Source organism: Pelodiscus sinensis, chromosome 12, assembly GCF_049634645.1.
Source record: "Pelodiscus sinensis isolate JC-2024 chromosome 12, ASM4963464v1, whole genome shotgun sequence".
NCBI lineage: Eukaryota > Metazoa > Chordata > Testudines > Trionychidae > Pelodiscus > Pelodiscus sinensis.
In genome coordinates, this window is record NC_134722.1 from 1 (window position 1) to 67,917 (window position 67,917).

The 67,917-nt window shown below is 64.2% G+C and overlaps 2 protein-coding genes across 2 annotated transcripts; one reads left to right on the plus strand and one right to left on the minus strand.

Annotated features, from left to right (window-relative positions):
* Positions 1-581: 581 nt before the first annotated feature.
* LOC142831026 (pre-mRNA-splicing factor ATP-dependent RNA helicase PRP16-like) lies at positions 582-4,336 on the plus strand. The gene is made up of 6 exons (XM_075939758.1): positions 582-762; positions 832-966; positions 3,386-3,512; positions 3,613-3,708; positions 3,815-3,936; positions 4,120-4,336. Exons 3-6 carry the CDS (start codon positions 3,459-3,461, stop codon positions 4,202-4,204), a joined length of 357 nt encoding a protein of 118 aa, XP_075795873.1. The 5' UTR covers positions 582-762; positions 832-966; positions 3,386-3,458; the 3' UTR covers positions 4,205-4,336.
* PMFBP1 (polyamine modulated factor 1 binding protein 1) lies at positions 4,233-21,088 on the minus strand. The gene is given in 23 exon segments (XM_075940713.1): positions 4,233-4,304; positions 5,710-5,740; positions 5,742-5,807; positions 5,992-6,066; positions 7,357-7,466; positions 7,575-7,637; positions 7,787-7,957; positions 8,037-8,192; positions 8,483-8,650; positions 9,022-9,189; positions 9,305-9,458; positions 9,567-9,694; positions 9,696-9,736; positions 10,171-10,225; positions 10,227-10,418; positions 10,491-10,627; positions 10,936-11,062; positions 11,503-11,625; positions 14,034-14,213; positions 14,544-14,774; positions 15,325-15,567; positions 19,865-20,018; positions 21,001-21,088. Coding segments are annotated over 22 exon segments (2,742 nt in total). The 5' UTR covers positions 19,916-20,018; positions 21,001-21,088.
* Between the last annotated feature and the right edge of the window lie 46,829 nt (positions 21,089-67,917).

Genomic DNA, 67,917 nt, shown 5'->3' on the forward strand with positions numbered 1-67,917 from the left:
GGCCCTCCCTCCGCCGGCTCCCCCTCCCCCTGGGGCCGGGCCCTCCCTCCCGCCGGCTACCCCCCGCCCTGGGGCCGGGCCCTCCCTCCCGCCGGCTCCCCCCGCCCTGGGGCCGGGCCCTCCCTCCCGCCGGCTCCCCCTCCCCCTGGGGCCGGGCCCTCCCTCCCGCCGGCTCCCCCCGCCCTGGGGCCGGGCCCTCCCTCCCGCCGGCTCCCCCCCGCCCTGGGGCCGGGCCCTCCCTCCGCCGGCTCCCCCTCCCCCTGGGGCCGGGCCCTCCCTCCCGCCGGCTCCCCCCGCCCTGGGGCCGGGCCCTCCCTCCCGCCGGCTACCCCCCGCCCTGGGCCGGGCCCTTCCTCCCGCCCGCGCCCCCCCGCCCTGGGGCCGGGCCCTTCCCCCCGCCTGCTCCCCCCCGCCGGCTCCCCCCCGCCCGCGCCCCCTGCCGGCTCCCCCCGCCCTGGGGCCGGGCCCTCCTTCCCGCCTGCTCGCCCTCTCTTCCCCCCGCCTCCCCCTCTCCCTGGGGCTGGACCCTCCCTCCCACCAGCTCCCCTCGCTCTGGGGCCGGGCCCTCCCCCCGCCCGCCCGCTGTAACCCTGCCCTCGCCCTAGGGCCGGGAGGAGGAGAGCGACCAGGTGCGGGAGAAGTTTGCTGTGCCGAGAGAGCGATCACCTGACCTACCTGAACGTTTACCTGCAGTGGAAGAACAACAGCTACTCCATGCTGTGGTGCAACCAGCACTTCATCCACGCCAAGGCCATGCGGAAGGTGGGGCCGGGCCTGGGGGGGCGGGGCCTGGCCTGGGGGGCGGGGCCTGACAGGCGTGTGCTCTTGCAGGTGCGGGAGGTGCGTGCCCAGCTGAAGGACATCATGGTGCAGCAGCGCATGAGCCTGGCCTCCTGCGGCTCCGACTGGGACGTGGTCCGGAAGTGCATCTGCGCCGCCTACTTCCACCAGGCCGCCAAGCTGAAGGTGGGGGGTGGGTGGAGGAGGGGCGCGCTGGGGGCGGGCAGGCAGAGGGTTGGTGGGATGAAGAGGGGCGGGCAGAGGGTGGGTGGAGGAGGGGCAGGCTGGGGGTAGGTGGGCAGAGGAGGGGCACGAGGATGAGGAGGGGCGAGCAGGCGGAGGAGGGGCAGGAGACGAGGAGGGTTGGGCAGGCGGAGGAGGGGCAGGCAGGAAGCAGGCGGAGGAGGGGCGGGCAGGAAGCGGGCAGACGGCCGGCGGGCGCGAGGGGAGAGCGGGCAGGAGGGGCGTGCGCAGGGCGGGTGGGCGCAGTGGGTGGGCGGGAGGGGCGGGCGCCGGGCCGGCGGGCAGGAAGTGGGCAGACGGCGGGCAGGGCGGGCGGGCGGGCAGGAGGGGCGGGCGGCAGGGCGGGCGTGAGGGGCGAGTGGGCAGGAGGGGCGGGCAGGAGGGGCGGGCGCGAGGGGTGGGCGGGCAGGTGCCAGGGTGGGCGGTCAGGAGAGGTGGGCGCGAGGGGCGGGCGCAGGGCTGGGCGGGCAGGAGGGGCGGGCGCGAGGGGCGGGCGGGCAGGTGCAGGGCTGGGCGGGCAGGAGGGGCGGGCGCGAGGGGCGGGCGGGCAGGAGAGCAGGAAGTGGGCGGACAGCTGGCGGGCAGGAGGGAGGGGTGGGCGGGCAGGAAGTGGGCGGACAGCTGGCGGGCAGGAGGGAGGGGCGGGCGGGCGTGAGGGGGGGCGGGCAGGCGGGCAGGAAGCGGGCGGACAGCTGGCGGGCAGGAGGGGGGGCGGTCGGGCGTGAGGGGCGGGCGCAGGGCGGTCGGGCGTGAGGGGCGGGCGCAGGGCGGTTGGGCGTGAGGGGCGGGCGCAGGGCGGGCGGGCGTGAGGGGCGGGCGCAGGGCGGGCGGGCAGGAGGGAGGGGCGGGCAAGTGTGAGGGGTGGGCGCAGGGCGGGCGGCAGGTGCAGGGCGTGCAGGCAGGAGGGGTGGGCGGGCAGGAGGGCAGGAAGTGGGCGGACAGCTGGCGGGTAGGAGGGGGGGCGGGCGGGCGTGAGGGGCGGGCGCAGGGCGGTCGGGCGTGAGGGGCGGGCGCAGGGCGGTTGGGCGTGAGGGGCGGGCGCAGGGCGGTCGGGCGTGAGGGCGGGCGCAGGGCGGTGGGCGTGAGGGGCGGGCGCAGGGCGGTCGGGCGTGAGGGGCGGGCGCAGGGCGGTTGGGCGTGAGGGGCGGGCGCAGGGCGGGCGGGCGTGAGGGGCGGGCGCAGGGCGGGCGGGCGTGAGGGGCGGGCGCAGGGCGGTTGGGCGTGAGGGGCGGGCGCAGGGCGGGCGGGCGTGAGGGGCGGGCGCAGGGCGGGCGGGCAGGAGGGAGGGGCGGGCAGTGTGAGGGGTGGGCGCAGGGCGGGCGGGCAGGTGCAGGGCGTGCAGGCAGGAGGGGTGGGCGGGCAGGAGGGCAGGAAGTGGGCGGACAGCTGGCGGGCAGGAGGGAGGGGCGGGCGGGCAGGAAGCGGGCGGACAGCTGGCGGGCAGGAGGGGGGGCGGTCGGGCGTGAGGGGCGGGCGCAGGGCGGTCGGGCGTGAGGGGCGGGCGCAGGGCGGTTGGGCGTGAGGGGCGGGCGCAGGGCGGGCGGGCGTGAGGGGCGGGCGCAGGCGGGCGGGCAGGAGGGAGGGGCGGGCAAGTGTGAGGGGTGGGCGCAGGGCGGGCGGGCAGGTGCAGGGCGTGCAGGCAGGAGGGGTGGGCGGGCAGGAGGGCAGGAAGTGGGCGGACAGCTGGCGGGTAGGAGGGGGGGCGGGCGGGCGTGAGGGGCGGGCGCAGGGCGGTCGGGCGTGAGGGGCGGGCGCAGGGCGGTTGGGCGTGAGGGGCGGGCGCAGGGCGGTCGGGCGTGAGGGGCGGGCGCAGGGCGGTTGGGCGTGAGGGGCGGGCGCAGGGCGGGCGGGCGTGAGGGGCGGGCGCAGGGCGGTCGGGCGTCGTGAGGGCGGGCGCAGGGCGGTTGGCGTGAGGGGCGGGCGCAGGGCGGGCGGGCGTGAGGGGCGGGCGCAGGGCGGTTGGGCGTGAGGGGCGGGCGCAGGGCGGTTGGGCGTGAGGGGCGGGCGCAGGCGGGCGGGCGTGAGGGGCGGGCGCAGGGCGGGCGGGCGTGAGGGGCGGGCGCAGGGCGGTTGGGCGTGAGGGGCGGGCGCAGGGCGGGCGGGCGTGAGGGGCGGGCGCAGGGCGGGCGGGCAGGAGGGAGGGGCGGGCAAGTGTGAGGGGTGGGCGCAGGGCGGGCGGGCAGGTGCAGGGCGTGCAGGCAGGAGGGTGTGGGGGCAGGAGGGCAGGAAGTGGGCGGACAGCTGGCGGGCAGGAGGGAGGGGCGGGCGGGCAGGAAGCGGGCGGACAGCTGGCGGGTAGGAGGGGGGGCGGGCGGGCGTGAGGGCCGGGCGCAGGGCCGTGCTAACCCAGCTCTTGCGGCAGGGCATCGGGGAGTACGTGAACATCCGCACCGGCATGCCCCTGCCACCTGCACCCCACCAGCTCGCTCTTCGGCATGGGCTACACGCCCGACTACATCGTCTACCACGAGCTGGTCATGACCACCAAGGTGAGCGGCGGCGCCTCGCGGGCGGCCCCGGGCCCTGGGTTCTGCTCGGGGCCGTGGTGCCGCGGGGCGTGGCCTGACCGTGCCCTTGCCCCGCCCCCAGGAGTACATGCAGTGCGTGACGGCCGTGGACGGAGAGTGGCTGGCGGAGCTGGGCCCCATGTTCTACAGCATCAAGCACGCAGGGAAGTCGCGCCAGGTAAGGCCCCGGCTGCCGGGGGCAGGCCAGTAGCTCCGACCAGGCTGGGCCCGCTGCGTGCCCGGGAGATGGGCCGGGCGTGAGCCGCCCCCTTGCTGCCCCGCAGGAGAGCCGGCGCCGGGCCAAGGAGGAGGTGTCGGCCATGGAGGAGGAGATGGCTCTGGCTGAGGAGCAGCTGCGAGCGCGCCGGGAAGAGCAGGAGCGCCGCAACCCCCTGGGCAGCACGAGGTGGGTGCTGGGGGCCTGGCCCAGGCCTGCCTGTGGGGGTGTCTTGCAGGAGGCTGGGATTGCCGTGTGTAGCCCAGGGCGGGGGCTCCGGGCCGGGGGCTCCGGGCGGGGGCTCCAGGCGGGGGCTCCGGGCCGGGGCCTCCGGGCGGGGCTCTAGCTGATGGCCCTGGCTCTCCCTCCCAGGTCTGCGAAGATCTACACGCCGGGGCGCAAGGAGCAGGGGGAGCCCATGACCCCGCGCCGCACCCCTGCCCGCTTCGGCCTGTGAGCAGCGGCTTCCCCGGGCAGGCCTGAGGCTACCGCAGTCCCGGCAGGGCGCCCGGCCCGGGGGCGAATGCGACTGTGGGGGGCGCCCTGGGCACTGTTTGCTACAGAGGAGAAATACTTTTATTTGTACAAATGGTGGTTTGTGCGTCCCTGCGGCCCAGGCTGCTGGCTACCCACGTGTGCGCGAGGCGCCCGCCCCTGGCAACGGGCGGCTCTGCTGGGGCTGAGGGGCCCGTGCCCTGGGGCGGAGCCAACGGGGTGGAGGCGGGGCTGAGGGGCCCGTGCCCTGGGGCGGAGCCAACGGGGTGGAGGCGGGGCAGAGGCGGGGCATGTCCTGGGGCGGAGGGGCCCGTGCCCTGGGGCGGAGCCAACGGGGTGGAGGCGGGGCTGTGGGGCCCGTGCCCTGAGGTGGAGCCAACGGGGTGGAGGCGGGGCTGAGGGGCCCGTGCCCTGGGGCGGAGGCGGGGCAGAGGCGGGGCGTGCCCTGGGGCGGAGGGGCCCGTGCCCTGGGGCGGAGCCGGCGGGGCGGAGGGGCCCGTGCCCTGGGGCGGAGCTGGCAGGGCGGAGGGGCCCGTGCCCTGGGGCGGAGCCGGCGGGGCGGAGGGGCCCGTGCCCTGGGGCGGAGCCGGCGGGGCGGAGGGGCCCTTGCCCTGGGGCGGAGCCGGCGGGGCGGAGGCGGGGCGGAGGGGCCCGCGCCCTGGGGCGGAGGCGGCGGGGCGGAGGGGCCCGCGCCCTGGGGCGGAGCCAGCGAGGCGGAGGGGCCCGCGCCCTGGGGCGGAGCCGGCGAGGCGGAGGGGCCCGCGCCCTGGGGCGGAGCCGGCGGGGCGGAGGGGCCCGCGCCCTGGGGCGGAGCCGGCGGGGCGGAGGGGCCCGCGCCCTGGGGCGGAGCCGGCGAATTGGCAGTGCGCAGGCGAGAGCCCCGCCCATGCCGTGTGGCTGCGGCCCAGCAGGGCCCGCTGCAGGTGCCCTTGGCCGGAGGGGCAGGGTGTCCCCCTGGTTGGGTGGCTGCTGCCCCCAGGCGCGTGGGGCTTGCTGTGGCCGGGCCTGGCGCCCCTGGAACGGCCTTGCCCATGGGAGTCGGTGCTCAGCCTGGGGCTGGTGGGGCCCAGCTGCGCGTCCCTGCGCCAGGCCGGTGGAGCCAGGTGCGCCCGGAGCCTCGCCCCCTCGGGGAATGGGCAGCACAGAGCGCCGGGGCCCAGGACGACGTGTGGGAAAGGCCTTTAATGGCTGACACGCAAGGGGGCTGGCCCCACAGGCCGGCAGCCCCGCCCTGCTGCGTGGCCAGCTCACACGGGCTGGAGACGGCCTGTGCCCCTGGCCCTGGCCAGGCCCACACCGGGCAGCTGTGGTGGGGCAGGGGCCAGGCCTGCCCAGGTACGTCCTGCTCCGTCGCGCGGGCCCCTCACTCCTCGCCACGGCGCCACTGCCCCAGCCCAGTCGCTGTGTCCCAGCCGCAGCCCTGCAGCACCTGGGACAAGGCAGAAGATCAGCAGCCGCCCCTGGAGCCCCACGGGCCCCCCTCAGCCGCTCGCACTCAGCTCCCCACCTCGCCTTCCAGCCGCCTGTTCTCCTGCTGCAGCCTTGCCAGCGCCTCCTGCAGGTGCCTGTGGGGAAGGGCAGGGGGACAAGGGGCTGAGCTGGGGGTGGGCCCCCATCCACGGCCACCCCCTTGGAGGGGGGGGCTCCGCGCCAGCAGGACCCTGCGCCCTTGCCTGGTGGGAGAAGCCTGCTCCTGGAGGCAGCGCAGAGCCCGTCAGCCTGAGGCCCAGCCCGGCTCAGCCCACTTACTGCTTCTCGCCGCTGAGCTGCGCCGCCTGCTTGAGCTGCTCCCGCATCTTGTGGCCCAGCTTCTCGTTGGCTTGCCTGGAACAGGCCGGAGCCGCAGGTCAGCTGGCGGCGCAGCGTGGCGGGTTCCTTGGGGCGGGGAGCTGGCGGTGCGGCGGGGCTGGTTCCCCGGGGCGGGGAGCTGGCGGCGCAGCGGGGCCGGTTCCTCGGGGCGGGGAGCCGGCGGTGCGGCGGGGCCGGGTTCCGTGGGGCGGGGAGCTGGCGGTGCAGCGGGGCCGGTTCCCCGGGGCGGGGAGCTGGCGGTGCAGCGTGGCTGGTTCCCCGGGGCGGGGAGCTGGCGGTGCAGCGGGGCCGGTTCCCCGGGGCGGGGAGCTGGCGGTGCAGCGGGGCCGGGTTCCGTGGGGCGGGGAGCTGGCGGCGCGGCGGGGCTGGTTCCCCGGGGCGGGGAGCTGGCGGTGCGGCGGGGCCGGGTTCCGTGGGGCGGGGAGCTGGCGGTGCAGCGTGGCTGGTTCCCCGGGGCGGGGAGCTGGCGGTGCGGCGTGGCCGGTTCCCTGGGGCGGGGAGCTGGCGGTGCGGCGTGGCCGGTTCCCGGGGGCGGGGAGCTGGCGGTGCAGCGGGGCCGGTTCCTCGGGGCGGGGAGCTGGCGGTGCAGCGGGGCCGGTTCCTCGGGGCGGGGAGCTGGCGGTGCAGCGGGGCCGGTTCCTCGGGGCGGGGAGCTGGCGGTGCAGCGGGGCCGGTTCCTCGGGGCGGGGAGCTGGCGGTGCAGCGGGGCCGGTTCCCGGGGGCGGGGAGCTGGCGGTGCAGCGGGGCCGGTTCCCGGGGGCGGGGAGCTGGCGGTGCAGCGGGGCCGGTTCCCGGGGGGCGGGGAGCTGGCGGTGCAGCGGGGCCGGTTCCTCGGGGCGGGGAGCTGGCGGTGCAGCGGGGCCGGTTCCCGGGGGCGGGGAGCTGGCGGTGCAGCGGGGCCGGTTCCCGGGGGCGGGGAGCTGGCGGTGCAGCGGGGCCGGTTCCTCGGGGCGGGGAGCTGGCGGTGCAGCGGGGCCGGTTCCCGGGGGCGGGGAGCTGGCGGTGCAGCGGGGCCGGTTCCCGGGGGCGGGGAGCTGGCGGTGCAGCGGGGCCGGTTCCTCGGGGCGGGGAGCTGGCGGTGCAGCGGGGCCGGTTCCCCGGGGCGGGGAGCTGGCGGTGCAGCGGGGCCGGTTCCGCGGGGCGGGGAGCTGGCGGTGCGGCGGGGCCGCTGTGCAGCTGAGCCAGCTCCTGCCATCCTCTCGCTGTGGCCAGGCCCAGCGCCCGGTGCCTGTGCTGGCTGGGGGAGGGGTGGGAGTGGGGCTGGGCGGCAGTGCAGGGCCAGGCCTGGCTCCCCCCCCCACTTACTTCTGCTCCTTCGCCCACTGGCTGACGTGAGCCAGCAGCAGCTCGCTCTCCTGGTGCAGCCGGCGGCTGTCTGTGCGGGCCGCCCCCAGCGAGGAGCGCAGCGCCTCCGCCTGCAAGGGCAGGGACACAGACCAGCCCTGGGCTGCAGTGGGGTGGCCGGGAGCCCCATGGGGCAGCGAGCGACTCCCCCGCCCAGCAGCCCCCCTGCAGGCACTCACCTCGCTGCTGCAGGCCGCGAATTTCTGCCTTAAGACGTTGAGCTCCTGTTGCAGGTCGTCTCTCTGCCAAGGGGGGCGGGTCAGTGCTCCCTGCCGGGGGGCTGGGCCCCGGAGCTCCCCGCCCAGCCCCGGGTGCCGAGGGACGCAGAGCAGCAGCCAGGGCCTTGCTCCGTGTCCGCCCCGGCCCCTCGCTCCCCCGCCCCACCACACACCTGGGCAGTGGCCCCGTGGAGCTTCTCCCGCAGCGAGGCCAGTTCCACCTTGGCCACCACCAGCTCCTCGTCGCACTGCGCCCGGGCCTGCCGGCTCTGCGCCCACCGCCGCTGCCAGTGCTGCGCTTGGCTGCTCCGCTCCCCCAGCTGCTCCTCCAGGGCCCGGGCCTGCTGGGCGAGCGGGGGCAGGCTCAGGGGCAGGAGCGGGGGCCTGGGTGCTCCGGGCAGCAGCTGCCCTGGGGTCACTCACCTGCTGCTGGAAATCCTGCAGCTTCCTCCGCTCCCCCTCGAGCTGCCTCAGCCGCTCCTCCTGGGCGGCCGCCTCCTGCTCCAGCTGGGCCACCCTGCGCTGCATCCGCGCCAGCTCCGCCCGCAGGGCCGCGCCCTCCTGCGCCCTCGCGCCGAGCTGCCACGCGGCACGGAGCAGTGAGGGCCTGGGCCAGGCACCGCCCCCCCGTGCTCAGGAGGGCAGCTGGGGGCCGAGGCAGGCAAGCTGGCTGGGCGGGGGCTCCTGGGTACAGCAGGTGCTGGGGGGCCACTGGGGCGAACGCCCCCTGGCCGGGCTCCGGCCCGATGCAGGACCCCTTCACCCAGCCTGGGCAGTGTGGCTGGCTGGGCCTGCCGGGGGCTGCAAGATCCCACGGGGCTGCAACCTGCCTGTTCCCAGCCCCTCGCGCTGCCCTGCCGGTGCCCTACCTGCTCCAGCGCCTCCCTCTGCTTCTCTTGAGCGGCTGCCGCTGTGCGCGTCAGCTCCCGGACCGTCTCCTCCGTGGCAGCCCGCTGGCGGATGCTCTGCCGCGCTCTGGCCTCGGCCGCTCCCAGCGCCGCCTGCAGCTGGGCCAGGGCCGTCTCCTGCCGCGTGGCCTGCAGGGGCAGCGCCGTCAGCCGGGCCCTGGGGCTGGGCGCCTGGGGCCTGGGGGCTGGGCGCTCACCTCACTGGCCTGCTGCTGCAGTCGCTGCTGGGCTCGGCTCAGGCTGCTGCTGGTGCTCTCCAGCTGGGCCCTGCACTGCTGCAGCTGCTCCTGTAGGCGCTGGGCCCCCTCCTCCAGCTGCGTCACGCTGCCCTGCAGCCCCCGGCTCCTCTGCTCCTGCTCCCGCGCCTGGCGCCAGGCCGGCCCGTCAGCAAGGCACGCGCCCGCCGGGCCCAGGCCCCCTGGCCCTGCCCCACTTCCACCTGCCCCTCCAGCTCTGCCCCACCTCCCCACACGCCCCAGCGCAGCCGTGTCTCCTCTCACCGCTCGCTCGCTGCTGTGCAGCGTTTGCTGCAGCTCCTCGCGTTCGCCGGCCAGCGCGCTCTCCCGCTGCTGGGCTCTCTGCAGCTGCTGCTGGAGCTCATCCTCCTGGCCCTGCAGCCGGCTCAGTTCCTCCCGCAGGGCCCGCTGGCTGGAGTCCTGCTCCTGGAGCTAAGCGAGAGGGGCCTGAGGGGCGAGGCCGGGGCTCCCCTCAGCAGCAGGGGCACGGTCGAGGTGTTGGGCAGGGCTGGGGCAGGGGTCAGATGCAGCCCAGCTGGGCCGGTACCTGCTGCTGCAGGGCTCTCGCCTGCTCCTGGCTGCTCCCCAGCTTCAGCTCCAGCGTAGCTGCCACCTGCCGATGCTGCAGCCCCTGCTGCACGGCCTCCTGGTGCCGCTGCCTCCACTGGCTCAGCTCTGCCTTCAGCTGCCCCACCAGCGTCCTGCAAGGGCCGAGACGCGGCTGCAGCCTCTTCCCCTCCTGCCGCACGAGGCTGAGGGCGCCCCAGGCAGGGCTATGGCTTCCCTGGGGCCATGGGGCTGCTCCCTACCTGCTCTGCTCCACCTCAGCCTCGCTGCTGGCCACCTGCTCCTGCAGCGCCCGCTGCTCCGCCTCCAGCTGCACCAGCTGGGCCGTGCGCTCGCTCAGTCGCTCTCGCGTGCTCTGCAGGCTGCTCTGGGGCCAGCAGCGCCTGCTCCTCCTGCTGCGCCAGCTCCCGCGCTGCCGGGACAGGGAGACCTGCGCGTGGCCCGGCGCTGCCCCCAGCGAGGCTCCCTGGGCCCCCCGCACCGAGTGCAGCTCCGGAGTCCCACCAGGCTGTGCCCGGGGGAGGTGGCTGGGGCCGAGCCCTGCGCGGGCAGCGCTGCCTGGAAGGGGCCGCAGGTGGGCGCGGGGGTGGCTCGACGTTCCTTGGCTGGCAGCGCAGAGCCCAAGGGCCCAGGCCCTGCTGGCCAGCACAGAGGGGCTTGGCCCGGAGGTGCCCGTGTCCAGCCTGGAGCCAAGGCTGCCCAGCCCCGGGGCTTCTGGGGAGCTCTGCGGAGGGCGGGGGCGCAGGCGTGTGCCACAGCAGGGGAGCTGGGCCGCGCTGGGCCCGGTGGATTCCCAGCAGGGCAGCGTCCCGCCCCCCTTCCCGGGCCAGCAGCCGCCCCGCTCACCAGCCGCCTGCTGCTGCTGCTGGCTGTCCTGCAGGCTCTGGCGCAGCCGCTTGGATTTCCTCCTGCAGGGCGCTGCTGGCCGCCTGGCTCTGCTCCCGCTCCTGCTGGGCCTGCCGCAGGCGGGCGTCCAGGCTCCGGGCCTCGGCGCGCTGCTGCTCCACCTCCAGCCCCTTCTCCTGCAGGGCGCAGCGAGCCTGCTGCATGGAGGCTTGTGCCTGGTGGAGCTGCTCCTCCATCCTCCGCGTGAGCTGTGCCAAGAGCCTGTTAGACACGGGGCCCGGACGCTCCCCCCGTCCCCCTGCCCCATGGCCCCTGCTCACCTGCTCCTTCCGCGCGCACAGCCTGCTGCTCTCCCGCAGCTTGGCCTCCAGCCTGGCCGCCTCCAGCTGCTGCCGCTCCCGCTCGGCTGCCATGTCCTGCCTCAGACTCTGCGCCTCCAGCTCCAGCGCCCCGAGGGCTGCGAAGTGGGGCCAGGCTAGTGCCACTGGGCTGCACCCCAGCGCCCCAGGGGCGTGCCCACTCGCTGTGCACCTGGGCTCCGAGGGGGCGGTGCCGGGCTGCAGCACCTCGCAGGGCAGTGGCGCCCTAGCGGTGCTGTCCTTGCCCTGCCTGTGTCATGGCCAGGCACTGTGGCCCAGCCTCCCGCCGGGCTTAGCCCGCAGGCTGAGCAGCCCCTGGGGAGGAGCGTTGGGGCTGAAGGGGCATGAAGCCAGCGGGGGCGTCTGCAGGGCCCCAGCAGGCAGGAGCAGCCGCCCCTTGCTCTACCTTCCATGGAGCTGCTGTTCTGCTCAGCCACCCGGGCCAGCTCCAGCTTCAAGTCCTGCGCCAGGCACTGGTACTCCTCAGCCCGCTGGCTGCGCGCAGTGCTCTCCTCCTCGGCCTGCAGCAGCTGCTAGACAGGCAACGTCGCAGCCCAGCTCAGCCCAGGTCCTGGGGCGGGCGGGTCCCGAGCCCTGGGCAAGGCGGGCGGGTCCCGGGGCGGGCGGGTCCTGAGCCCTGGGCAAGGCGGGCAAGGCGGGCGGGTCCCGGGGCGGGTGGGTCCCGAGCCCTGGGCAAGGCGGGCGGGTCCCGGGGCGGGCGGGTCCTGAGCCCTGGGCAAGGCGGGCGGGTCCCGGGGCGGGTGGGTCCCGAGCCCTGGGCAAGGCGGGCAAGGCGGGCGGGTCCCGGGGCGGGTGGGTCCCGAGCCCTGGGCAAGGTGGGCTGGTTGCGAGCCCCGGGCAGGGCGGGCGGGTCCCGGGGTGGGCTGGTCCCAAGCCCTGGGCAGGCAGGCCCTGGGGGCTCTGGATCAGCCTGGCCTGCCTGCTGCCGGCGGTATGGGCGGGGGCTTCCTACCTGCTGGAGGGTCTCCACTCTGGCTGCTTGGCTCTCGTAGCTGGCGTTGGAGTGACTGTGGGTGGCTATGTAGGAGGCCAACTCCGTCTGCACTTTCACCAGCATCTCCTCTGCTTCCAGGCCCTGCAAGCGCCGCAGCAGGACAGCGGTGGGCGCCTGTGTCCCTGGCTGCCCAGGTGGGGCAGAGACCAGTGGGAGACCAGGCAGCGGTGCCGGCCGTCCTTGAGCTGTGCGGGGGAGGAGGTGCGGCTGGACTCAGCCCCTTGTGTGCAGCCTGGCTCCGCCCCGAGCGCCAAGCGGGCTCTGTCCAGGCAGGGGGAGGGGACGCTTGGCACAGCCTGGCTGACCAGGGGCTGGTGGCTCCTTGCATGGGGGCCATGCTGAGCCCACAGTCAGCAGAGCTCAGGCAGCCCCAGCAGGAACGAGCTGGCCTCTGGGGCGATGAGGTGCCACCCCGCAGCCGTCACTGTGATGCAAACGGGGTTTGGCTAGGAATATGCAAAACGGGGCCATCACCTGGTGCAGGTCCGTCTCTCACGGGCGGGAAGTCAGGGAGTGGAAACCTGGTTGAATAATTCGACGTCATCTGGAGCAAGCCCTTGGTGGGCCTTAAGGAGCTTAATGGCCTGGTGCTCAAGGCAATGATCAGTGACTGGGTTTGTCTTTCCTGTGGACTCAAACTCTTGGTCCTTCACAGACATGTGACCAGGCCACCTGGGGCTGGAATCCATCTTGAATTGGGAAGCTCTCCACAGGACCAAGACGTCCCGCCCTGAGGCCATTCTAGCTAAGGCGGGGGTGGGCCATAAGGCGGCGGCAGTTTGCCGGGGTAGCCCCTGGTGGGCTCCTGCAGCTTATTCCCGCGGCACCTCGCAGCACCCGTTGGCTGCGGATCGCCTTTCCCGGCCAATGGGGGCTGCAGGGAGCTGCGCGGATCAGGGCTCTGCTTCCCGCTGCCCCCATGGTGACCCGCAGCCGGCGGGAGCTGCCGTTGCCCGGCCCAGCAGAGGGGCAGGTAGAGAGGTGGAAGCCGCCGGGGCAATCCCCGTGAACCAGGGCTGGCCTGCGGGCCGGGGTCTGGGCCTCGCCGCCCGAGGAGAACACGCGGCCACTTGGGCGGGGGGCAGGCCAGGGGAAAGGGCAGCGCTGGCGGGCGGCGCGCTCGGCCGGGTCGCGGGTGGGAACATGGCGAGTAACACGCCGCCTGCGGGTATGAGGCTCGCGTGAGTGTAGGGCCTGGCCGAGCGCTGGTGGCCGCCGCGCCACATCCCGCCAGCCACTTGCTGTACTTCAGAACAGCTGTGTGTGTCCGTCACTGGCGGGGGGGGGCAGCTGTGTGTGTCCGTCACTGGCGGGGGGGGGCAGCTGTGCGTGTCCGTCACTGGCGGGGGGGGGGCAGCTGTGCGTGTCCGTCACTGGCGGGGGGGGGCAGCTGTGCGTGTCCGTCACTGGCGGGGGGGGCAGCTGTGCGTGTCCGTCACTGGCGGGGGGGGGCAGCTGTGCGTGTCCGTCACTGGCGGGGGGGGGGACAGCTGTGCGTGTCCGTCACTGGCGGGGGGGGACAGCTGTGCGTGTCCGTCACTGGCGGGGGGGGGGACAGCTGTGCGTGTCCGTCACTGGCGGGGGGGGGACAGCTGTGTGCGTGTCCGTCACTGGCGGGGGGGGGGGCAGCTGTGCGTGTCCGTCACTGGCGGGGGGGGGCAGCTGTGCGTGTCCGTCACTGGCGGGGGGGGGCAGCTGTGCGTGTCCGTCACTGGCGGGGGGGGGGACAGCTGTGCGTGTCCGTCACTGGCGGGGGGGGCAGCTGTGCGTGTCCGTCACTGGCGGGGGGGGGACAGCTGTGCGTGTCCGTCACTGGCGGGGGGGACACAGCTGTGTGTGTCCGTCACTGGCGGGGGGGGGCAGCTGTGCGTGTCCGTCACTGGGGGGGGGGGGCAGCTGTGCGTGTCCGTCACTGGCGGGGGGGGGCAGCTGTGCATGTCCGTCACTGGCGGGGGGGGGGGCAGCTGTGCGTGTCCGTCACTGGCGGGGGGGGGGACAGCTGTGTGTGTCCGTCACTGGCGGGGGGGGACACAGCTGTGTGTGTCCGTCACTGGCGGGGGGGGGCAGCTGTGCGTGTCCGTCACTGGGGGGGGGGGCAGCTGTGTGTGTCCGTCACTGGCGGGGGGGGGCAGCTGTGCGTGTCCGTCACTGGGGGGGCTTTCGCTGGGTAACCAGTTGGTGCAGGAGGAGACAGGCTGATGCGGGCTGGTCCGTGTGGGGCTGAGCTCAGTGTCTGTTACACTCCGGGGGCTGCTACCTTGGCTGGGGGCACGCAGGCCAGAGCTTCCGGCCCAGCGGGACAGGGTGGGGGCGCCCCCGAGGGCAGGCAGGCAGGCTCAGTGGTCGGAGCAGTCTGTGGGCTGGCCCGGGGCGGGCAGCTCAGTGTGGGTGCTGCGTGCAGGGAGGCGGGTACGTGGCTCTCTCAAGCGCTGGCCACGTGCCAGCCCTGCCGGGAGAGGGAGAGCCAGGCCAGCGCCCCCCGGGCTCACCTTGGTGTGACTGGCAGCCAGCTGCGCGCGTAGCTCCCGGGCGCTCTGCTTGCTCTGCTGCGTGTGCTGCAGGCTCCTGGCCAGCTCCTCGCGCGTCGCCTCCAGTTCCTGGCTCAGCTGCTCAACGGCCAGCTGGTTACACCTGTCCTGCACCTCCCGCCGCGAGCCCAGCTCCCTCACCTGCAGCCCGGAGGAGGAGCAGCTCGCGGCAGGGCCGGCCCAGGGCTCCAGCGCAGACCCCGCCCGGCCGTGCTGCGGCCTGGCTCCTGCTGAGCGACGGGAGGGCCGGGGGGCAGCCTGCGGCCACTGACCTGGGGCAGCACCAGCCAGCCGTGGCAGCTGGAGGTCCTACGCGTCGCCCCACCCGCCCTGCCACAAGCCACAGATCCCTGGGGGGAGCCCTGGCCCCGCTGCGCGGGGGGAAGGGCTGGCACAGCCGGGCTGGGGGAGGCTCTCGGAGTGCCACGGGGCGAAGGCAGGAAGGGAGCGCACCGCTGGCGCAGGGCCCACCTGGCTGCTCATGGCCCGGAGCTGCTCCTCCAGGCGCTGCACCGTGCCCTGCAGCTCGCCAGCCCTGGCCAGGGCGGCCCGGTGCTGCTGCTTGCACAGACCCAGGCTGCTCTCGGCGGAGCTGCTCTTGCCCTCGGCTGCGGCCAGATGCTCCCGCGCCTCCCGGAGCTGCTGCTGCTGCTGGCTCAGCTCCCGCTCCTGCTTCTGCACCACCTCCTCGTAGTACAGCACCTGGCGCAGCAGCACAGACCGGCAGGGCCCAGCCTCAGGGCTCAGGTCTCCCCCAGAGCGCCCCGGCTGGGCACAGCTCCTGGCAGGGGACTTCTGGCTCCCTCCCGCCCCGCTCTGCTCAGCAGGCTGCCAGTGGGCCAGGGCAGTCGCCCCGGGGCTCCTGGGCGCGAGGGCCCTTTGACACCGCAGGAGCTTGTGCACCTCGCTCCGAGCGGCACGGAGGCTGCCGGGGGGGCGCTGGTCCCAGCCCTTCCCCTTCCCCTTCTGGGGGGCACAGAGCCACCCCCACCTTGCCAGGGGCTGGCGCGCCTGTCGGCCCCCAGCTCTCAGCACTGGCCCAGGCTCCGCGGCAGCAGGACACGGCTGGGGCAGCAGGGTGCTCCTGGCACAAGGTAGTTACTAGCCGGGGCAGGTGCTAACCAGAGCCAGCCGAGCCGGCGCCAGGCCCTCCTGCTGTGCAGCCCCTGGCCTGCCGGACTCGGCACTCGCCCGCTGCCGCGAGATCCCTGCGCCCAGCTCTGGCTGCCCACTGGCTCCCCCGGCGCCGCACCTCCTCCTCCCGCGCCTGGCACTGCCGCAGCAGGAACTCCAGGTCCCCGCGCTGCTGCTCCATGGCGCTCGCCCGCTGCTGCAGGTGGCTCCGCGTCTCCTGGTTCTGCCCTTTGCAGGCGTCCAGCTCCTGCTGAAGGTGCTGCAGCTTGGCCCTCAGCTGCTCCAGCTCTGGCTGGCGGCCTGGCTCGCAGGCCCTGAGCTCTCCTGGCTGCGGCTCCACCGGCAGCGCCTGCGCCTGGCCCTAGGACACAGAGCCGCCCCGGCGGTCTGCACGAGCCGGGCCAGGCGAGCCCCGCCGGGCGCCTGTCCCCAGCCCCGGGGAGCCGGTCTGAGCCCTGCCGGGGGCTGGGGGGGCCCAGGGAGCACTGGGGTGTCTGAGGGGAGGTGGGGGATGGGTTATAACCTCTCCCCTGTGTAAGGGGGGCTGGGGGGCACAGGGAGCACTGGGGTGTCTGAGGGGAGGTGGGGGATGGGTTATAACCTCTCCCCTGTGTAAGGGGGGCTGGGGGGCACAGGGAGCACTGGGGTGTGTGAGGGGAGGTGGGGGATGGGTTATAACCTCTCCCCTGTGTAAGGGGGGCTGGGGGCACAGGGAGCACTGGGGTGTGTGAGGGGAGGTGGGGGATGGGTTATAACCTCTCCCCTGTGTAAGGTGGGTTGGGGGGCACAGGGAGCACGGGGGTCTGTGAGGGGAGGTGGGGGATGGGTTATAACCTCTCCCCTGTGTAAGGGGGGCTGGGGGCACAGGGAGCACTGGGGTGTCTGAGGGGAGGTGGGGGATGGGTTATAACCTCTCCCCTGTGTAAGGAGGGCTGGGGGGCACAGGGAGCACTGGGGTGTGTGAGGGGGGGGGATGGGTTATAACCTCTCCCCTGTGTAAGGTGGGTTGGGGGGCACAGGGAGCACTGGGGTGTCTGAGGGGAGGTGGGGGGATGGGTTATAACCTCCCCCGTGTGAGGGGGGCTGGGGGGCACAGGGAGCACTGGGGTGTCTGAGGGGAGGTGGGGGATGGGTTAGAACCTCTCCCCTGTGTGAGGGGGGCTGGGGGCACAGGGAGCACTGGGGTGTCTGAGGGGAGGTGGGGGATGGGTTAGAACCTCTCCCCTGTGTGAGGGGGGCTGGGGGCACAGGGAGCACTGGGGTGTCTGAGGGGAGGTGGGGGATGGGTTATAACCTCTCCCCTGTGTGAGGGGGGCTGGGGGGCCCAGGGAGCACTGGGGTGTCTGAGGGGAGGTGGGGGATGGGTTATAACCTCTCCCCTGTGTAAGGGGGGCTGGGGGGCCCAGGGAGCATTGGGGTGTGTGAGGGAGGTGGGGGATGGGTTAGAACCTCTCCCCTGTGTAAGGGGGGCTGGGGGGCACAGGGAGCACTGGGGTGTCTGAGGGGGGTGGGGGATGGGTTATAACCTCTCCCCTGTGTGAGGGGGGCTGGGGGCACAGGGAGCACTGGGGTGTGTGAGGGGGGTGGGGGATGGGTTATAACCTCTCCCCTGTGTAAGGGGGGTTGGGGGGCCCGGGGAGCACTGGGGTGTCTGAGGGGAGGTGGGGGATGGGTTATAACCTCTCCCCTGTGTAAGGGGGACTGGGGGGCACAGGGAGCACTGGGGTGTGTGAAGGGAGGTGGGGGATGGGTTATAACCTCTCCCCTGTGTGAGGGGGGGCTGGGGGGCACAGGGAGCACTGGGGTGTGTGAGGGGAGGTGGGGGATGGGTTATAACCTCTCCCCTGTGTAAGGCGGGCTGGGGGGGCACAGGGAGCACTGGGGTGTGTGAGGGGAGGGGGGGGATGGGTTATAACCTCTCCCCTGTGTAAGGGGGGCTGGGGGGCACAGGGAGCACTGGGGTGTGTGAAGGGAGGTGGGGGATGGGTTATAACCTCTCCCCTGTGTGAGGGGGGGCTGGGGGGCACAGGGAGCACTGGGGTGTGTGAGGGGAGGTGGGGGGATGGGTTATAACCTCCCCCGTGTGAGGGGGGCTGGGGGGCCCAGGGAGCACTGGGGTGTCTGAGGGGAGGTGGGGGATGGGTTATAACCTCTCCCCTGTGTAAGGGGGGCTGGGGGGCCCAGGGAGCATTGGGGTGTGTGAGGGAGGTGGGGGATGGGTTAGAACCTCTCCCCTGTGTGAGGGGGGCTGGGGGCACAGGGAGCACTGGGGTGTCTGAGGGGAGGTGGGGGATGGGTTATAACCTCTCCCCTGTGTAAGGGGGGCTGGGGGGCACAGGGAGCACTGGGGTGTCTGAGGGGGGTGGGGGATGGGTTATAACCTCTCCCCTGTGTGAGGGGGGCTGGGGGCACAGGGAGCACTGGGGTGTGTGAGGGGGGTGGGGGATGGGTTATAACCTCTCCCCTGTGTAAGGGGGGTTGGGGGGCCCGGGGAGCACTGGGGTGTCTGAGGGGAGGTGGGGGATGGGTTATAACCTCTCCCCTGTGTAAGGGGGACTGGGGGGCACAGGGAGCACTGGGGTGTGTGAAGGGAGGTGGGGGATGGGTTATAACCTCTCCCCTGTGTGAGGGGGGGCTGGGGGGCACAGGGAGCACTGGGGTGTGTGAGGGGAGGTGGGGGATGGGTTATAACCTCTCCCCTGTGTAAGGCGGGCTGGGGGGGCACAGGGAGCACTGGGGTGTGTGAGGGGAGGGGGGGGATGGGTTATAACCTCTCCCCTGTGTAAGGGGGGCTGGGGGGCACAGGGAGCACTGGGGTGTGTGAAGGGAGGTGGGGGATGGGTTATAACCTCTCCCCTGTGTGAGGGGGGGCTGGGGGGCACAGGGAGCACTGGGGTGTGTGAGGGGAGGTGGGGGATGGGTTATAACCTCTCCCCTGTGTAAGGCGGGCTGGGGGGGCACAGGGAGCACTGGGGTGTGTGAGGGGAGGGGGGGGATGGGTTATAACCTCTCCCCTGTGTGAGGGGGGCTGGGGGCACAGGGAGCACTGGGGTGTCTGAGGGGAGGTGGGGGATGGGTTATAACCTCTCCCCTGTGTGAGGGGGGCTGGGGGCACAGGGAGCACTGGGGTGTCTGAGGGGAGGTGGGGGATGGGTTATAACCTCTCCCCTGTGTAAGGGGGGCTGGGTGGGGCACAGGGAGCACTGGGGTGTCTGAGGGGAGGTGGGGGATGGGTTATAACCTCTCCCCTGTGTAAGGGGGGCTGGGGGGCACAGGGAGCACTGGGGTGTCTGAGGGGAGGTGGGGGATGGGTTATAACCTCTCCCCTGTGTGAGGGGGGCTGGGGGGCACAGGGAGCACTGGGGTGTGTGAGGGGAGGTGGGGGATGGGTTATAACCTCTCCCCTGTGTAAGGGGGGCTGGGGGGCACAGGGAGCACTGGGGTGTGTGAGGGGAGGTGGGGGATGGGTTATAACCTCTCCCCTGTGTGAGGGGGGGCTGGGGGGCACAGGGAGCACTGGGGTGTCTGAGGGGAGGTGGGGGATGGGTTATAACCTCTCCCCTGTGTAAGGGGGGCTGGGGGGCACAGGGAGCACTGGGGTGTCTGAGGGGAGGTGGGGGATGGGTTATAACCTCTCCCCTGTGTAAGGGGGGGCTGGGGGGCACAGGGAGCACTGGGGTGTCTGAGGGGAGGCGGGGGATGGGTTATAACCTCTCCCCTGTGTAAGGGGGGCTGGGGGGCACAGGGAGCACTGGGGTGTCTGAGGGGAGGTGGGGGATGGGTTATAACCTCTCCCCTGTGTGGGGAGGCTGGGGGGCACAGGGAGCACTGGGGTGTGTGAGGGGAGGTGGGGGATGGGTTAGAACCTCTCCCCTGTGTAAGGGGGGCTGGGGGGCACAGGGAGCGCTGGGGTGTCCGAGGGGAGGGGGGGGATGGGTTAGAACCTCTCCCCTGTGTGAGGGGGGCTGGGGGGCACAGGGAGCACTGGGGTGTCTGAGGGGAGGGGGGGGATGGGTTATAACCTCTCCCCTGTGTGGGGGAGGCTGGGGGGCACAGGGAGCACTGGGGTGTCTGAGGGGAGGGGGATGGGTTATAACCTCTCCCCTGTGTGGGGGAGGCTGGGGGACACAGGGAGCACTGGGGTGTGTGAGGGGAGGTGGGGGATGGGTTATAACCTCTCCCCTGTGTGGGGGAGGCTGGGGGGCACAGGGAGCACTGGGGTGTCCGAGGGGATGGCTTGTGTGGGGACCAGAGGGCTTGGGGGGCTGGTTCGGTGCTTTACAGAGGAAGGCCCCAGGCCGGGCTGGAAGTCGCCCTGGTTCTCAGTAATTCTCCCTGATTGAACTCTCAGCGGTGTCCCCAGAATCCCTCTTGTCTTAGCCGGGGGAGGGCGCCGATGAGCCGGGGGCAGGAAGAGGCAGGGTGGGAGGGACAAGGGGTGGAAGGGGCCAGGTAGGTGGGAGGGAGAAGGGGGCGGGTGGGGGCAGGAGTTTGGCAGACGGGCTGGGCGGGGCTTGAACCCCCCTTGGCTCAGCAGTGGCGCAGGCCGGCCAGCAGCGGGGAGCACGGGAGCCCTGCCCGCTGGGCACGGCCCCAGCCCACGGCCACCCCACAGGCAGTAGCTTGGTGGACGCTGCCGGGGCCAGCTAAGCTCTCACCTGGGCGGTGCAGGTCTCCTGCTCCTGCGTGGGGCTGGCCGGCTCCGCCATGGCTTCCCTGCTGCTCCCTGGTGTCCTGCGGGCTCCTCACGTCGTCCTGCGGCCGGTGGTGCCTTCCCTCCAGGCCGCTGCTCTCCACAGCACCCTCCTCCCCCTGGCAGCACCACGCACGTGTCACAGGCCCGGGCGAGGCAATGGGCCGGTGCCAGGGGGGTGCAGGGCATGAGCGCTGGCACGAGGGCCCCGTGTGCACACCCCTGCTTCAGCCACTCTGCTGGGCTCCCACTAGTGCCAGCCTAGGCCGCCTCGCACCAACGGGTGTCGCTTCGCACCAGCGCTCCGTGGCCGCACAGCTCCACCAGGGGCTCCCACTAGTGCCAGCCTAGGCCGCCTCGCACCAGCGGGTGCCGCTTCGCACCAGTGGGTGTCGCTTCGCACCAGCGCTCCGTGGCCACACAGCTCCACCAGGGGCTCCCACTAGTGCCAGCCTCAGCCGCCTCGCACCAGTGGGTGTCGCTTCGCACCAGTGCTCCGTGGCCGCACAGCTCCACCAGGGGCTCCCGCTAGTGCCAGCCTAGGCCGCCTCGCACCAGCGGGTCTCGCTTCGCACCAGTGCTCCGTGGCCGCACAGCTCCACCAGGGGCTCCCACTAGTGCCAGCCTAGGCCGCCTCGCACCAGCGGGTGTTGCTTTGCACCAGCGGGTCTCGCTTCGCACCAGTGCTCCATGGCCGCACAGCTCCACTAGGGGCAGAGCAGTGTCCAGCGTAGCGGACCGTGGCGAGTGCGGTGCCCAGGCCCGAGGGGCCGCTGGCTGTCACGTGCCCAGCCGAGCGCCGTTGCTTCGAGCCGCCCTGCGCGCTGGGTCGCGGGAAAGGCCCGGTGGGCGCCAGCGCTTTGTTCAGCGAGGGGCTGCGGCTGGGTGCCTGGTGCGGTCACTGCTGCTCCAGGGCAGCTCCATGCCCTCTGCCCCCCCCGGCAGCGTCCCGGGAAATCCCCCCTCGTCAGCTACCCGGGAACCGCTACATTTAACCGATTCAGTGATTAGTCGTGGCCGGGGCCCCCGCCCCCGTGCAGCTGCTGCCGACTGCGCCGGCCCCGCCACGCCCCATCAGCCAGCCAGAGCCCCCCCGCTCACCTCATGCTCCTGCTCGCCCACCCCACGCGCCCGCAGCGTCCCGAGGGCCCGGTCGCGGCTCCCAGCTGCAAGGCCCGTGGCTGCTGACCGGCCGCGCTGGGGCCGTTCTGGGGATAATGCTTAGAACTCGGAACGCCCGGCTCCGTTCCGCCCACGCCTGGCACCAGCCGCCCCACGTGGCAGCCACGGCAAGGGGGGCTCAGGCCCAGGCAGCCCGCAGAGGTGGGGAGCCACCGGGCCCTGCCCCCCCAGCCAGAGGGGCTCCCAGCTGGCGGGGGCAAAGGGGGGTTCTTGGATCACAGGGACCCAGCGCGGCACAGACGGGTCGGCACAGGGCAGCCTGGCTTGGAGGGAGGGGCCCAGAGCCAAGGCCTGGCCCCCTTCCCTACACCCAAGCGCACCCAGACCCCCCCCCCACACACACAACCAGCCCTGCTCCCTCCTGTGTCCCCTTCCTTGGGCAAAAGGGGTGAGATGTGGGGGTTTGGGGTACATGCTGGGGGGCATCCCTGGGCGCTGTGTGGGCTGTGGGCGACCTACTGGCCTGCGTCTGTAGCACTGCCCAGACAGCTCTCGCCCAGCCAGGGCAGGGTCTGAACACAGGGAGGGGGTGGCTTGGAGACGGGCTGTCTAGGCTTGGAAAACATGAAGAGGGAGACGGAGCCGAGTGCTGGGGGTTCAGGGGTCTGCGCCCCCCCCTGCCCCAAGGGCCCTGACTCCTGTATCCAGAGCACGTCTAGGCTGGGCTGTGCCCTGGAGCAGCAGTAACTCCCATTCCAATGGCCGGTGGGGTCTCATCTTGCTGCACAAGGGGTGCAGGGGTGGGGGTCCCCGACGCGCCGTCACCAGGGGTCACCTGGCCAGGGGTGAGTCGGAAGCTGCCCCGCGGAGTAGCAGAGGTCACAGCCTGCACAGCTGGCAGCGGGTGTTTCAAGTGGCAGTACACAACCTGCAGCGAGTGTTTCGAGTGGTGGTGCACAGCCGGCAGCAGGTGTTTCTAGTGGTACATAGCCAGCAGCGGGTGTGTCTAGTGGTGGTGCACAGCCGGCAGCGAGTGTTTCGAGTGGCGGTGCACAACCAGCAGCGGGTGTGTCTAGTGGTGGTGCACAGCCGGCAGCGGGTGTTTTGAGTGGCGGTACACAACCGGCAGCGGGTGTGTCTAGTGGTGGTGCACAACCAGCAGCGGGTGTTTCTAGTGGTACACTGCCAGCAGCGGATGTGTCTAGTGGTCATGCACAGCCGGCAGCGGGTGTTTCGCGTGGCCGTGCACAGCTGGCAGTGGGTGTTTCGCGTGGTGGTGCACAGCTGGCAGCGGGTGTTTCTAGTGGTACACAGCCAACAGCGGGTGTGTCTAGTGGTCGTGCATAGCCGGCAGTGGGTGTTTTGCATGGCCATGCACAGCTGGCAGTGGGTGTTTCGCGTGGTGGTGCACAGCCAGCAGTGGGTGTTTCGCGTGGTGGTGCACAGCCAGCAGTGGGTGTTTCGAGTGGCGGTGCACAGCCGGCAGGTGGTGTTTCGCGTGGTGGTGCACAGCCGGCAGCGGGTGTTTCAAGTGGCGGTGCACAGCCAGCAGAGGGTGCTTCTAGTGGTACACAGCCAGCAGCGGGTGTGTCTAGTGGTCGTGCAGCAGGTGTTTCGCATGGCCGTGCACAGCTGGCAGTGGGTGTTTCGAGTGGTGGTGCACAGCCGGCAGCGCGTGTGTCTAGTGGTGGTGCACAGCCCGCAGTGGGTGTTTCTAGTGGTGGTGCACAGCCGCACATGCCTCAGTGCACCCAGCAAACATTTCTCTGCTGGTGGACGCAGACAGTGAGCGGGGACCTGGAGGTGGTTGCCTTGGGGCACTTGCAGGCCGCCAAGCTGGAGCCTGCTGTTTTCTGGGTGTGCGGCCAGCGCCCCGCGAGGCTGGGCTGCCTCTGTCCACCCAGGGTGGCGGAGGGCGGCGCAGGCCGGAGACCAGTAAATCCACCCGGCTCCAAGCGACACTGAGAACGATTCCCGTGCGCTGCCGCCACCTGCTGGGTACTGACGGGAGCTGCACAGAATGCTGAGTTCAGCTGGCAGCATCCTGCAGAAAGCGGGGGGGGAGGGGGGCTGGGGCTCGGGGACTGTAACTCTGGTCCCCACAGGTGCAGCCCCCAGGGCTAAGGCTGCAGAATCCCCCGTGCAACAAGGAAGCAGAGCGAGTCCGTGTCACTGATCAGCTCTCCTGCTGCGTCACCCTCAGCGAGACCCCAGGAAACCAGACCACGCAGCAGGGCTAAAGCTGCCCGGCCTCGGTCGCACCGCCCAGGCCCCGGCCTCCATCCTGCCTCCCGGCCCCGGCCTCCGCCCCCGGCCTCTGTCCCACTGCCCAGCCCCACCGCCCAGCCCCACCGCCCACCACCCAGCCCCGGCCTCTGTCGCACCGCCCCGGCCCCGGCCTCCATCTTGCCTCCCAGCCCCGGCCTCCGCCCCCGGCCTCCGTCCCGCCGCCCGGCCCTGGTCTGAGAGCGCTGACTGGTAACTACAAGCAATTGCTTTTGCTATTGTGAACTTGTCCTGTTGCGAGCAATCCGCTCAAAGGCCTGGGCCCGGCTCGCGGCAGCCCCCAGGGACCCGTACGGCCCGTACAGCTCGGACAGGCGCCGCGGCCAGAGGCCTGTGCTGGGTACAAAGGGCCGATCTCTAAGTCAGTGGCAGAGCCAGCAGCTTTCTGGGGCGTCCTCCAAGGGCCCCCCCGGCAGAGAGATTTACACCCAGCCCGGCTGCGTGGCCTCCAGCAGTGCAGGAATTAAATGGCCGGAGACGTTTGGTGCAGAGCTGGCGAGCAGCCCCAGGTGTGGGTGGGGGGGCGGGAGTCGAGGCGCAGGCGGGGTGTGCGGTTGTGGGGCTGCTGCCTAGTTGATCCACTGGGGATGGTGGCGGAGGGGCTGTCAGCCCAGCGACCGGGCTGGCGCTCACCCACTGCCCTCCTGTCTGTGGCTGTGCCGTGCCGGCAGCCTCTCAGCTCTCATGCCCGGCGCGGGGGCGGGGGCGGGTGCAGGGAGCACGCACGGGGCTGACCCTGCTCCCCCAATGTCCATGCCATGGCAGTCAGTCCGGTGTGTGGCTGGTGATTCCTGACGGGCTTGGCGGGTCCCTGGCCCCGCAGCAGAGGCAGGCGAGCGGGGTGGGGGCAGCTGGGAGCCTCTGCGGGCAGAAGGGGCTGCAGGCCCGGTGCAGCAGGTACAGGGCCTTGGTGTTCAGCCCGGGGTCGCAAGGCAGGGCCCAGCCGTGCTGGGACACGCCCAGGAAGTGGCAGGAGCCAGAGCAGTGCGTGGGGTTCGGGGCGTGCCGGTGCCACTGACCCAGCTGCCTTCAGGAGAGGCTGACGGGATCTTGCGCCCTGGCCCCGTGCCCGTGGGCATTACACAGCGCGGCCCGGCTGAGGCCACCCCCGGGGCTCCCTGGGCCCAGAGCGACAAGCAGCCCAGCAGGCCAGGTCCCGGGGAGGAGCCCTGCGCAGAGGGCCAACAGCAGGACAGGGAGCAGCAGGGGCCAGGTGCTGCCGCCAGATTTCCCTTGCTCCCTTGGCGCATCTCCATGGAGCCGGAGGAGCCTTCTCCAGCCAGTCCTCCCTGGGAACAGTGGCCTGGCCTCCGCCAGCCCGACGCCGCTGGGCCTGCCCCTCGGCGCGCTGCCTTGTCTCCAGGGGCTCTGCGGCACCCAGACGGTCCCATCCTGCTCCGCTGTGCTTGGCTCCCGCCTCGCTGCAGCCCGCACGGCCACAGGAGCACGGGTGGCAGGGCAGAAAGTCCGGGGCGGGGACCTGCCAGCCTGCTCCAGGGTCCCTGCAGAGCTGGGAGCCTGGCTCTTTCCCCCAGCCCCCGCCAGGGAGGGGCCTAGCAGGAGCGGGCGAGCGCCTGGCAGAGCTAGCGGCCTCACCCTCGCGCCCTGTGGCTCCTTGGCAAAGGGTGGAAATGCCCGACCCGCTGTCGGCACCGCACAGTCCATCCCGTCACGCGCTGCCTGGCGGCGGCTCCCCACACGGATCAAGCGTGTTTAGACAGCCGTGGCGCTGGGCCTTCCCCTCGGCGCCAGACCAGTAGAGACGCAGGCGGCCCGGCCCCGTGCGAACATCGACGGCCTCCGGCGAAACGGATTGACCGGCGGCGGCAGCAGGCGGCACGGGGGAAGCAAGAGCCAGGCTGAGCACGGAAGGGAGCTGCCCAACAGGCCCCTGCCCAGCTGGCAGGGAGAGCGGGAGAGCGTGGGCGGGCGGGCAGCCCACGTGTCCTGGGCCACTGGCAGCACATCGCTGTGTCGAGACCCAGAGGGGAGGGACCCCCCATTTCAGGAGGGCCACGGGACCCTGCAGCTGGAGCACTGAGCCCCGGTGCCCCACACTCAGCTATAGCCAGGGGCTGCTGGGCTGAAGCTGAGCCTTGATGCCCCTGCACCCAAATCCCCCATCCATGCTGCACCCAAATCCCCTATCCATGGTGCACCTGAATCCCCTAGCCATGCTGCACCCAAATCCCCTATCCATGGTGCACCTGAATCCCCTAGCCATGCTGCACCCAAATCCCCTAACCATGGTGCACCTGAATCCCCTAGCCATGCTGCACCCAAATCCCCTATCCATGGTGCACCTGAATCCCCTAGCCATGCTGCACCCAAATCCCCTATCCTCACGCAAGCAGGCTTACCTCAGTCAAGAGCCAGGAAGTCCCGCTGCTCATGGATGCTGCTGGAGTTCGTCAGCCGGCTGACAGGCACCCTGGGGCGGCCACACGCCTGAGGGGAGCGTCTTCTGGGGGCCACCCGCGGGTCTCTGGGAACGCAGCAGTGAGAGCTGCCACTAGCGACCTCCTCTGTCCCCTCGTGCTGCTGGGCGGCTGCCGGCAGCCAGCGCCCACAGTGTAGGCAGGCCCTAGTCCCCTGCTCCCCAGGCGGGCAGCATTCAGCATGTCCCTCGGCACCAGCAGCAGGGACGCTGGCTCGGCCGCCTGGCAGGGTGCTCCTGCAGCCTCCCAATGGCCTTCAGCGGCCTTGGAACAAACAACGAGAGCACAGAATGGGACAGTTGCCTGAAGCCCAGACGCACTGGCCATAAGCACAGCCGGCCGTGGTCAGACAGGCAGACACGCCAAAGTTCAGCCACGCTCTGTGGCTGTAGGCACAGCCGGCTGTGGTCGGACAGACAGGCAGACACGCCAAAGTTCAGCCGCGCTCTGTGGCTGTAGGCACAGTCGGCCGTGGTCAGACAGACAGGCAGACACATTGAAGCTCAGCCATGCTCTGTGGCTGTAGGCACAGCCAGCCGTGGTCGGACAGACAGGGAGACACGTTGAAGCTCAGCCACGCTCTGTGGCTGTAGGCACAGCCGGACATGGTCGGACAGACAGGCAGACACGTTGAAGCTCAGCCACACTCTGTGGCTGTAGGCACAGTCGGCCGTGGTCGGCCAGACAGGCAGACACGCCAAAGTTCAGCCGCGCTCTGTGGCTGTAGGCACAGCCGGCCGTGGTCGGACAGACAGGCAGACACGCCAAAGTTCAGCCGCGCTCTGTGGCTGTAGGCACAGCCAGCCGTGGTCGGACAGACAGGCAGACATGCCAAAGTTCAGCCGCGCTCTGTGGCTGTAGGCACAGCCGGCCGTGGTCGGACAGACAGGGAGACACGTTGAAGCTCAGCCGCGCTCTGTGGCTGTAGGCACAGCCGGCCGTGGTCGGACAGACAGGGAGACACGTTGAAGCTCAGCCGCGCTCTGTGGCTGTAGGCACAGCCGGACATGGTCGGACAGACAGGCAGACACACCGAAGTTCAGCCGCGCTCTGTGGCTGTAGGCACAGCCGGCCATGGTCGGACAGACAGGCAGACACACCGAAGTTCAGCCACGCTCTGTGGCTGTAGGCACAGTCGTCCGTGGTCGGACAGACAGGCAGACACGCCAAAGTTCAGCCGCGCTCTGTGGCTGTAGGCACAGTCGGCCGTGGTCGGACAGACAGGGAGACACGTTGAAGCTCAGCCGCACTCTGTGGCTGTAGGCACAGCTGGCCGTGGTCGGACAGACAGGCAGACACACCGAAGTTCAGCCACACTCTGTGGCTGTAGGCACAGCCGGCCGTGGTCGGACAGACAGGGAGATACACCGAAGCCTGGCCCCTCTCTCTGGCTGTAGGCATGGTCGGCTGTGCTCAATTTTGTTTCCATCTCATGCCTGGAGGTCCGTTTCTGTGCACTCATTTGCACCCAGTACCCTGGCAGCAGCATCCGCACTGAAGGCAGCGGCCACGTTCCTCTAGTGTTTGTGCCTCCCCTGCTGCCTGGAATCTCTGCTCCTGAAATCACTAGGCGGCAGGTGGGCCAAGAAGCGCCATTTCTTCACCCAGCGCAGTCGGCCCGTGGAACTCACTGCCAGGGGATAGCACGGCGGCTAACGGGTGAGTGAGTGCAAAGAGCAATTAGAGCAATTCATGGAGGACAGCCCCATCGAGGGCTATTAGCCAGGCTGGCGGGGCGAGCCTTGCACTGCGGGAAGGTGGGGCTGGATGACGGGATACATCACTCCATAATTGCCCTTGGCTGGTCGTTCCCTTGGGCGCACCGGGCATTGGCTGGTGTCGGCAGGCCCGGCCCTGGGCTGGCGTTGTTATTTACGCAGCCCCACTTCCATCTCTCGACGCGCGACCACAGAACGTTTCGCTCTTCGTTTTTTCTTTGCAAGGTCGAGCTGAGCTTCCCTTCGGGCCCATTTTACCCGCCACGCCATAGCCCCCTTTGTGATCAGCTCCCGGGCCCGGCCTCCGCCTCCCCTGGCACCGGCCGCGGCCCCTTTCTGCCTTGCAGTGCAAATACCGGCCAGCGGCTGCACTGACGCGCCGAGACCCAAAGCTGCCTGCAGGGAGACGTCCCTGAGCTCCTCAGCCCAGCTGCCTGTGGGACGCTAAGGGAACAATTAGCAAAGTCTAGACCTTCCGTTCCTGGCCTCTGCGTAGTGTAAACCGACTGGCCCCGTGGGGCGCTCGCTGTGGGGGGCAGCCTGCTCTGTGTGGCCCCCGACTCGCCAGCCAGGTGGGGCTGGACGAAGCCCTTTAGAGGCCTAAGCATGGAACAGAGGACGGTGCCCCCATATGTAGTTAACAATACAAGCAATACTGTACCGTCAAATCCCGTTCCTTTGGGTGCCCTTGTGTTGCGGGGCCCTGAGCTCCTGCTCCGTCTGCCTAGGGGGTAAGCCAGCCCTGGTGCCAGCAGCACTGCTGCCTGCCGGCTTGGTGGCGCAGTCCAGGGAGAACCAGGCGCCGTTCTCCAGTCGGTGGCTAGGGAGGCCGCCTCGCAGAGCAGCCCCGGTTCTGGCGGATCCTAATCGACCCGCTCTCGGCCCTTCCCCCCAGCAACAGTGACCTGGATGGAGCCTCGTTCAGCCAGACTCTCATGGCTGCTGACCAGGGAGGTGCCTCGCTACCCGCCCCGCCTGCGTCGCCCTGCCCTGGGGCGTGCGCACCCATTAGTGCCTGGACTCCCGCACAGCAGGGCACGGGGCCAGAGCACGGCAGGTAACCCTCGGCCCTGCCTGTTTCGGCAGCCACGCACCCGTCGTCAGGCGGCCTCTGTGCTGTGGGGCATGCGCGTGCAGGGCTGGCTTACCCCCTAGGCAGACGGCGCACGTGCTCAAACGACTGGGATTTGACGGTACAGTATTGCTTGTATTGTGAACTACACACGGGGGCACCGTCCTCTGTTCTGTGCTTAGGCCTCTAAAGGGCTTAGTCCAGCCCTGCGCACGTGCCACGTGGCACACCAGGTGCCCGGCCTCGCCCACATGGGCACTGGTGCTCTGTGAGGCGCCGACTGAGGCCAGGGCCCCGTCCCCCCAGAGCTCTGCGCTCGCGCTGCCAGGGCGCCTGCTGAGGGGTGGGGAGGGTCAGACAGAGCCCTGCTCGGGGGCCTGTGGGAAAGGGAGCGTCGAAGGGGCCCCTCTCCGGCGGAATGTGCCACGCCTGGGCCCTGGCAAAGGGGAGCCCGTTAGCTGCGCAGCACTGAGTGCGTCCCACAGTGGGGGGAGCCGGCGGGAGCCCCTTGTATTGGGAGGGCAGCAGCTAAGGCAGGGGACACGGGAGCCCGTGACCTCACTACAGGACGCCTCGCCCCCAGCTTGGGCCCCCGGCCCCTCCCCGAGCCACATCACCTGAGGGGATCCCCCCAGCACGTTCTGCTGCTCTCCAGGCCCAGAGTCTCACCCAGACACTGCTGCTTGGGACTGCGGGTTCCCCCTGCCGGAGCTTGGCTTCCGGCCCAGCCGCGGAGGGAGTCAGAGCCCCCGGCCCAGCCGCGGAGGGAGTCAGAGCCCTCGGCCCAGGAGCGGAGGGAGTCAGAGCCCCCGGCCCAGCCGCGGAGGGAGTCAGAGCCCTCGGCCCAGGAGCGGAGGGAGTCAGAGCCCCCAGCTCAGGAGCAGCTGCCTGCGGGAAAGCCTGAATTGAAGGGGCAGCAGCCTGCTCTCTGCTCAGGCTCAGCTTCTGGGAGCCAAGTCTGAGGAGCAGGAGCGGCCTCCCTCGCTCAGTCACTGTGCCCAGAAGCTGAGCCGGGGCAGCTACTGCGGCTGCAGCCAGGCACTGGTGTCCCAAGCCACTGTGCCATGCTGGGTAGCATCCCCAGGCAGCCCGCTGCCCCCTCTCCTGGGGTGGTGTCACCCCGTCCTCTCCCCCCTTCACACCCAGGTCAGCTGCTGCAGGGGTCAAGCGGAGTCCGGAGCTGCGCCCACGGGGACTGGGCCCGTCTGGCAGGGGCGGCCCGTCCATGGAGGCGAACTAGGCGGTCGCCGAAGGCGCCAAGTTAAATGGGGCGCCAAATGGTAGCGCAATATCATGGAGAGGCTGGGGGGTGCCAATTGCAGGGGCGCCAGTTGCTGGCAGCTCGTCTAGGGCCGCCCTGTGGGCCCACAGGAATGTGGGTGTTCGGCCACGTGAAACGAACGGGTCGGGGGGGCGGATTCAGCCACAGCCGGCATTGCCCTTGGGCACGGGCTTGCCCTTCGTTCTTGTAGCCTAGGAAACCAGATGAGCATCTGGCTGCTCTACTGCGCTGTCGCTTGCTTCCGCTCGTGGGCGCTGTAAGAAACAGCCTCAGGGCCAAGTTCCTCGTCATCCCCGTAGCCTGCTAGTTCTCTGTATAGAAAAGTGATTCAAGTAGCAGTGATATAAATAGTAATTAGGGTGGGTATAAGTATATTTATTACTTGCTGATTAATATTCATTGCATGGGAGTTAGGGTTTAGGAAAAGTCGTGATCGACGTGTGAGCTATCATACTAAACCGGAGATGAGATTCGAACTCCTGCCGACTTGCTGCCGCTCGGGCATTGTGTGGACTGGCTGAGGGCAATCAAGCGGTTCTGTTTACCCCATGCGCTGCTGGGGAGCCTGTTTCTTCTCTAGCAGCGGGGCCTGCAGCCATGCCGGTCCCAAGACAGTAGAGACATGGGGGGATACTCCCACTGGTAGGATGGTGATGGACCGGACTGGGTCTGGGCACAGCTGAGGGCATCCGCTCAGGGTGAGTTGCTCAAACTCGGGGCTCCTTACAGCCCCCAGACTGGAGACCTTCCCAAACAGGCCACAAACCAGTCCCACAGACGCTTCAGCTGCCTGCCTGAAGCCTCACGAGCAAAACCCCTCCGACACCCCAGCAATATCCATGCCCCAGATGGCCCCGGGCCTCATACACGGGGGGGGGTCCTAGCACCCAATCCCACCTACCCCGAACAAGTCCTGTCCGGTTCCAAGAAACCAGCCACAGATCCCTGGTCAATTTACCCTCCGGATCTTACCCACAAATCACGCTGAGCCAAACCTTTAGCATCTAACACCTAAAGGTTTAGTATCACAATAAAGAAAAGCAGGAGAGTGAGGTTGTTCAAGGATAGTACATTACATGCATCGAATCTCCCAGTTCTCGATGCAGGCTCTAGCAGAGATGTTACAGCTGCTGGCTTAAAAGTCCTTGGTGCACATCGTATAGCAGGATGGGTCCACAGTTCTTCCTGGCTCCTGATTCCCTGCGAGGCCGCATCTGGGGTCAGGAACAGATCTGGAGACCCCCTGGAGTCGGCCGCATGGCCTATTTGTACCTCCTTCCTGGGTCCTTCCAAGCCAGCTAGAGTCACATGGCCAGTGGCCAGGGGTTTCTTTGGCCTCCAGAGATCCATTGTTCCCTGGAGACTTGCTCATTAGCATGGCCATAGGCAAACATTCCTGGCCCATTACTCACCCACATACAGAGAAACTTCCAGTCTCCATACAGAGTCCAGATCCCTAACTCCACACACAGGCATTATACAGATATATAAGGAGCAGATACAGAATCAGTAGCAAGTAAGCTTTTGTTTGACACCTCACATGGCCCCTTTGTACCACTTCTGGGGCGATCACCCCCCATGGGTGCAGCAGTGACCCGGCTGCTCCCCTCACAATCCAATAATGTGACAGGGCAGGCCCGGGAAAGGCCTCAGTGCGTCACAGCTCCTGACAAGGACAACGGCTGGGCTAGCACTAACACTGCAGGGACCACGGCCACTGAGCTCGCTGCTGCGCCTGGTGTGGGGCTGGGACACCCCAAGACCTTTCCCGGACCGGAGAAGAGCTCCATGCCAGCTGCACAGCGTGTCCGACGGAAGCCAGCACCTAGTCTGACGGCTTCCTATCCGAAGCGCCAGCCTTGCCTTGGCCCACGACGCCTCCTGAGGTCTCTGCCCGCCCCAGGCTTCTGGGCTACTGTGATGAGAAGCGCCTGGGAGTTTGAAGAATGGCCCCGGCCCCGGCAAGCAGGAAGCTCCTCTGCATCAGCTCCATATGGGGGCCACAGGCCTGTCTGTCCACAGCCCAGCCACGTGTCAGTCACGCTTGTGCCCCCACCCCGACCGGCAGCCCCGCTGTCTGCAGGAGCCGTGCACTCCCCCCAGCACCGAGCGCCGGGCACGTGGGGTGTCCTACTGCCCAGCGCAGAGAGGGGCAGCCCGCCAGAGGGTCCGTGTGCACAGCAAGACAAACGTGCCCGCCTGGCCACAGCAGGGGCAGCCAGGTACCACCGTGGCTCCATGCTGTGGTGAAGAGCGACCCGAGAGCCACGAGGGGGACCCCGCCCCACAGGGATGGCATTACGGACGAACACCCGTAAGTGGCTTTCACTGAGCCGCCTCTTGAGGCGCCAGAGGATGTGGGGGCTGCGGGGGGCCAGGCGCTTTGGGAGGGGAAGAAGGAGCCAATCAGGGAGCGTTTCCAGTGGAAGCTGCGATGCGCGATAGCTGGGCAATCAGAATGTCTCCCCGAGGGGAGAGAGCGGAGGTGCCAGCTGTGTGGGGGGGCCCCGGGAAGGAAGTGGGGGGTTGGAACGAGGGCGCCGCGCCAGCGTCTGGGCATGCAGGGGCATTCCAGCGAGCTCGGGTGCTGCACAGAGTGGCACCTCTAGGGAAAGCTGCCCCCCAGGGGCCCGCCCCTCACATGGCAGGACAAAGCAGCAGGGAGCCCCCAACCCAACTCCTGCTAGGGCTCGGCTCCCCGCAACCAGGCCAGGGCTGCCGGGGAGCGAGAAGCCTGGTCTCGCCCTGAGTCCTGCCTCCACGGGAGTCTTTTCAGTGCCACGTTGATTGACACTAAACAGCTGCCGCATCTGGCAGGGACAAGAGCAAACCCCTGCTCACTCCTCTGTGAGCCAGTGGTGAGCGCAGACGGGCGCCCCAGCTGCCATAGTCCAGGGGCACAGTCACCAGGAGAGGCGGGGGGGTCTGCCAGACAGACGCAGAATCCACGGACCCTGCAGCCACTGTCCAGCCCAGGCCCGGGAACTGTCCCTGACCCAGGAAGTGCCAGCTTGCGCCATGGGCTGCGGCCTCTCCCTGCAGCCTCAGCAGGTCGGAGGACAAAGCCCCACCCCAGCCTGCACAGGAGAGCCAGGGTGGCTGAGAGCAGCCCCCTCGTCCCCACCAAGCTCCCGGAGCAGCAGGGCCGCTGCTCGCAGAACACCGCCTGCTGCCCATTAGCCGGGTGGCCCGGAGAGCCGGTGGAGGCGCGAGGAAGAAAGCCTGCCCTTCCTGGGGCAGCTGGTCCATGCAGGAGTGAGGCGGCAGCTGGGGATGTGGTTCTGGAAGCCACGGTGGGTGCTCTGGGCAGAGGGGCGAGTTACATTCGGCTGCGATGCAAACCAAAGTGCGACACTGGCCATGCACACGAGTCTGGGGATCCCTGCCCACAACCCAGCTCCACCTCGCACGGTGCAGGCCTGCCCCTCAGGGACAGCTGGGGCCTTCCCTGGCCTGAGAACGCGGGGCTGCGGGGACACAGCCAGCCCAGTGCGGGAGGGAAGTGCCCACGTCTCAGGACATGAGGCAGGGGTGCCATGGTGGATGGGGGGGGGGCAAACTGCGCATGCCGTGATGGGGGGCATGGAGAGACTGAGGACAGAAGCTTCAGCAGCGTTCCTGAGCATGCTCGGTACAAGCCAAGCACCAAACGTGTGGGGACCGATTCCTTCCTTCCCCCTGCATCATCTTTATCCAGGGCCACAAAACTTCACCCTTATCAACCACCTGCCCTTGTGTTGCCCAGTCACCCAGTTTTGTGACGTCCCTTTGGAACTCTTTGCCGTCAGCCCCTTTCAAGAACATTTATGAGAAGTTTTACAGGAGCGATCTAAATGCAGATCCCTGCAGCACAACACTCACTCCTACACTCCCTCCCCCATCTTTTAAATGGAATACCCGGCAATGTTTTCATGATGCTCTAACGACCCTTCCCTTACCTGAATAACCAGCCTTTTGCTATTCTTAATCACCCTGCCCCACTGCCTTTTTGTAGCAAACTCCCTGCCCCAAAGGCAAAGCTGCCAGCAGCCCAAACTGTTGCATTTAAGAGCTGGCTCTGGAGTCAGGGCATGGGCTACAGGCATGAAATCCAAGGGATCGAACTTGGGGGATGGCGGAGAGGGGCTACTGCCCACCTACCCCCCCAATAGATGGTGCCCCTGACACAAGAGTGGCAAGAGCTGAAAAGAACATGAAACCACCTGAATGAAGTAGCTGATCTCTGCAGTGCCCAGGTCCCCAGGAGCCCTGTGTTCCCCACTGGCTGCAGGGCTAGACCAGGTGCTGCTCCCCAGGCTCAGCTCCTTCTTGCCAGACCCAGGCGCTCACACAGGCCGGCCTAGACTCTACCAAATTCACAGTCCACTGTGGGCCTCCTCATGGTCATGGGAGTTACAAAATCGGACATCTCATGAGTTCAGCTTTTAAACCTGACACGTCACAGCACTGTAACTGTGGGGCCCGGACCCAAAAGGCACCTAGCGGCGTCAGAAGGCCCAGCTGGGGTGTGTCTGGGAGACTGGCCTTTGCTCTAAGGCCACCAAAAGACCCAGAGTCTGTCGTTGCTTAGCCCGTCAGATGCACTAAATGAGAAAAAATCTGCATCCAACCATTAGCAATTTCCCCTCTTAAAACTAAGAGCGCACACTTGGGATGCCATTCAGCACTTTAAAATATGCAAAATGAGGAGCTGGTGTAGACCTCATTAACACCCGCCTCCAACATCATTAAGATGTTTCCAAGAAAATTAATTGAGAGACTCATTAAAAATAAATTAAGAAAAATGTGTTGCAGAGTGCCTGCTCCGAGCTCGTAAATCACAGCTCAAAGCTTCAGGCCGCTGCGCAGGCAATTAATGCCAGCCGATTTGTTTTAGCCTGACTGTGGAAATTAGCAAGCAGATGCGGAGATTCGATTAGGCACGTCTGTCAAGCGGAACTGGGAGTGAATATTTTAGGGTACAAAATGGAAATCAGGAAAGCAAAGGAAGGGCTGGCAGACAGCGCTGGGGGAGGGAGGAGGCCACAGAGATGTTTTCAGTTTTACAGCACTGGGGCTTTGTCTACACTATGGGGTTTTCTGGGATAACTCTGGAATCCCGGAAAAACTCTGCTGTGTCCAGAGAACACGTCCGCTCTTCTGCTCTTTTTTGCGCAAGAGCAGATGGGCTCTTCCAGAAGCCCTGTCTTCCTCCTCCCATGAGGAAGAAGGGCTCTTCTGAAAGAGGAGGCTTTTCTGAAATTTGGCCTAGTGTAGACAGGCCCAGTTTCGGAAAAGCCTCTTCCAAAAAAAACTATTGGCTAAAGGTGCCCAAATTGCGGAGTGCAATGTGTGTTCCTCTTCCCGCTAGATTGGTGGAGTGTAGACATAGGCCGGGGGAGGGAGGAGGCCACAGAGAGGTTTTCGGTTTTGAGGAGCGGCAGCATGTCTGTCCTGAGACACCCTCCCCTCGCTTCTGCTACCAGAGGCCCTTTCCCTTTGCACGGGAACGCTGCCCCCAGCCTGGGCCAAGATACGGCCTGTCCAGGAAGGGGCAGTTTTTTCATGTCCACACAGCGCTCTGAAGTTCTGTATTCTGACCCGGCTCTCATCCACACCCTGATGAGCAAGCCCTCGCCAGGGCGGGGCCAGGGCTGGGGACTCAGTAAGCTTTGTGCTACCAGAATGCTCTTGCTCAGTTCTAGCATCCTCCGTGTGCGTCTCTCAGACCGCTCTGACATCTGTGCTGTGAGGGAAGCAGCTTTCATTGTGTGCACTTGGTCCGAGGACAATGCAGACATGGTCAAAGCAAGCGCTTGACTTTCTAGGCTACTCACATGCCTAAACCGCACATCCTTTTGTTATGGCTGAACACACAGCTCTGGTGTTTGTGCACCCCAACGGCCAGGTATGCACAGCACGGCTCTCTGTGCGCACAAAGCCCCAGCTGTGTGTGCACTCCGGGTATGGTCACTGCACACAAATCAGGATGGCCATTTTGCAGTGACACGGGGGTTCCCATGAAACGTGCTGTTTACCGCGTGCTTGCCAGATCCCGCAGGTTTCCGGCCGCGTAGCTTTTTTCCTACTGGTGATACTAAAGGGACAGGGGCGTGCTGAGAGACCCAGTGCTGACTGCAAGAGCCGGGCCTCCCTCTGCATCCAGCCACAGGCACGGCCCCGTCGGCACCCCCGCAAATTCCAGGCACACCAGAGCCGTGAGCAAAACTAACCCATCCCTGGAGACCATCTTGGGGCTGACAATCTCGCAGCCCACTGAGACGAGGGAGGGCCGCTCACTGGCTTAGCTTGCCCTGCGCTGGCATTTGCGGCTTAGGAAACCCAGAGCCAGAAGCGCCTTTTCCAAGACACGAGTCTGCGGCAGAGCCAGGACTGAGGATGGATCTCCGGACGGTCTCATGCTAGACACTCTCGTCAGTGGGGAGCAGAAGTGCTGAGTGGCTACCCTGAGTGTGTGAGTGACCCGGTGACCTACCGTCCAACAAATCCATCGACCTTCGGCCTATCCTAAGGCCGGAGGCAGGTGCCCTATTTCGGGGGCAGGCATTGCAACTGCCCTGCTTTTAGGAAACAAGACGCATGCTGCTTCAGGCCGGAAGGAAAAGCTTCTGCAGGCAGATTCCTTCCTTTAGTTCTTATCCATGTTTGTGGCGACACACCCGAGGCCCTGTGGCAAGTGAGAGCCTCCTCCACAGAGCCTGGAGGCTTAAAAGGCGTGGAAAGGCATCAGACATACTTAACCCTCAGTGCTCCCACCTTCTTTTCAATCCGGCTGCTGTCAGTCCCTCTGCCTGCTGCCCACCTGCGGCTGCTCCCTCTGTGGCTCAGCCGCCGTGTGGCTCCTGCCCATGCTTTCCAATACTTGTCACGCCACGAGTGGCCGACCTAGCTACGTCGTGCGGGTTTCACCTCACGCTTGCCTATCGTTTTACATCTGCAACGCTGCTTAGCGCCCCGACCACGCCCTGTGCGTGGCCTGCAGTCGCCCCGGGCTCAGGCCCACTGGACCAAGGAATGGTGGTTCCCTGAGATGGACAAGAACTCACTCAGCCTGCAGCATCAGGCCCCATCGACCAGAGTCGCTGGCTGCCCATGCAGAGCACTCCCCCAGCTCCTTGGCCACAGCCTCCTGCCCCTGCTCCCCTTCCCCAGACGCTGCAGTGGCTTCAACCGCAGCAAAGCAGAGACATGCCTTTGGGACGAGCGAGGCCCTGAGATGGGCGTGGGCCGTGGCGAGTCTCTGCAGTGCTCCCTCGCTATCTAGCACCGCTCTCGCTGGCCTGCAGGAAACAGCAGCGTCAGCGACCAAACCAGGGAGGCTGGAGGAAGAGGCCAGTGAGCTGGGCACAGGCAGCGCAGCAGATGTTGCAGTGACAACGCCAGGCCCTGCATGGCGAGGAGGAGGCTGAGAACCCAGCGGTCACTGCACGCCCCCACGGCGCAATCCAGGAAGGACATTTACTGCGCTGCCAGAGACACGTGGCACACGCTTTCCGTGCTTGGCGCACTGCTTCCAGCTGCTCCGTGCGATTCCCTCCCAGGTCCCTGGCGGGCTGGAGCCGTGCAATACCCGCTGCTCCGGGACAGCCCTCCCGCCAACTCGCTGGAGCAGCACACCACTTGGGCTGAGGCCCTGGGCCCCGGGAAACACTGAGCCCTGTGGGAGGAACTTCATGACACTGACGTTTCCAGCGTGGGCTTTGGATGGCCAAGGAGCATGCAGACCGTCCAGGGGAGCACTGGGCATACGGAAACGTCGATGCTCGTCTGAGCGTCGACCCCGTGACGGACCCGCCAGTGCGCGCAATGAGCTGGCCAGGGCTGCTTGGGACGGGCAATTTCTAGGCACCTCTCCTAGCCCCTCATCAGAGTGCCATCGGCTGTGGGGTGCCTGGACAGCGCCATTGGTCGATCAAGACCCTGTTGGCGCTCTGGCCAGCCCAGCTCAGTGCAGAGTAACCGAGGGCTCGGCCCACCCGTCTCTCATCTGTCACATTGCTGGCCCCTGGCCCCGCAGGACTTACCAGTCTGGGGAGTCGCAAGATCATTTGTTTGCGGTGGATGAAGAGCGGCTGCCAGCTCGCGCACTCTCTTGGCTGGGCCAGTACCAGCAGCAGGTGGACTGAGCAAGGAAAGGACTTGCTGCCTGCAGCTTTGCGTTGGGGCAGCCTGCTGACCAGTGAGCCAGGCTAGTGAGCTCGTCCACCCTGCCAGAGCCCTTTCCCTCCTGGAGTGCAGCCAAAGGAGCGTTCATACCCTGGAACAAGGAATGCAGCCAGTGTTTACTGGAGGGGGCTCTACCCTGGGGTGCCCTGAATCAGATGAGCACGAGCTCTCCGTGTGTGGCTGTGGATTCAGCCCTAGGATGTTTACCTGGCACTACTGAGTAAGAGAAGGGAGGTTATATTACTTCCATATTTGGCACCGATGCAACAGCTAACAGGACTGCTGCGTCCTGTTCTGGGGTGCGCAGCTCAAGGAGGATGCAGGGTGACAGAGAGGGTCCAGAGAGGAGCCATGGAAATGATGAAAGGATTAAAAACCTCCTTCCTTGTAGGCTAGATTCAAGGGACTCCGTCTATTTAGCTTAAAGGAGGGAGAGCTAAACATACGTGAGTGACACTTATCTATGTGGGGACTGGGATTTGAGCCTCGCAAACAAAAGAATAACAAGATCGGATGGAAAAGGCAGGTAGACACATTTGGACTAGCAATAAATCGCACATTGTTCACAGTGAAAATAATTAACCACTGGAGCAATTAGCCAAGGGCTGTGGAGGGTTCTTCATCCCTGGAAATGTTTCATTTTTTGGCCTAGTTCAATCCCAGATGTTGGACTTGAAGCAGGAATGAATCCAGCAGCAGCTGAGGCCTGTGCTGTGCAAGAGGTCAGATTAGATAACGACCATGTTACCTTCTGGCTTGAAGATACTAACCTGGTCTCTGGGTCCCTTACTGGACACCCTGCGCGATGGCCCTTCCCTGGCACCTCACTCACCCGTCAGGCTCGTCCTTCACGGGGCCAGGCGCCCGGGGGATTGTCTGGGGACTCCTGCAGGAGCGCTTGGCCTGAATGACTCATTCCAGCCGTTGGCTCTCCTTACACAGGCTGGAGCCCCACGTGTCTGCAAGACGGAGGAAATGGCCGGCACAAGGACCCATGATCACACGCTCGAAAGCAGCTTGTCGGGCTGGGGCCGCTGACCCACAAAAATCAGTCGGGGGCCACGCACACGTGGGAAACAAACGCAAAAACCAACCAAACCCCCCACTGACGTGGCGCCCGACTGAGAAGGAGAAAGACTCTCCCCACATTCCCCTCCCCCTCCAGAGCCTTGGGGGCCCAGGCTAGTAGACTGTGCGTGCTCCAGCCCTGTTATGGCGTGAGGCAGGGCTGGAGCACCAACACGGGCCCCCCAATGCTGGGAGGAGCCCCAAACCTCAGGGGCCAGATCCAGGCAAGTTTCCCCACCCCCGCTCAAAACTCTCTCAAACATTCAAATCTTGGGGCGGGAATTTTTCACATTGAGTCTCTGCCTGAAGATTAATTTCGTCAAATGTTTGAGTTAAATTCCCCCTGCTGCTTCGGCGTTACGGAGAGGATGAAAACGCTACGTCTGCCAGCGCCTCAGGTGTCCGAGCACACGTCTCTGAGCAGGGCCATAGGAAACTAGCTTAAAGCTTAGCGTGGACTGTCTGCCCCGGGCACCTTCCAAAGCAAATTCAAATGATCACTTTGGCTGCGCTCAGGGGCACCTGCTAAGGCCTTTAAAGTGCATAACAGAGGCAACGCCCCTTTGACAGAGCCCCGCCCTTTCCCCTTCCATGTGCGGACCCGAAGCAGCTGCTGCTGGGGACGTGCATCGGAGAGTTTAAGTGTCTCACTGAAAAACTCAAAGGAAAATCTGCGCGCCCCAGAGCACAAAGCCAAGCCCCTGCTCTGACATGGCGAAGAGCAGAGAACGCTGAGCCTGGATGCCGGGCGGTAGCGCCTGGGCTTTTGCTGCCATCTGCCATTTGCCACAGCTGTGGAACTCCGCGCGTGCGTAAGCAGGTCGACTTTAAAGCAACGGGAGAGACACGTGTCCCACGGGAAGGGCCTGCACCAGTCGATGCCATTATCCAGAACAATGCACAGCGCCAGGAAAACCGCCTGGCCCTGGCGGCGGAGGACAGGCCAGGTGGCACCCGCTAGAGAACAAGCCGCCCTCAGAGATGCGCTGCCAGTAGTTCCCTCCCCGCTGCAGCCCGAGGGCCCTGGCTCCAGACGCCTGGGGCAAGCCAGGCATGGGCCGCAGCAGGTACCAACCGCTGACGAGTGACAGGCGAAAACGGAGCCCCTCAGGTGCAGCGGCTCAGCAGCCGGCAGCACTAACAGCAACCTTGGCAGCTGGCCCTGGAAGGAGCAGGCTGCTCACACTCCCTCAGCTCCAGCTTCTAGCCCAGGTGGAGTGTCAGGCGGGAGCCCAGCTGAGAGAAGCAGCCACGTGTCTCATCTGGCCGGCTGCAGAAGATAAACCCCAGTGCTGGTCCCTGTTGCTTCCGCTGGGAATCCATCAGCCCCCGCTGCGAGCGCTGCCCCAGCCAGCCCAGCCAAGGTTACCGTGTGAAGCCGACAGGTCCCAGCATGGTGAGAGGACGTCAGCCTGGCGGAGCCCCAGAGCGTCGCTGGGAGAGCCCGCGGGAGGACGGGCAGCCACCGGCACTAGCTCTGAGGAGGAACGGCCCCACGGACAGGCAGCCCCGCGCCACTGGCACGGCGTCCGTTTTCTGCGATCCAAGTGCCGCAGGCCGCTGGCTGCTGCCCAGCACAAGGGATAGTCCCAGACCAGCTCAGTCGCCGTCTCTGCCGCTTGCTGCATTCACGCACCTCTCTCCATCTGTGCCTGTGTCAAATGCGGCGCTCCGCCGGCAAACGCTGCCCCATCCCTGCCAGCAACCGCACAAACCTCACCCCACTGCCAGGAGACGAGCCAACAGGCCTGGCAGCAGCAGCCCGGGCTGGAGCACTGCCTTCCCCATCTCCTTCCCCTCAGGTCTGAGTCCTCCCTCCCCTCGCAGAAACCCCACAGTCCCGAGCGCGCCCCTCGCCGCTAGACCGGACCACTCCCAGCCACGGCGCCGGCTGCTGCGGGCCATTCCCTGTCCCGTTCAGCAGAGGTCTGCTGGCAGATCGAGAGCCGCTCTCAGGCAGGCCCTGGGAGAGGCCCCGAAGCTGAACCTCCACAACACACAGCACTCGGCAGGCCTTAGGGCAAGTTCCCTGCTGCGCTGCTCTGCCTGGGCTGACAGAAACCTCCGGGCGCTGGGAGCAGGCCTTACCCTGCAGGGGACGGACCAAGAGGAGAAGTTAAAATGAAACATCAGGAAAAACAGTTCTCCGCTGTCTTCTCCCTGGCCCATCCGCGGGCTCCGTTGTGCCGGAGCAGAGCAGGACCTGGCGTAACGATGGGACGCCACGCAACACGAAAAGGCAAAAACCCCAGGGTCCCAACTGTTGCTGTTTGGGGGTGTCAGGAGCACCCTGAAGAGGTCTGTGGCCCGGCTGGAGACTGGCCAGTAATTCTGCAGCGTTAGTGAAGACCTGGCTCGACGAGCCATGGGGCGGTCTGCAGAGCTCTGTGCACAGCGCCGTCCGCATGCCTGCAATGGAGCAGCCGTTAGTCAAAGTGGTGCTCCCGCCGTGGGCTGGGCTCGAAGCAGCAGCTATTGGGCCTCGCCATGGAGGAGTCGAGCTGTTGGCTCGCCCAACCCTGTGCAGCGCAGGGCGGCGCGGGGAGCAGATGGCTGTGCGGCCAGAGGCTGGAGTAAAACGGTGGCGAAAGACCCTCTGGCTCTGCTGAAAGCCAGGTTCCCCCTAGGCCCCAGCTTGTGCGGGGAGCCTGGGTTCCTCCGGAAAGGGCTGCAGGCTGGGAGTGCGGATCGCGAGTCAGTTGCTTCATCTTCGGACTGCAGAAAGAGCTGGGAAAAGCCTGGGCTGGGAGCAAGGCATCGTGCCTGTCCAGGAGGCCACGAGCCAGACTGGAGGGTTCCTGGCTGCCAAGCAACCTCGGGTGGTCTCATCTGGGCGGGGGAGCGGAGAAGCGAGCGGACGCAGCTGCGGGTCAGGCTAGGCACGGCGGCTGAGGCTGGAGAGTGCCGGAAGGCAGAAGCTCCCAGCTGCTGTGGCTGAGGCTCATGCCTATAGGGAGCTTGCTTGGTAAATACCCCACTTGGCTCTACCTGCACACACCGGCTGCTCTCGGGCAGGCGGCCCCAGCCGCCGGGCTCAGCACCAGGAGGTGCCGTCTCGGACCTGGGCGCCCCCGCAGCTGCTGTGGCTAGTGGAGGTGACCCCTCCCTTGGGAAGCAGCAGAGGCTCTTGAGTGGCCCAAAGGGCGGGCCGAGCCGTCTGAGCTGCCGGGTGTGGAGAGACGGGGGCCAGGCTGCGGGGAGCGGGCCCTGACCACCGGCCCCAAGGGGAACGCCCAGGCAAGCAGCAGAGGCTCTGGGAGAGGGAGTGAAAGCGAGTTTGCCTTTCTTCCAGCACAGCAGTCTCCTGGACCAGGCCACTCACCTTGTGCACAGCTGGAGCTCTTCCAGACGCGTGTGCCGGTGGGGCAGTGTGGCTTCCAGGGCGGTGTCTGTGCACCGCAGAGTGCTCACTGTGCACGCCGGGGGCAGGGGTAGTGGAGCACCCGCAGGGACACACGCTACTGCCCGGGCGAGTACCCTTCCCTTCTTCCTTGAGCGCCACCCCGCTGGGTGCTCCACTCCAGGTGACTGTTGAGAGGGCCCCTCTGCAGGCTGGGGGACCTGGGCTTTCTCCGAGTCACTGAGGTAAGAGCTAGGAGCCCTAAGGCACTGTGCAATGCATGGAGCTCGGCGAACGTGGGGCCCAAGGGGCCGCCTGGCAGAGCTCCAGTGCTGGAGTGTTATGGAGGAATGCTGCGGACGCTGAAACGGAGCCAGTGACGTGCCACAGACTTCGGGGGTTCTGTCCGGATGCCTGCGGCGCTCCCTTTGGGTAGTCTGCGAGGGTAGGGCATCGCCTGTCACACACAGCAGCAGAGATGAAAAGTCTGCGGATTTGCTGAAGAGTTTGGCTTCCAAGACAGAATGCTAGCGTCCTTCTAATGTCCTGAGTGTGGAGGGCGGCTCCAGTCGGAGGACAAGGAGGCTGAGGGTAGAACGTCAGTAGGTGATGAGGGAAATTAGGAGGTTACTTTCATTAAGAAGTTAGGGGGTGGATGTAGCGCGAGCTTGTCCTTGAAGAACATTGGGCAGGGAGGATCTGCCATGAGTGACGCGGTCTCCTTCGCCCGTCTGCCGAGGAAATGGCGAGCAGGAAGGCTTCTTTCATTGCCACATGGAGGAATTAGCAGGTGGCCGAGGGCTGAGCTGGTGGTCTGGTGAGGCGTTTCAGTGTCTGGTTGCGGTCCCGCATTGGGGGAGGTTGGCGCACGTCTGGGCTCGGAGACCCCTGAGCAGGTGTTCTGTAGCTGGGAGTTCCATCGCTCTCTCGGTGGAAGGCTGAAATGGCTGCAAGGTGGACTCGGGTCAAGCTCCTCGTTCAGCCAGGGCTTTTCAGCTCCCACGGGCATCCCAGAGTGGTGCCGAGTCGCTTGTCTAGCATCTTTCCTGACACCAGACATAGACTCTTCCATTTCTGAAGGGAGATATTGCCTGCTGCCACGCATGTAACGGGTTTTGAGCAGGATATTGCGTCATGGTGGAACCATTCAGGAGCCAGGCCGGTGGAGGAGTATCTGCCGGCTTGGGGGCCAAGTGTGATCACTGTGCCAAGACAGCATGTCCAGCCATGAGTAACAGGTAAGGATGCTATGCCTGTGTGGGCCACGTCGGGCCGATAAGGATAACTTTAGCCTTGTCTGCTCTCCCTGGTATTGGCAGAAACATACACACATGTTGTGTCTCCCATTTGACAAGGTGCCCACAGGACCGTCGTCCCAGTCACACATTTCAGCAGCACATTCATAGAACCATAGAGCTGGAAGAGACCTCAGAAGGCCATCAAGTCCAGCCCCCTGCTCTAGGCAGGACCAATCCCAACTAAATAAACCCGGCCAGGGCTTTGTCAAGCCAAGACTTAAACACCTCTAGGGATGGAGACTCCACTACTTCCCTAGGTAACCCATCCCAGGGCTTCCCCACCCTCCCACCACATTATGGCTTTGCAATTCATCGGGCATGCAAAGAGAGCGGGGTGGGTGTGTGGAACCGTTTGAAGATTGAACTCAGGACCTCTCCATTCATCGCCCACTCGTGATCATGGGAGATGTACCCGCCGAGCGTGTCTGCTGTCACATTGAATCCGCCTGGTGGGAAACACACTGACGTGTTCACGTTGTCTTGTGTGCACCAATTCCAAAGGCTTCTGTGCCTAGTGAATCTGAGCAAACCCCGCCTTGCCTGCTGAGGCAGAACAGTCAGCCCTGTGGGCATCACGTGTGTAGTCTTGCACATTGTACCATGAACATCGGGGCCACCATGTGTCCTAGTAATTATAGGACAGTGTGAGCCTGATCTGGCGGACTGAGAATCTGGTAAGGGGTAATGACACCTTGGCTTCTGTGTTGTCGAGGTGCGTCCCGACTGCATCCATTGTGTCTCATAGAGTTGGGTCTTTCATAAAGCAACTGTCCAGGGAAAGGACCTCAAGAGGTCATTGATTACAGCACTGTCGAGATCATCCCTTGCAGGTGTCTGTCCAAACTTAAATATCTCCAGGGATGGGGATTCCACAACCTCCCCAGGCAATTTATTCCAGTGTTTAACCACCCTGACAGGCAGGACGATTTTCCTAATGTCCAACTTAAACCTCCCTTGCTGCAGTTTAAGCCCATTGCTTCTTGTTCTATCCTCAGAGGCCAAGGAGAACAATTTTTCTCCCTCTTCCTTGTGAGACCCTTTTAGATACTTGAAAACCGCTCTTATGTCCCCTTTTCATCTTCTCCTTTCCAAACTAAATAAGCAAAATTCTTTTAGTCTTCCCTCATAGCTCGTGTTTTCTAGAACTTTCATCATTTTTCTTGCTCTTCTCTCGACCTTCTCCAATTTCTCCACATCTTTCTTGAAATGTGGTGCCCAGAACTGGACACAATACTCCAACTGAGGCCTGATCAGCACAGAGTAGAGCAGAAGAATGACTTCTCGTGTCTTGCTCACCACACACCTGTTAATGCATCTCAGAATCGTGTTGGCTTTATTTGCAACAGCATCACACTGCTGACTCCTATTTAGCTTGTGGTCCACTATGACCCCTAGATCCCTTTCTGCCGTACTCCTTCTTAGACAGTCGCTTCCCATTCTGTATATGTGAAATGGATTGTTCCTTCTTAAGTGGAGCACTTTGCATTTGTCCTGATTAAATTTCATCCTGTTTACCTCAGACCATTTCTCCAATTTGTCCAGATAATTTTGAATTATGTCCCTATCCTCCAAAGCACTTGCAACCCCTCCCAGCTTGGCATCATCTCCAAACTTAATAATCGTCCTCTATGCCAATATCTAAATCACTGATGAAGATACTGAACAGAACCGGTCCCAAAACTGACCCCTGTGGAGCCCCACTTGTTATGCCCTTCCAGCAGGGTTGTGAACCATTAACCATTATCAGAGGGTAGTTATTATCCAGCCAGTTATTCACCCACTTTACAATAGTTCCATCTAGGTTTCATTTCCCTAAGTTGATTGATAAGAATATCATGCGAGATCATGTTAAATGCCTTATTAAAGTCAAGTAATACCACATCCACCACTTCTTCCTTATACACAAGACTTGTTATCCTAGCAAAGAAAGCTATCAGATTGGTTTGTTCTTTACAAATCCATGCTGGCTGTTCCTTATCAGTTTCCTGGGTTGTTCTTATTTCCCTTTTCATAGATGAGCACTAGATTTGCCCGTTTCCAGTCTTCTGGAATCTCTCCCGACTTCCATGATTTTTCAAAGATGATAGCTAAAGGCTCAGATACCTCTACTTGTTCTTTTTTTATTTTAACTTCTAAACCTACCCCATTTCTCCATAGCATTTGCTAAATATTTAACGTGTGCAGGGCTTAACTTGAAATAAGCTACGCAAATTGAGCTACATCAATTGTGTATCTTATTTTGAAATATGTTATTTTAAAATAGGGAGCGTCTACACAGCACTTATTTCGAAATAGAGCACTCTTCCTCTGACTTCCCTTAGTCCTGTATTTTGTTTCTTCCTCCTGTAACCCTCATTGTACGAGGAGTATGTAGCACTTTAAAGACTAACAAGATGGGTTATTAGATGATGAGCTTTCGTGGGCCAGACCCACTTCCACTGTTTGATCTGAGGAAGTGGGTCTGGCCTACGAAAGCTCATCACCTAATAAACCATCTTGTTAGTCTTTAAAGTGCTACATAGTCCTGTTTTTTGTTTCAGCTACACCAGACTAACACGGCTACATCTCTATCACTATTCTACATAGGAGGAAGAAGTCCTCCAGCTTGACAGTATTTTGACACTGTTTCAAAATAGCCGCCTGCTGTGTAGACATGGAATTTTGGAATAGCGCTAGTTATTTCAAAATAGTGTTGCAGTGTAGATGTACCCTATGTTAGGCTTCCTGTCACCATCAATCTTCTCGGTGAAAACCGAAACAAAGTAGCCACTAAGCACCTCTGTAATTTCCAAGTTTCCTGTTACTGTTTCTCCCTCTTCACTGAGCAATGGGCCTACCCTGACCTTGGTCTTCCTCTTGTTTCTAATATATTTGTAGAATGTCTTCTTGTTTCCCTTTATGCCTGTAGCTAGATTGAGCTCGTTTTGTGCCTTTGCCTTTCTAATCTTGCCCCTGCATACCTTGTTACTTGCTTATATTCATCCTTTGTAAATTGTCCTAGTTTCCACTTTTTATACGACTCCTTTTTGATTTTTAGATCACATAAGATCTCCCGGTTGATCTGAGACAATCTCCTGCCAGATTTTCTATCTTTCCTTTGCAGCGGAATAGCTTGCTTTTGGGCCCTTAATAATGGCCCTTTGAAAAGCTGACAACTCTCTTCAGCTGTTTTTCCCTTCAGTCTTGCTTCCCGTGGGACCTTACTACCAGCTCTCTGAGCTTGCCAAAGTCTGCCTTCCTGAAATCCATTGTCTCTATTGTGCTGTTCTCCCATCTCACCGTCCTTAGAATCATTACATTGTTTTTGTTGGTAACTCAGCTGTTTCCTTCGCTCTGACCGTGGCAGCGCAAGTCACTGGAGTGTCACAGGCGCTCCCGAGAGTACGATGGCATCGGGGGAGGGACCTCCCAGGACACAGCCTCTGTTTTCATGGGCCTCTCTGCAGAGACATGGGAGCCTCTTTTTACGCGTTTCAGTGGGCAGGTCTCCTTTCCCACTTGAGCGAGTGCCCAGAGAGGCTGTCTGCTTGCCTGCCTCGGGCTGGGGCAGCTTATCCATTGCAAGCCTCGAAAGCTGGGGCTCTGGCCATGCCAGACTCTGACTTGCAGGCTGCTGCAGAGCGAGCATGTCTGAGGAATACGCCCCCGTCCAGAAGAGTCCGTTTGAAATGGGCCCGGCATCGCGGCAGGAGCCGCATTGTTTGATGCCTGAAGACCCCAGCTTTGTAATTAGTAACCATCCCTTAAGGCAGGCTGCCTAATGAACTAACACAGATTTTTAACTAGCGCTAGCTCCTTAGCATCTTATCTAAATATTTCCCTGCGAGCTATTTCCTAACGGTCTTAGGGAGAGCTGCTGACACTGCCCCTTGGCTCCGTCTTCAGCTGAGGATGGTGGAGAAGGAACTGGAGGGCCCAGGTTGCAGGACTGCTACATGTGGCACTGCGAGATGCCTACTGCGCAGGTGTGACCCATCTCCCGTTGGCGGTGCTGGGTGCCCCTCCCCCGAAAGTGGAGCGCCCCCAAGGACGTGCCTCGAACAGGGGGATTATTTCCTTGACTTGCACTTTCTAGGCCTGGTGCTGATGTCCAGAGGCAGCAACTGCAGCAAAACATACACCTAGTGCCACGGGAACGCCTGTGCAATACACCCAGCGCCACGGGAACGCCTGTGCATTACACCCAGCGCCACGGGAACGCCTGTGCATTACACCCAGCGCCACGGGAACGCCTGTGCAATACACCCAGCGCCACGGGAACGCCTGTGCATTACACCCAGCGCCACGGGAACGCCTGTGCAATACACCCAGCGCCACAGGAACACCTGTGCAATACACCTAGTGCCACGGGAACACCTGTGCATTAGACCCAGCACTAGGAACACCTGGTCGTTACACACTGCACCACGGGAATGCCTGCGCGTTAGACCCAGTGCCACAGGAACGCTTGTGTGTTAGACCCAGTGCTGGGAACGCCTGGGTGTTAGACCCAGAGCCATGGGAACGCCTGGGTGTTAGACCCAGCACCATGGGAACGCCTGTGTGTTAGACCCAGAGCTGGGAACACCTGGGTGTTAGACCCAGCACCACGGGAACGCCTGGGTGTTAGACCCAGCGCCACGGGAATGCCTGGGTGTTAGACCCAGCACCATGGGAACGCCTGGGTGTTAGACCCAGTGCCGGGAATGCCTCCTCCTGGGGAGGAGCTCAGCCCCATGAAACACCGATGGAAGTTTCAGCTTGAAATCCCCCAGCGTAGCGCAGTGGTGACCAGGATGGCACCTCTCTACTCAGAACATCTGGTTCCAGTTGATAGGTGCCCAGCTCTGACCTGACTCTGGGCTCCCATGCTCATCTGGGCCATTACTCAGCAGAGTGACTTCACTGTGGAAAGCAGTTAGGGACGGCAGGTGCCTGGCTACACATTTCTCCCCACACGAGGCGGGGGAGGGATGGGGGAGATGCCACCTCGGACAGAGCAGCTCCACTTGCCTTTCATCAGCCTTTGTTTATGGGGGTTTCAGCGCGGGACCAGCAGAGTCTAGATCACAAGGGATCCCAAACCCTTCCTGCTTCGTGCCCCCAACCCACACAGTGGTGCCTTCGCTAGAATCCGTTTCCGCAGGCGGGACTGCTGCCTGGCTCTGGGGGCAGAAACCCCTTTGCCAGGTGCATCTTAGTACCGTGTCCTTGCAGGGGCCAGAGCCCAGTCTGTAGGTACAGACGCCACCCGGGGGCTGAGCGCTAGTTCCAGCCTCTTGCCTACTGTAACGGAGGCGTTTCCTCCTGTGCCTACAATTGCCAGCAGTGCTGAAGTTATTTGTAATTAACAGTCTACTTCCCATTCGGTGTGTGGTGCTGGCCAGGCTGTTCGGTTGTGCAGTACCACCGCAGGGCAGCGGGTGTCTCTCTCGGCCTTCCCTTGGCCCGCCGGGCGCCGGACACAGAGCAGCCTTCCAAAATGGTAGCGTGGTGAAAATTCACCCTGATTCTCAGACATGGAGCGCGTCTCACCCCGCAGTGCCTGTCTGGCAGGCAGGCGGGGCCAGGCAGACAGCGAGGGGCTGGAGGCATTAACACACTATCCCATAGAGCCCGTCACAAATACCTTTGTTCTGCCAAAGAGCCAATCGCTTCCTAGTTGGGCCCTTCTGACGAGAAAGAATCATCATCAAACTGCAGCGGGATTGGAACCCGCCCCGCTCTCCTTACAAGGCGGGACGTGTTTTCTAACCCTGATCCGCAGCCCGGAGGAGACAAGGCCTCTTTGCTCTGGGGAGCCACCAGACACCTCCCCGGTCTGCTCCCGGGAACCCCACGAGCAGACCGATGGCCACGCCGAACACTGACGGCTGCGCTCACACCTGAAGCCAAAGCAGGGACTTGGGGTGATTTCACAGCCACCAAGTGGAGCCGGCACCTGGAATTGGCCTGTGGGGTCTGGCTGCAGCACGTGAGCGTGGGACACCACCGCCGATAAGCCTTCGGGAGCAGGGCTAGTAGCAGGGCCCGTGCACTGACTGGGAGGGAGAGCAGACGCACAAAGCCCAGCAGGGAGGTTTGGTTCTGGTTTGGGCTGGTGCCAGGGAACCTGTCCAGGCTGAGCAGAGCCGTTATCAGGCACGGGAAACACCCCAAAGGCAGCCTAGTGCCTGTGCGCCCGTGGGCGTCCCTGCCGAAGAGCTGCAGTAACAGGCCTCTCACCCAAACCCACGAACAGCACTTTCCCGTCGGCCCAGGGATATGGGTTCTGTGTCGTCGCACTGGACCCATTAACATCCTCTGGGGGACAAGGGCTGCCCTCAGCCCAGCCTGCACGGGCGACACCTCCTGGCGGGGCAGTTCCCGCCTGGGCTCGGGGCTGAAGGTGAGGGGCAAGGGAACCTGCTGCAGGCCCCATGAACGGGGAGGGACAAGGCTACGCTCAGTGGGGCAGCGTGCTCATGTGCATCCTGCCTCGCCCCCTTTTCTCTGCGGCCCCACAGTGGGCAGAGGCAGGAAACCAGCTCCCGCCCCCTCGGTCCCTGATCCGCCCCAGGGGCAGCAACGTCACCTCCGCCCAGCGAGCCGGGAGCAGGCACGGGGCGGGGGGCAGGAAAATGCACAAATGCCACCTGCCGAATGCCCAGACCCCGGCGAGCGGAGCAGAGGGGAGGGGCCTGGCCCAGCTCGGCCCACAGCAAAGGGGGGCAGGGAGAGTTCCCAGCTGGAATGAGCCCTCAAGGCTATTTCCCTGCGGTTCTCATGCTCTTTGTCCCAATCACGGGGTGCAGGCGAGAGCCCACAGTGCGCCGGGCGGCTGCAGAGCTGTCCCAACAGGCCTGGGGGGGAAACAACAAACAAGAGCCGGGTCTGGCCTGCACCCCGCACAAGGTAAAGGTCCCTCTGTGCCTGCCGGGGGCTCGGCGGTCCCTCCCCCCCCCCCCGAGAACCAGGAGAGAACAACCCAGCAGAAAGAAAAGAAAAAGGAAGAACTGAGAACGGCATCAATAGTCAAGGGCCCGCCTCCCTGGTCATGTGACTGCATTTCACGCTCCTCACTGTGAGCCAGCCAACCCCTGGGACACAGGGTACGCTGCCTGCCCCCCCCCACACCGTGACCTCTGACCCCAGGGTGCTGGGCATTCTGCCCCCCCCCACAGTGACCCCGACCCCAGGGCGCCGGCCTGTGCCCCTTTCCCATCAATGCTGTGGGAGCGATGCTCTCGGACACAAAGGGGCGCAGTCACTGCAGGGGGCAATGAGCACGTTCTTGCTGCCCAAACGCCAGGCATCGGAGCTGAGCCACAGCCCAGAGGATGGTCCCGCGCCTGGGCCGAGCTCACGGGGCGTCCCTGAGATCTCGTCCTGCCCCCCCTTCGCCTGGCTGTGAGGAGCAAGCCCTGCCCAGGAGTCCCTGCTCCATGTGCGGGGCCCACCGGGCGCCCGGGCTGGTTTGCTTCCCGTGCCAGGCTGCCTTTGCGCCTCTTGCTGACCACGTCCCTGCTGCTTCCTTGGCCTCTTGGGCCTGCAGGCCATGAACCACAGGGGCCAGAGAGAACGTACCCCCATGCCCCTCTCCTCACACATCCCTAGGAGCTGACAGGCTCCCCCTGCCGTCCCTTTGCCAGCCGTGGGATGCCGGCCGGTGACCTCCCCTGGGCACAGAGGAAAGCGGCTAGCTGAGGTGAACAGCTCCGAATGACATCAGCATGGGGCTGGATTGGCCGCCAGAGCCTGATCACACCGTGCCAGATCCCTGCCAGGCAGGGTCGCGCCCCGAGTCATACGCCTGCCGAGCCAGGCAGCGGTTCCGGGCCCTGCCAGCTGCCCTGTCACAAGAACATGTTTAAATAAATGGGGGCTTGTGTGTGATCAGCCCAGGACTCGCGAATGCAGCCACAAGTGCAGGCCTCTTGGACCAGCAGGGACCCTCCCAGTGCACCCCGCCCACTCTCCCTCTGCCACTCCTCAGGCCTCTCCTCCCGGAGCCAATGGGGTACGAGCGGGATGTCAGGGAGCCAACGGGGTGGGAGTGGGACATTGGAGAGCCAATGGGGCGTGAGCGGGAGGGCGGGGAGCCAATGGGGCAGGAGTGGGACATTGGGGAGCCGACGGGGTGCGAGTTGGAGGGCCAGCAGCCGACAGGGCACGAGTGGGACAAAGATCTCAGTTCTGACTCAGAAGCTCTCTTTCTAAAGTCAATGCCTCTCTCCCACACAAAGGGTATGTCTACTCTACCACCCTAGTTTGAGGTGGAACGAGGTGTACCGGTAGTTCAGAATAGGAAGCCTAATCCAAACTACCTAGTCCGTGCTGCGTGTAGCTGCAGGCACGGAGTCCGAACTAGCGGGGCTTTAAAAATGGTGGCGCCCGGCAAGATGCAAATGAAGCCCGGGAAATTCAAATCCCGGGCTTCATTTGCAACTCCGGTTGGCTACATTAACCACCCTAGTTCGAACTAGGGTGGTAGTGTAGACATACCCAAAATGTCTAGAGCTTTTTGGTCCAGACTCTCATATAGTTGCTGACTCATTGCAGCCACTCTTTAACCAACCAAACTCTCAATACCTAAATCAAACTTAGAACAGCGTGGGGTCCTAATCCAAGATCTGTGGATCCTGCCGACTATGCCACTGTGACGGACCAGGCCGGGTCTGGGCACCGCTGAGGGCGTCCACTCAGGTGAGTTGCTCAAACTCAGGGCTCCTTACAGCCCCAGACTGGAGACCTTCCCAAATAGGCCACACACCAGTCACTCTGAACGCTTCAGCTGTCAATCTAGACAGCAGGAAGCCTCATGAGCAAAACCCCTCAGCTCTCCCTGTGACACAGTCAGCCCCGGGCCTGCACACAGGTGAGGGGTATAGAACCCCATCTCACCTACCACAAACATCCACCTGGTCCCAAAGAACCAGCCACAAATTCCTGGCCAATTTACACTTCAGATCTTACCCACAGAGCTTGCTGGGCCAATCCTTTAGAATCTACAATCTAGAGGTTTATTACTAAGAAAGAAAAGCCTGAGAGTGAGGTTGTTAAGGAGAATACGTCACATGCACCAGTCTCCCAGTTCTCAAAGCAGGGTCTCAGCAGAGATGTTACAAACAGCTACCTTATAAGTCTCTGGTGCACATCCTATGTCAGGATGGGCCAACGATTCTACCCGGCTCTGTCCCTCGCAAGGCTGCATCTGGAATCAGTAGCAGAATTGCAGGCAAGATGGAGTCTGCCTCATGGCATTTTATATCCATCCCTGGTCTCTTCCAAGCTGGGTTACATGGCCCAGTGACCTATCCCTGTGTCCCAAGTCAGCAGTCATGATATTGGCTGGTTTGCAGGTCCCAGACACATTCCTCAGGTGTGCATTGGGCACCTGGAGAGCCACTGTCCTTGGGGCCATGCTAATCAGCATAGTCACTGACTGGACATTCCTTCCTTACAACAGGCCATCCAGAGCCCATTGCTCGATCTCAGGCAGAGAACATTCCCAGTGTCAGCACCGAGCCCATAATCATACCTCCACATGCAGCTATTACACAAGTACATGAGGAGCACACACAGACTCAGTAGAACACAAGCTTTCATCTGACACCTCACATGGCCCCCTTCGTACAGACTTTGGGGCAATTCCCCCCTTGGGTGCAGCAGTGACATGTCTGATCCCCTTAAAATCCAGTAACGAGACAGGGGACCAGTCGCTTCTCTGTCTGGGCTCGTCTGGCTCGCCGTCTCCACAGCATGTGGTAACAGGACGTTTGAGCCCGTAGAGTGGACACAGGACTTGCACTCGGCTCTGTCCTCAGTGGCATTGCTGTGGCTGGAGTCTGCTGGGTCTAGAATCACCCCATGGCTCGGCAAAGTGGCCTGAGCAGCGCAGGGTGGGTGCAGTACGTCCATCAGCTCGGGCTGAGTTTCTGACGCCTCCTCCAGATCTATGCGGAGTCCCGCTGCCGCCTGTTTCAAGAGGTTTTGGAAATGGGCATAGTCATCCACAGTGGGGGGCAAGGGGCCTCATTCGCTTGAGCAGCTGTGTCATGGACTACGTCTTCTGGGTGGTCATCAACATGTAAGTCCCTTTCCCCTGCCTCCACCTGCAACCATCGCTCCTCGTCTGCCACCTGCCACCCCTGAGAACAGCCTCTCTCCAGCCTCTTTGGAATCCCCCTGCAGGGAGTTGGAGGCTGCTACCAAATCCCCCCTCGCTCTTCTCGTCTGCAGACTGAACAAACTCAACTCCCTCAGCCTCTCCTTGTAGGTCATGTGCTCCAGCCCCTTAATCATTTTGGTTGCCCTCCGCTGGACCTTCTCCAATGCGTCCACATCCTTTCTATAGTGGGGGGCCCACAACTAGACACAATATTCCAGATGTGGCCTCCCCAGTGCCAAATAAAGGGGAATAATGACATCTCTGGATCTGCTGGCAACACTCCTCCTAATGCACCCTAATACGCCATTAGCCTTCTTGGCTACAAGGGCCCCCTGTTGACTCATCTCCAGCTTCTCATCCACTGTAACCCCCAGGTCCTTTTCTGCAGAACTACTACTTAGCCAGTTGGTCCCCAGCCTGTCACAATGCTTGGGATTCTTCCATCCCACATGCAGGACTCTCTACTAGTCCTTGTTGAACCTCATCAGATTTCTTGTGGCCCAATCCTCCAATCTGCCCAGGTCACGCTGGACCCTATCCCTGCCCTCCAACGTATCTACCTCTCCCCCCAGCTTAGCACCCAGTAAGGCCAGCCTGAGAGTTCCAAATCTGGTTATGAGGGTCCCCGAAGACTGGGGGTACCACCAGTGCCAAGCAGGGGTCCCCTGTTTGCCTGGCTGAGGCTGGTTCCAGGAGCCTCGCTCCCCTGCCTGGGCTGATCTCTCTGCATGGGCGCGAAGTGTCTGTCTCTCCCGGGAGGAAAGGTTCAGCCTTGGCTCCATTGGCATGACTGCTGGCCTGGTGGAGGGTGGGCAGACTGGGAAAAGGCTTCTCCTGGACCTTTCACTTCTCAGAACCCCCCCAGTGAGCATCAGTTCTGCTAACAAGGGAGACTGGTTCCAGGAGATCAAACCAGTCTCTGGCTTGGCACAAGTCACCTGCCCCTCCAGAGGCGGCTCTCTATGGGCCGTGACTGTGCTACCCAGGCAGGCGTCTCTGACCTGGCAGGTTTCGAGGGTCCCAGTGGTTCTGGTCCTTCAGGTCCCAGAGCTTCATTGTATTTAGCACCAGTCAACAAAGCTGATCCAGAGGCTAGTGCAGAAGGAGCCTTGCTTCCTGCTCCCACCCATACGGCTTAGGTCTAAGTCCTCGTGGCTCATCCGATCTGGACGAGGGATCTCTCCTCTCACGGGTCTAGAGGGGATCTGCAGGCGTGCCCTTCACTCTCTCAAGGGGCCCCGATGAAGGATTCTCCCCCCCGCTCCGTTTCACACCGAGGTCCAGCACAGCACAGCACGAGTGGCATGCAGCTTGCCTGTCTGGCTGAGGGGGAAGAGAGGTCTCCCTGGTGATCCACAAGGAGTTCTAAGGCAGGACTCCAGATTAGGGTGGGAGAAGAGCAGCCGATTGCACTAGGTGGGCTGACAGGGGCTTCTCCAAGGCAGCAGAGGCAGAACTGGTGCTCGTCAGTGACTGAGGAAGAATAGGGCTATGGGGCACAGGTTTCAGCCCAGTATCCAGGGCGTAATCCAGGACAGGGTTTCCAGGAGTGGAGATTCTAACTCAAACGCTAAGTAACGACTAAGGAGAATGAAATACAACGGGCTAGTTGCTGGAGGAAGAGAAGGGGGGGCTCCAGATGCTGGCAGTTCTGACAAGGCCGCGGGATGCTAAGAAGGAGCGGGTATCCCTGGTGAGGAGCATGGGGGGAGTTGCATGGGGCAATGGGCAAGATTAACCAATTGCAGGCATTCGGCAGTCTTCGGCCCCGGGAACAAATGCCACTCACAGGGACCAGCACTCAAACAGCTCTTCCTGGAACCGCTGGTCTCCACACACCAGGCTGTCTACTGTGAGCAATGCAGAGGTGACAACTGATGAGGTTTGCACTAAAGAATAAGACGCTGGAAATCACAAACCAGACTCTGCTCCAAAGCCAGCAAGCCCATTGTGGAGACAGTCCCGCGAGGGGCAGCGAGGCGGTCGCCGCGGCTGAGACAGTCCCGCGAGGGGCAGCGAGGCGGTCGCCGTGGCGGAGACAGTCCCGCGAGGGGCAGCGAGGCGGTCGCCGTGGCGGAGACAGTCCCGCGAGGGGCAGCGAGGCGGTCGCCGTGGCGGAGACAGTCCCGCGAGGGGCAGCGAGGCGGTCGCCGCGGCCGAGACAGTCCCGCGAGGGGCAGCGAGGCGGTTGCCGCGGCCGAGACAGTCCCGCGAGGGGCAGCGAGGCGGTTGCCACGGCTGAGACAGTCCCGCGAGGGGCAGCGAGGCGGTTGCCGCGGCCGAGACAGTCCCGCGAGGGGCAGCGAGGCGGTCGCCGCGGCCGAGACAGTCCCGCGAGCGGCAGCGAGGCGGTCGCCGTGGCCGAGACAGTCCCGCGAGGGGCAGCGAGGCGGTCGCCGCGGCTGAGACAGTCCCGCGAGGGGAAGCGGTCGCCGTGGCGGAGACAGTCCCGCGAGGGGCAGCGAGGCGGTCGCCGCGGCCGAGACAGTCCCGCGAGGGGAGGCGGTCGCCACGGCGGAGACAGTCCTGCAAGGGGCAGCGAGGCGGTCGCCGTGGCGGAGACAGTCCCGCGAGGGGCAGCGAGGCGGTCGCCGTGGCGAAGACAGTCCCGCGAGGGGCAGCGAGGCGGTCGCCGCGGCTGAGACAGTCCCGCGAGGGGAAGCGGTCGCCGTGGCGGAGACAGTCCCGCGAGGGGCAGCGAGGCGGTCGCCGCGGCGGAGACAGTCCCGCGAGCGGCAGCGAGGCGGTCGCCGCGGCCGAGACAGTCCCGCGAGGGGCAGCGAGGCGGTCGCCGCGGCCGAGACAGTCCCGCGAGGGGAGGCGGTCGCCACGGCGGAGACAGTCCCGCGAGGGGCAGCGAGGCGGTCGCCGTGGCGGAGACAGTCCCGCGAGGGGCAGCGAGGCGGTCGCCGTGGCCGAGACAGTCCCGCGAGGGGCAGCGAGGCGGTCGTCGCGGCCGAGACAGTCCCGCGAGTGGCAGCGAGGTGGTCGCCGCGGCTGAGACAGTCCCGCGAGGGGCAGCGAGGCGGTCGCCGCGGCTGAGACAGTCCCGCGAGGGGCAGCGAGGCGGTCGCCGCGGCTGAGACAGTCCCGCGAGGGGAAGCGGTTGCCGTGGCGGAGACAGTCCCGCGAGGGGAGGCGGTCGCCGTGGCGGAGACAGTCCCGCGAGGGGCAGCGAGGCGGTCGCCGTGGCGGAGACAGTCCCGCGAGGGGCAGCGAGGCGGTTGCCGCGGCGGAGACAGTCCCGCGATGGGCAGCGAGGCGGTCGCCGCGGCTGAGACAGTCCCGCGAGCGGCAGCGAGGTGGTCGCCGCGGCGGAGACAGTCCCGCGAGGGGCAGCGAGGCGGTCGCCGCGGCTGAGACAGTGCCGCGAGGGGCAGCGAGGCGGTCGCCGCGGCTGAGACAGTCATGCGAGCGGCAGCGAGGCGGTTGCCGCGGCTGAGACAGTCCCGCGAGGGGCAGCGAGGCGGTCGCCGTGACGGAGACAGTCCCGCGAGGGGAGGCGGTCGCCGTGGCGGAGACAGTCCCGCGAGGGGAGGCGGTCGCCGCGGCGGAGACAGTCCCGCGAGGGGAGGCGGTCGCCGCGGCGGAGACAGTCCCGCGAGGGGCAGCGAGGCGGTCGCCGTGGCGGAGACAGTCCCGCGAGGGGAGGCGGTCACCGCGGCCGAGACAGTCCCGCGAGGGGCAGCGAGGTGGTCGCCGCGGCCGAGACAGTCCCGCGAGGGGCAGCGAGGCGGTTGCCGCGGCCGAGACAGTCCCGCGAGGGGCAGCGAGGCGGTCGTCGCGGCCGAGACAGTCCCGCGAGGGGCAGCGAGGCGGTCGCCGTGGCCGAGACAGTCCCGCGAGGGGCAGCGAGGCGGTCGTCGCGGCCGAGACAGTCCCGCGAGCGGCAGCGAGGCGGTCGTCGCGGCCGAGACAGTCCCGCGAGGGGCAGCGAGGCGGTCGTCGCGGCCGAGACAGTCCCGCGAGGGGCAGCGAGGCGGTCGCCGCGGCCGAGACAGTCCCGCGAGGGGCAGCGAGGCGGTCGTCGCGGCCGAGACAGTCCCGCGAGGGGCAGCGAGGCGGTCGCCGCGGCCGAGACAGTCCCGCGAGGGGCAGCGAGGCGGTCGCCGTGGCCGAGACAGTCCCGCGAGGGGCAGCGAGGCGGTCGTCGCGGCCGAGACAGTCCCGCGAGCGGCAGCGAGGCGGTCGCCGTGGCCGAGACAGTCCCGCGAGTGGCAGCGAGGTGGTCGCCGCGGCCGAGACAGTCCCGCGAGCGGCAGCGAGGCGGTCACCGCGGCCGAGACAGTCCCGCGAGGGGAGGCGGTCGCCACGGCGGAGACAGTCCTGCGAGGGGCAGCGAGGCGGTCGCCGTGGCGGAGACAGTCCCGTGAGGGGCAGCAAGGCGGTCGCCGTGGCGGAGACAGTCCCGCGAGGGGCAGCGAGGCGGTTGCCGCGGCTGAGACAGTCCCGCGAGGGGAGGCGGTCGCCACGGCGGAGACAGTCCTGCGAGGGGCAGCAAGGCGGTCGCCACGGCTGAGACAGTCCCGCGAGGGGCAGCGAGGTGGTCGCCGTGGCGGAGACAGTCCCGCGAGGGGCAGCGAGGCGGTCGCCGTGGCGGAGACAGTCCCGCGAGGGGCAGGGAGGTGGTCGCCGCGGCCGAGACAGTCCCGCGAGCCAAAGCCAGAATCCCCTCACACTCCTACATTTGAATGCCGCAGCACCCCACAGAATACACCTGGCTGGGCTGGGCCAGGCTGGACTTTCCCTGGAAGCTGAACATGGCCCCCATGAAACGGGGGGCTCTAAACCAAAAAAGTGACATTTTCTTAACAAAGCTGGGACAGTGGAATTTTCCCGACCTCTGTGATCAGCGAATGATGCTCCAGAGTCAAAGCTTTTGCCTTTTCAACAGCAGGGTCACACCCGTGGGCTCCGTACTCCGCCAGCCCGGCCCCATGCCCCTTTGCGTCAAGGCAGATCTCCAGTGACCACGCTCGCAGCAGTAACTGGCCACGTGGCCTCCGACTGGCATGGAGCCATTCCGTGCCAGCCTGGGGGGGAGGGCAGGCAGACCTGCGCTGGGGCTGCTGACACCGGGCTCGTGAGCAGTGCTGCTGCAGCGTGGCTGGTGCCAGGATCTTAGAGGTGCACGGTGCGGGGGGAGTAGTTTTTGCTGGGCCAGTTTCTACAGGTGAGAGACAAAAGCTCAGAGCTTCACAGAGCCCTTCTTTAGCACTAGGCTGCAGAACTCCATGCAGCTGGAAAGCGTGACCACCTCCCCACCAGCAGCAGGCCAGCAGTGTCGACCTCGCCCACCTCATCTGTACACGGATGGCTCTGACACGCACAGCCCCAGGCACGGAGCAGCTGACAGCTCGAGGACCCAGCCGCCTTCGATTGTCTGATACTCCCCAGCTCGGCAGGGCCCTGTCCAGTCGCCCTCGACCACTGTCTGGCACTTCGGGCTGCACAGCTTTGCCATTCAGCAGCCAGGCAGAGATCTGCTGCCAAGGGGATGCCAGGCCCAGAGAAATGGCTCCAGCTCACTGGTTGTGAGGAAACCTGCAACACTGTGGGCTGAAAATAACCTGAGCCGGGCTTTGCAGACCGCCTGAGACCATCGCTCCAAGGGTATGTCTACACTACCACCCTAGTTCGAACTAGGAGGGTAGTGTAGACATGCCCAAGCTGAGCAGCGCGTGGTCTGATTCCACCGGGAGGCTCATCACCTCTCCCAGCGTGGGAAGCCCCAGGCTGCAAACCACTGCCCGGGCACTTTCTCGCCCCGCTTCTCCGGGGAAACGAGGAAGTGACAAAGTGGCCACGCTGCAAGGAAGCAAGCCCCACCCTCTGCCCGAGGGCCTGAGGCACGGTCCCCGGCAGGGCTTCTCTGCTGTTGACGGAGGGACATGGAGTCCTTCTGGGAAAGTCCCTGGCACAGGGCGGTGATGATCTCCCACGGCTCCCGAGTCTCAGCTTCCTTCTCCAGGCCTAGGCAGTACGACACGCAAGCTCAGTGCACTGGGACAGAGAGGGCGTGGTCAGGACAGGCCTGTGCTCTGCACGTCCCTGGCTCTGGGATTTGCCATGAGATTCATCGCTGGCTGCAGCACTGCGCTCCAGAATCTCACCTTCACACCGTGCTTCTCGCCCCATCGCCGTGCGGAGATGTCAGGAATGCCCCCCAAGCATAACCCAAGGGAATTGTGCCTTGGTTCTACAGAGAACCCGAAATGCCGCACTGCAAAGCATCAACCAGTCCATTCAGCGCAATGGCTGTTAATTCTCTAACCTAAAGATGCCAATTTAAAAGTCAACAGAATTAGTTACTGCCCTGCCGATCGTTTAGCGCGATTCCAGCTGATGCGGTAGGTCCAGAGGGCCCAAATGCTCTCGGGTTCCAAAAGAACCAAAATGCCCCTACACAGCAGCCAAAACTTCCAGCAGCCACAGAATCAGAGACGATTCGGGTGAGCAGAGACCTCCGGAGGTCATGTGGTCGAAGCAGGGTTAGCCCTAACTATTGCATTCCAGCCAGGGCTTCGTTAAGCAGGGTCTTAAAAATCTCTCACAACCTCCTAAAACCATTCCCCACTGACAGCTCCCAGAAACGGGCACCCCCCTGCTAAGATGGTAATTTACAGCCTAAGAAGCTCATCCCCTTCGTACTGAATATGCACCTGTAGAGGGGTGGAATGGCCGCCCTCTGAGCCGGAAGCAGAAGAAACCCTCTGGGAGCCATTTTGGGGCCAGCCTAGCTCCGCCCCCTCACCTGACCGGAAGTCAAAGGGCGGGGCTAGGACTATAAGAAGGCTGCCTGGGAGCTCAGTCAGAGCCCAGCCTCCGAGGGAGCCAGAGGCCTGGCTGGAGCTCCTGCCTGGGGAGGCTAAGACCCGGGGTAGGCCGCCCTCAGCCACCTTCCCAGAGGCGGGCCAGAGACTCCCTGCCCGGGCTACTAAGGCCTGGCCTGGCCCGCCAGCTGAACCACTCGCGGACCCAGAGGACGGGACCGCACCGCTGGACCAGCTGGACCCCCGGTGGGTACGGGAACGCCGGGCTGGACAAGCCCCACGGGACACGACAAAGCTCCGACCTCTTGCCCCCTGGATTGGGCCGCCAGCCCCTGCGGAGACGACGTGGGCCTCAACTCCCCGACAGGCCGCTGGGGCTGCAGGTACTGGGGAAGGGGGGGAGACGAGGAGAGGCCCAGGGGGTAGCATGGGCTGAAGACAGCCCTAGGCCAGCACGTTGCGGGCTGGAGCCCCTGCTGAGCCCGTAGCAGTGGAACGGCTGCATCCAGGGCCCCTGGGCCGGGGCGCAGTGGAGTGGGTGGGCCTGCACCCCCCCTGCCACCCACTAACCGGGTGGCAGTCTCCCACCCCCCTTGCCACTGCGACAGCTGCACGGCCGGCCCCGCTCGTGAACTAGGAGCTCCTACAGACCTGTGGGTTTGTTTGCGGCCCCGCCTTGCGTTGGGGTCTGGCCAGCAGTTGCTGCCCTGCCCTGCTCGAGGGCCTGGGCATCCGTATAAGGGTTGGCACCCGGCCAGCACCCGGATCGGACCTTTTAAAGGGCCAGGACTCGGACTACTCTAAGGCACAGTAGGGCCATAGGACGGACTAGCCATCCAGTGTACCCAGGCGGAGGATCCGCCTCCTAAAGGCCGGCTGGCCTATAACGAACCATCCCCCGGAAGGGGGAAAAGCTCAGGCTATTGTGGACATTGCCGGAGGGCAGTGTCCCGAAGAGACCGCGCCACCTGCCGGCAGATATAATTCCCCGAGCAGACGGCAGGGGCGCTGTGGTGGAGCGGAAACCCCGCTACAGCACCACAAAGCCAGGATAACAAAATTAATTGAACCTGCACCCCCGCTCCATCTCAGGATCCTGGGGAAAAGAGGCACTTGGCAGGGCAATGCATCTGGGCACTGGCAGCCAAGGAAGAAGAAAGGTCCAAAGGGAGAATGCCCTGCTAGCAGCCCCTCCCCCAGTATAGCATGAGATCGTTAGCCAGGCCGGTGTCCCCAGCCATGTACAGGTGCAGCCATACCTCAGCTCCAGCCAGAAATGCACGGCAGCCAGCCTGCAGCCAGAGCACTGGTACAGCGTGGCCCTGGTCTGGAACTCTGCAAACACTGCCTGGACTTCATTGTGTGCTGGTCTGTGCAGAACATGCTGCAGCCACCTGATGGGCACGCCAAGGGCAGGGGGCAGCAGCCAGCCCTGCCGCAAAGATGGAGGGTGCTCTGGTTACAGGCTGGGAGGAGATGAAGGAGACAGAGGAAGAGTTGGTTTGAACGACTTTCCATCGACTAGCGGCGGCCATGTGGAAAATCTATAAAATCATGAGTGGTGTGGAGAGGGCGGATAAAGAAAAGTTATTTATTAGTTCCCATAATAGAAGAACTAGAGGACACCAAATGAAATGAATGGGTAGCAGGTTTAAAACTAATAAAAGGAAGTTCTTCTTCACACAGCGTGTAGTCAACCTGTGGAACTCCTTGCCAGAGGAGGCTGTGAAGTCTAGGACTATAATAGAGTTTAAAGAGAAGCTGGATAAATTCATGGAGGTTAGGTCCATAAAAGGCTATTAGCCAGGGGATAAAATGGTGTCCTTGGCCTGTTTGTCAGAGGCTGGAGAGGGATGGCAGGAGACAAATCACTTGATCATTGTCTTCGGTCCACCCTCTCTGGGGCACCTGGTGCTGGCCACTGTCGGCAGACAGGATACTGGGCTAGATGGACTTTTGGTCTGACCCAGTACGGCCGTTCTTATGTTCTTATGGAAAGGGATCCATTGGGCTGGAGGGAAGTTACTTGTGGAGTTCCTCAGGGGCTGCTTTTCGTTTTCATTCATGGCCTTAGAAGAAAAGGTGGGAGGGTGCTACTCAAACGGCGGAAGACACAAAGTCGGGGGAACTGCTGGCGTGGAGGAAGACAGGAATATCCTACAAGAACATTTGGAGAAACCTGAAAGCTGCCATAATAGAAAAGGATTGAAATGTAACAGTGCAGACACCGGTGTCACGTTACCAGAGCTTAAGGGAAGCAGTCAGGTCACTGCTGCGCCCCTGGGGGGGTGTTTGCCTCAAAAGTGGGTACAAAGGGGGCCATGTGAGGTGTCAAATGAAAGCTTACTGTCTACTGATTCTGTGTATGCTCTTCATATACCCGTATAATGTCTGTGTGTGATGTTAGGAAAATGTCCTCTGTGTTAATATTGGAAGCGTCTTTGTCTGTAGCTGAGTGATGGGCTCGCCCTATGCACATGCTAATTAGCAAGGCTCCAGGGACAATAGGTCTCTTAAGTACCCGAGACCCACCTGGGAAGGAATCCAGGTGCTTGGCCACTGACCATGTGACTGTCTCCAGCTTGGAAGAGACCAGGAAGAGATATAAATAGGCCATGTGGCCGACTCCATCTTGGTGCTCAGCTCAGCTCTTCATCCCAGAGGCAGGATTGCAGGGATCAAGAACTGTGGCCCCATCCTGGCATAAGATCTGCACCAAGGACTTTTAAGCCAGCAGCTGTAACATCTCTGCTAGAGCCTGCATTGAGAACTGGGAGATTCGGTGCATGTAATGTATGGTACTTTAACAACCTCACTCTCAGGCTTTTCTTTCTTTTAGTAACAAACCTTTAGATGTGAGATTCTAAATGTTTGGCTCAGTGTGATTTGTGGGTAAGATCCAGGGGGTAAATTGACCTGGGACCCATGGCTGGTTTCTTGGGACTGCAAGAACCCGTTCGGGTGGGTGAGATGGGTTCTATAACCCCTCACCTGTGTGCTAGGCCTGGGGTTTTTTGGGGCACGGATATTGCTGTGGTGTCGGAGGAGTTTTGCTCGTGAGGCTTCTGGCTGGCCAGGCAGGCTGCTGAAGCGCTCGGTGCGACTGGTTTGTGGCCTATTCGGGAAGGTCTCCAGTCAGGGACTGTAAGGAGCCCTGAGTTTGAGCAATCTGCCCTGAGCAGACGCCCTCAGCGGTGCCCAGACCCGGCCCGGCCCAGCTGGCACGGAGGGACTCGCAAGAATTGTTGCTCTGACCTGGGGGGTATTGCTGGAGAGGGGCGGGGGTGGGGGAGCACGCGGGTGTACTGGCCACTCCCCGGATGCTGAGGAGATGCGAATGTGGCTGTGAAACAGCCTAACGCAGTGCGAGGGTGCACCCGGCAAGGGATTTCCAGGAGACGGGCGAAGCGTTTTGCCCACACACAAGGCACTGGGGAGACCTCCTCTGGAATGAGGGTGCCATGCTCATGCCCCGGGTTAGAAAGATGGATTCAAGCAGGGCAGCCCGGAGGAACGGAGGAGCAGAGCACTTGCCTTGGAGAGGAGCCGCCCCGAGCTGGCTTGCTGAGGCTAGCCAAGCAGCGCTGAGGGGACATAGGGTTGCTCTATAAATACGCCAGAGGATGAACACGGAGGAAGAGAAGGCTGAAACTGGCACAAGAACAAGTGGATACAAACTAGCTGCCAGTGAGTCCAAGCTAGAAATCCGACAGAAGGTCTCTATCAGAGGAGTGAATTTCTGGACCCACCTTCCAAGGGGAGCTACAAGGACAAATCCCAAACTTGCTCTAAGCCTGAGCCTGGCAGGTCATGGAGGGGCTGGCAGAAGGAGACTGCCTCCAGCAGCACATGTGCCACTAACAGCAAAGACCTCCAGTGGCCGGAGACAGAGGGGAGGGCTCTGACTTCCTGCTGTGAAATCCCTCCTGGGGTGGGCCGTGCTCTGGTTTAACTGATGGCTGGGTGGGATCAGGAACCTCCCCCCAGGTCAGACTGGCAGAGACCTGTGCCTCCTCCGCAGCTCAGGGCCCGGCAGCCGGTCTGAAGGATGATGGATTCTCTGCCAAGATTTGCAGCTCAGGAACCCCATGAGAGCTCTCTCACAGGAGGGCGGCTGAGGCTCTGCGGCCTGCAATGTGCTGGAGGTCAAATCAGATGAGCATGATGGTCCCTTCTGACCTTGAAGTCTCTGGGTCAAGCGCGTCAGCCAGAGTTCTGCGCCTGGCCAGAGTGCACTGTCCTGGCTCTTGCTGCCAGCCTCAGTGAGTCCCTCAGGTTGTCCACTGACCGCGGTGGCGAGGCTCTGGTCCCTAGTGCTGACGTCAATCGTTCGGGAGTCAAGGACGGTGGTTCCCTTGGCCAGTGCAGCCACACCTTGGCCCTAGAGAAACACGGAGTCCCAGGGCAGCTGACAAGAGAGGTCTCCATGGGCCTACCTGGACAGCTTCCCCTCACAGGCGCTGCAATGCCTCTGGCCAGGCCAGTCCCTGCTGCGGCGGCCTCGGGAAGGACGGAGAACTTTGGCTTCTAGAGCCTGGCTGGACCTCGTCCTTCCCCACCCCTCTTGGAGGGGCGCCTCACAGCACCCGGAACTCAAAACAAGAGATGCAATTCGCGCTACGCAGATTGTGCCTCTTACTTCAAATCTGTTTCGAAATAGCTTATTCTGAGACCTGGTGTGTCTACACAGGCCAGATTTTGAAACAGCGCGCTATTTCGAGCCATCCCTTAACCCTCGCGCACCAAGGGTTACCAGGGTGGCATGACCATGATTTCGAAAAATACTTTGAAATAATGGGTGGCTTGCGTAGACACGGGGTAGCTATTTTATCCCGAAATAGCCCTGCAGTGCAGACGTGCCTTGAGAGAGGACGGTAAGTGTGTTGGGAAACGGCAATTCCCCCTCTCCTGGCTGGAGCTCAGGGGTGGTGCTGTTCTCCTGCCCATAGTTTCAAACAAGTGTGCAGAGAAAGGACCCAGCCCAGCAAGAAAACGCAGAGCCCCTCTGCCTGCAAGACTGAGGTGCTGCAGAGCAACATGACTGCGGCAGAACTCCGCTCCCCTGGCCCTGAGAGGTGGCCAACTCTGCCAGGCTGGGGACAGGGGAACAGGGTGAAGAAACACTTTGGCTGTCCCATTCCGGGACTGATTTCTGATAAAGTGGGTTTCCTCAGCTCTGAGACAGATCGGCTCCTGCTCCCACTTTATGACTTGTGCTAAGATCCTTTCACACAAGAGTGTCTCGTCCAGCTCCTGCCATTGCCTTGGCTTTGAGGCATGTTTAGACCCCAGAATGTGGTCAAGCCGAGTTCAACCCTATTATGTGCATTTAGCTACCATCAAGAAACAGAATGCCACAGAGCTAAAGGTTAATTTGGAGACAAGCTTTTAGAAGCAAGGTCGCACTGAGCAGGCAGTTTCTGTTAATCCAAAAGGGAGGAGGGGACAAACAAGTAAACAACTGAGCCTGGAAATCTCGGTGGCTGGAAAACCTTGAGTCTAGACTCTGAAGCTGGAGCGTTTCCTGAGAGTTAGGGAACGTGGTGATCCAGCAGGGGTCACCCTGACCTACGTGTGCTGTAAAAGGGTATGTCTACACTACTCCGCTAGTTCGAACTAGCGGGGTAATGTAGGCATACCGCACTTGCAAATGAAACCCGGGATTTGAATTTCCCGGGCTTCATTTGCATAAACTGGGCGCCGCCATTTTTAAATCCCTGCTCATTCGAACCCCGTGCTGCGTGGCTACACGTGGCACGAACTAGGTAGTTCGGACTAGGCTTCCTAGTTCGAACTACCGTTACTCCTCGTGGAATGAGGCATGCACGGCAGCTAATATTGTCTGGCCAAAGCCAGCGCCCTGAGACAAGTAAGTGTCAAGTGCATAGTGCTTGGCACAGGTAGGGGCAGGGGACCACGTGGCAGATCTGCAAACGTCTGTGAGCGATGCGTTATTCAGGGACGCTGTCGAAGCCACCATTGCTCTTGTGGAATGAGCATGTAGCTGCAGCGGCTGGTCCTGCCTGAAGATAACAGTAAGTGACTCTACTACAGCCCACCATGCATCTGGACAGCCTCTGTCTGGAAACTGGCATGCCCACGGATCTCTCCGCACCAGCCGGAGGGAGAGGCTGGCAAGGTAAGCTCGATGAGTTCCCTCGCAGCCTCAAACGTGTCCGACGTGGAGGGCCAGTCCCCTGTGCCTCAGCCAGGTCATTGTCCAGCCATGGGTCCCAAGGCGGGCCCAATGGGAGCTGACCAGGAGCTGGTGCCCAGTGTGCTGAGCAGCAGAGGCCGAGTGCCCTGCCTGGGGATGCACTTTCAGCGCGGCCTCGACAGAGACCTGCCTCTGCCAGGTCTCCTCTGCTTCTGAGGCACTGGGGACGGGGAGCAGTGCCGGGTGGCAGTGCTGGGGATGACCGGGAATGGGTACCGTGAAGCGGAAAACCGACAATCCATGTACACAGCGCACACACCTAAGTGGCATGGACATGAGCAATCACGTGAAGAAGACTAGGCCTTCCTGCCCATTGAGGCTAAGCGTTTCCACTGTCAGATGGAGTGGTCTGGGCAGCACTTTGCTTTCCCCCCGGTTCCCAGATTCCATTGCCAGGGAGTTCGGGGAGGGGCAGCAGAACACAAAATTGGCCCCTTGAGGCACCACATGATATTTCCTGTCTGATCTTTACAGCTTGGCTGGACAGGAGCAGGTATCTGCCAGATGGATTTGGCAGGGTCCATCAGAGCTGGCTCCATTGGCAATGTCAATTCCACAAAGGGAGGCACACAGAACGCTGGGTAGCTGGTGCTGGGTATACGGGTGGGAGAGGGTGAGGAAGCGGAGATCCAGGGAACTATAGTCCGGTCAGTCTCACCTCGGTTCCTGGAAAAATCATGGAAGGGATCCTTAAGGAATCCATTTTGAGGCACTTGGATGAGAGGAAAGTGATTAGGAATAGTCAGCATGGATTCACAAAGGGCAAGTCATGCCTGACCAATCTGATTAGCTTCTATGATGAGGTAACTGGCTCTGTGGACGTGGGAAAGTCAGTGGATGTGATAGACCTTGACTTTAGCAAGGCTTTTGATACGGTCTCCCACAATATTCTTGCCAGCAAGTTAAGGGAATGTGGATTGGATAAATGGACGGTAAGATGAATAGAAAGCTGGCTAGAAGGCCAGGCCCAGCGGGTAGTGATCAATGGCTCGATGTCAGGATGGCGGTCGGTTTCTAGTGGAGTGCCCCAAGTTTCGGTTCTAGGACCGGTTTTGTTCAACATCTTTATTAATGACCTGGCCGAGGGGATGGGTTGCACCCTCAGCAAG

Excerpts from the sequence above, each read along its gene's own strand:
- LOC142831026 (XM_075939758.1), top strand. The coding sequence starts at position 3,459 with ATGGGCTACACGCCCGACTACATCGTCTACCACGAGCTGGTCATGACC. Across the intron at positions 3,513-3,612 it reads AGCTGGTCATGACCACCAAG|GAGTACATGCAGTGCGTGAC; the intron begins GTGAGCGGCGGC and ends CCCCGCCCCCAG. Across the intron at positions 3,937-4,119 it reads AACCCCCTGGGCAGCACGAG|GTCTGCGAAGATCTACACGC; the intron begins GTGGGTGCTGGG and ends TCTCCCTCCCAG.